General features: G+C 40.0%; 3 protein-coding genes across 3 annotated transcripts; 2 read left to right on the top strand and 1 right to left on the bottom strand.

The window, feature by feature from the left end:
• The first annotated feature begins 26,362 nt into the window (after positions 1–26,362).
• Positions 26,363–27,304, top strand: LOC148113958 (vomeronasal type-2 receptor 26-like). Its single transcript, XM_087893554.1, has one exon. The coding sequence runs from the start codon at positions 26,363–26,365 to the stop codon at positions 27,302–27,304; it is 942 nt and encodes a 313-aa protein (XP_087749680.1).
• Positions 27,305–27,306: 2 nt separating this feature from the next.
• Positions 27,307–31,000, top strand: LOC117669061 (vomeronasal type-2 receptor 26-like). Its single transcript, XM_087893555.1, has 4 exons — positions 27,307–27,327; positions 27,416–27,643; positions 28,567–28,693; positions 30,096–31,000. Exons 1-4 carry the CDS (start codon positions 27,307–27,309, stop codon positions 30,998–31,000), a joined length of 1,281 nt encoding a protein of 426 aa, XP_087749681.1.
• A 19,256-nt stretch (positions 31,001–50,256) lies between these two features.
• On the bottom strand, positions 50,257–68,806 carry LOC148113959 (mast cell tryptase-like). Its single transcript, XM_087891919.1, has 6 exons — positions 68,653–68,806; positions 65,986–66,006; positions 56,969–57,131; positions 55,160–55,434; positions 54,671–54,822; positions 50,257–51,937 (listed from the first exon to the last, which is right to left on the bottom strand). The coding sequence occupies exons 1-6, from the start codon at positions 68,708–68,710 to the stop codon at positions 51,659–51,661; spliced, it is 948 nt and encodes a 315-aa protein (XP_087748045.1). The 5' UTR covers positions 68,711–68,806; the 3' UTR covers positions 50,257–51,658.
• Between the last annotated feature and the right edge of the window lie 3,283 nt (positions 68,807–72,089).

The raw sequence follows: 72,089 nt of genomic DNA on the forward strand, positions 1-72,089 counted from the left end.
AAATCTGCTCGTCTCTTTGCAGCTAGCAACACAGCCCTGCGCAAAACAGCTGAGAGCAAATCAGCTGAGAGTCCGGAGGCTGATCAGATCAACTTATGGTAATTAACCTATGCTGAAGCTGAAAGGGGCTGTTTTTTTCTATTTTTGCAGGCACCAGTCTTCTCATTTGTTTTCTTTTAACACTGATCAGCTGTAGGGCGGCCCTTTGAAGCCCCACGGCAAGAATTTAAACGGTTTGTTTCCCTCTACCCATCAGCTGGGACTCAGGAGGCAGCAATAGATTGGGAGTGGGCGGGGTAAGCGACCGGTGACTGGCGATCAAATAGAGGCAGAGGGTGAGGGTGAGTGAAGGCGTGGGGGGGGCGGCGAGAGAGGGCTTTGGCGACCCCTGTGAAATGGCCATTCCACCTCCAAAGGGGTTGCGACTCCCAGGTTGAGAACCGCTGATTTAGCAGAAGACACACAGCTCGCTACAATTGCTCAATTTCCTAAGGGCATTTCAGACCTTGCAGCCCCCCTCCCTCCCCAGCTCTTCAGAATCTGTATAAAAATCCTGGCACTCATCTATCTAATTGGTCAGCTGCCCCAGAACCACAAACCCTGCTGGTTCTGTTCAATAAACAATCTTTCTTTTCAACCAGTCTCCATATTATTTCCAGCGTCTTTCTTCCAGCTTGGAACTGAATCTGATGGATTTTCCTTCCAACAATTTGGCACCCCAAGTTAGGACTCCAAGCTAATCTGACCAATGGATCTGGCCCGGGTAAGCCTCCACCTTGCCGGCAGCAAACCCATTGAGTCTGTGGGTGGGATCCCCTGGACATTGGCCGTTTGGAGCAAGCATAGGAATTTTGAGTTTTGAGCTCGAAGGCTGCTTGGAGCCTCTACATTTTAACTTTAAAAGCCCAGGAGGCGAAAGAGGCTGTATGTGTGTGTTTGTAGGAAACCTCCCTCTGCCACAGTGGATCCTACTGCCTCTGTGCCTTTCCTAGTGTGAGATATAAGACCCAAATATTTTAATCTTCACAATTCATAAACAAGTCTGGTTCACAAATTCAAAGGTTTATTGGAGATAAAATGAAGAAAAATAAAAAGCGGTTGCAAGCGCGGCCTCTTAGACCCTTCCCAAATGGATTGAGTTCAAAGAGCGCAAAAAACAGTTTTCAAGCTGCTTTATATTCCTACACAATGCACACCTCGCCTAAGAATCCCTCTTTATTCTCCTAAGTTATTCTTCAAGTTGTTTTACACTTTAAAGGGTTATCTTGACATCTCCTGCCTAACAACAACTATCTTACCGTGTTTACTTTTAACTTTACCTTGGGTGGATGCTCCTTTTTACTGATAATGGTTTTGCCCAAAGCGTAGGTTCCTGTCTCCAAGGGAGCTTTTAGCAAGTCATAACACATTGTCTCTACTAATTACAATTTGTGGTCAGTTTCCAACAGTAAGAACATCATAGCTTTTTAATACATTAAACACTTTCATAAAAGAGTAACTTATTATTCATTTCCTTCACTAGCCACAAAAAAATCTGTTCAACTGACAGAAACGGAAAAGTGTGGGGGTTAGGCCAGAACGTAGGACCTTCTGTTAAGAGAAGAGAGAGAGAGAGAGAGAGTAAGTGGGAAGTGATTGAAGAAAAGGAAAGTGAAAGGTTCACTCCTGGGCAACTAGCTAAGCATCGCTGAGCAGATCTCTATTTTGGAGAGGAGGTACCCATATTCTGATTAATTTCGGCAGACTGTTCTGTTCACCAATAAACAGAATCTTTCTTTTCAATCAGCTTTTATGTTATTTCCAGCGTCTTTCTCCCAGCTTGGAACCGAATCAGATGGATTTGTCAGACTTCGATGCTATCTCAAAATAAATGAATTTCCAAACTGACAATTTTTAAGGAAATCTTCTCTTTATTCGAGCACAGCAACCGGATCATGACTCGATGCGGACAAGACTGACCTTTTGCCCCACAATCCCTCCCTTTCTGATCCCCAATTATCTGCTTCTCATTGGCTATCTTCCAAGTCACTCTCCTGACTTCTTGTCTCGTCATTTCACAGGAATGTTCCCCCCCTCTTCATTTCCACGGAGACCGGGCTTCAAAGGGATTTAGTAGGCAAAAGTTCAGGGCTTATCTCCCTTCCTATGTCAGCGCTGAGGTGCTGACATGATTTTCCTTCCAACAAACCCAAAAGAACAATAAAGACACTATAATTAAACTTTTAAAAAGCTGGATATATTGCAAATATGTAGCCAAAAGATACTTCACACCTCCCTTGGATTCTATCTATACCTTCCAAGGTAGGTATGTTTCACAGTTTGAAAGTCCCTGACATAAAGCCATCTTAGGGTAGACTACCACATTTTTTTTTGCTTTTAATTTATATGCCGCCCTTTTTCGGAGGCTCAGGGCGGCTTACAATGCATTAAGCAATCACATCTGAGTTATCCTAACATTTTTTTTGCCAAAGAAAGAGCTGCATTTCCATGTGTATCTAGTACATTTCCAGTAATTATAATCCACTAATTTTTTTTTGACTACCAGGCCATAATTTAAATTGGACCTTGTTATTTAAGGCTGTAGAGATTCAAAGCTTTTGTTTCCTCATTTTCTGATTTGCTCAGCATCATGCTGATTTGCTCAGCATGAAGAAAGGACTTGAAAGTTTATTTTTTCCTAATAGGTAAGTTTTCCAACATAAAAATACTGTCATCTTCCCATAGTCAAATGTGATATAGTCCATGCTATCCAATAGTTCTTGATGAACTTCACTGAAATAGAATATCAATAGAGATACTTGGATATTTGTCATCATCTTCAACTCTGTAGACAGTGGTCAGTTTAGTAGTTTGTGCTAAATCATAAACATTGTGTACAAAACACAATTGTTTGAATTTACAACATGTGCTAAGCAAAGTCCAACTACACTATGCACCAATAGATTCTATGGCCCCAATTGATATTGATAATGAAAAGTACCATAAACCAGTGGTGAAATATAAAATTTGTTACTACCGGTTCTGTGGGCGTGGCTTGGTGGTGGTGGGGTAATGTGACTGGGTGGGTGTGGCCAACTTTTTTAACTTTTAAAAGCATTTTTTCTACAACCTCTTCGGCCGAAGAGGTTGTTAAAAAAAAAAAAGCTTTTAAAAGGCTCTGATGATCCCAGCTGAGTTGCCTGATTATCAGAGGCTTTTTTTTTCTTTTAAAAGCATTTTTTTTTGCTTTTAAAAGGAAAAAAAAGCCTCTGACGATCAGGCAACTTAGCAGGGATCATCAGAGCCTTTTAAAAGTATTTTTTTCTACATTTTTTCTACCATAAACCATTGGTGAAATGTAAAATTTGTTACTACCAGTTCTGTGGGCGTGGCTTGGTGGGGGGGTAATGTGACTGGGTGGGCATGGACAACTCTTTTTATTTTTATTTTTAAAAGGATCGAAGAGGTTATAGAAAAAAATGCTTTTAAAAGGCTCTGACGATCTCAGCTGAGCCATGTGATCATCAGAGGCTTTTTTAAAAACTTTTTTTGTAGAAAAAATGCTTTTAAAAGTAAAAAAAAAAAGCCTCTGATGATCGCGTGGCTCAGCTGTGCATGGGGGTGGCGCAGGGATTTTTGCTACTGGTTCTCCGAACCACCTACCACCATCGCTACCAGATTGGGCGATCCGGTCTGAACCGGGAGCATTTCACCCCTGCCATAAATGTGTACAAAATACAATTGTTTACATTCATAGTATGTGGTAAGTAAAACTCAAGCTACCAATAGGTTGTATGGGCCTATTGGAAAAGTACATTGGACTGCCTAGAATTTCATGGAAGCTAGGTAAGGTGTAAATATTTTAAACAATTTTAAAACCCAGACTTAGCAATGCTACAATGGAACAAAAACACATAGTAACAAGTGCTTACATTTATATATTTCACCACCAGATGGCAGAATATACCTTAGTGTCTTAGATCTTATTTGATAAGTGAGATTTTCACCACCCTCTCTTCCCTACAAATTGGTCAGTATTTCTTAGTACTTGACTCCCACTGGCACAGATAAAACACTGCTTTTCTACAGTGTGTAGTGAACTTAAACAACTACTTTGTGATATATAAATCTTATTTCCCCCAAAGAATCTGACGTGATCAATCCCTTGGTCAACAGCTTGCTGAAAAGGAAAGTAGATTCATAGTGTTGCTGGTACACATTCCATGTCTGGAGTGATTGAGGGTGTGTATTTCATAGGAAGAGTGGTGCAAAAATCAGAAAAGAAGAGTCACCCTTGTGAAGTTTGAAAGTCCGCCACTATTTACATTTATATTGCTTTGGATCCAATCTAGGTAGAAAGGCACTGATGTATAGACGCCAATTTGGTTGGGTTGAGCACAGCCTTCCCTCCAACTCACCACCCCAGCTAGTGTCCAGGCTCCATTGGATTTGCAAGCTAAGGGTCCTCCAGAATTGCCCTGTGGAGAAAAAAGAGAACAAAGGGGATAATCTCCTGATATTCAGTGGAATAGGAATGAGGTTTTCAGGACATCTATTTCTTGTAGTCCCTACTGCTTTAACCCATGACTTTTACCCCTTGATTCCCTCTAGACTGTGCAACAATGCAATAAAGTTGAGACAGAGAATAGAGATTCACCTATTTTTCGATTTTTTTTCTCGACGTAAAAGGACAACGTTTTGGATTATAAATGTATATATCATTGAAAGAGAACTTCAGCTTCCTTAAAACTAGCAAGTTTTCTTCATTTGAAAAAAATATATGGAAAGAATTAGAGCAAAATTTTATATTCTACTGAAAAGGAAGCCCCAATGGATTTATTGACATTTACTATTTTGGAAGGTTGCAATTTATTGGCATTTTTTTTTTAAAAAAAAATTTGATTTATATGCCGCCCTTCTCCGGAGACCCAGGGCGGCTTACAATGTGCTCAGCAATAGCCTTCATCCTTTTGTATATTTTATACAAAGTCAGCTTTTTGCCCCCACAACTGGGTCCTCAATTTACCTACCTTAGAAAGGATGGAAGGCTGAGTCAACCTTGAGCCTTGGCGAGATTCAAACCTGCAGTAATTGCAGGCAGCTGGTCTTAATAACCAGCTTAATAACAGGGTGCCTTAGACCACTGTACTACCAAGGCTCTTGTTTATTATATCTGGTAGATTTGTTTTTGTTCTCAGTAAAATTCAGTGAAATTCCTGAGAACAGATTAGTTAACTATTTCTGAGTAGATTAGTAAACCCCATTGAACCTGGAGAGCATGAGTAAGTACATATCAAATCTTGAGGTCAATAAATAAATATGTGCAAACATCTGGGAGAGTTAAAGGAAAGAAGACCTGCCCACATAGGAGGTTGGGAAAGATGAGAAGCAGGGGAAATGTGCATTCAGCACCTGAAGTTATTTGATAAACAGCTCTGGTTTCTATCCTATAGGTCAATCAGCAATTGTTCTCCATTGTACAGGAAGTGACCACATTTTGGTGCATATGCACCAAAGACAAATTCCTTGTGTGTTCAATCACACTTGGCCAATAAAGAATTCTATTCTATTCTATTCTATTCTATTCTATTCTATTCTATTCTATTCTATTCTATTCTATTCTATTCTATTCACAGTGTGATCCAAATTCAGCCCACTTTTTATGTACTTCCTGTATATGGTACATATAAAAAAATGACAAGAGTTTTGCCCTCAGAATTGCTGTCTTGATTTTTTTAAACCATATTTGTGAATAGTAATAGCAGACTTAAATACTGGTTTACAGTGCTTTACAGCCCTCTCTAAGTGGTTTACAGAGTTAGCATATTGCCCCTAACAATCTGGGTCCTCATTTTACCGACCTCAGAAGAATGAAAGGCTGAGTCAACCTTGAGCCTGGTGAAATTTGAACTGCCAAATTGCAGGCAGCCAGCAAGCAGGAGAAGTAGCCTACAGTACTGCACTCTTAACCATTGCGCCACCACAGCTCATATCCTTGGAGCTGAAAACTCATCAACTCTTTAGTTAAAATTACTATTGTACACAACTGAGTAAGATAGTGGATTAAGTTTCCTGGATCCAATTGTGCCCAGGGAATCTGTTTTTCCCCCACTGCAAAGCCATGAATAGGTTATTGCTACTCAGGAAATAACTTTTCTTGTTTATCAATTGGACCTCATTAGTGTCCATCATCAATGTTCTTGACATTCCATTATTTCTTGCAAAGAGTAAATAAGGTCCTTCCCTCCCTGGATTCAAGCTATGATGCCGAATCCTTGTACATGAGAAATTATTGAGGGCCAACGTATTATTCTTTTCTCTTCAATGCAACCAAAGGAAAAGAGCTTTTCTGCTGAAAGAAGTAGTGTTACATTTGTTAATATGTTTTATTTTTTTAAAGCAATAATATAAATGTCTGAATCTGCTTTTCTCTGGAATGTTTTCACTTTATTTATTTATTTATTTATCAAATTTATTGGCTACCTATCTTACCAAAAAGTAACTCTGGGAGGTTTATAATATTAAAAGTTAAAACTGTATGAATAAAATTCTACAAACATTTACAAAATACTCTTTAAGACTCCTTTAGTTTAAACCAGTGTTTCTCAACTTTGACAACTTTAAGATGTGTGAACTTTAATTCCCAGATTTCCCCAGCTAGCATCAAGTTGATACCATGAAGCACTGATTTAAACAGAAAACATTGCATTTGGCTGGACTTCGCAAAACTTGATATTTTCTTAGGTTTAAAAATGAAGAGAGGTTATTTTCTTCTACAGGTAGTCCTCGACTCACAACAGTTCACTTAGTGACCGATCAAAGTTACAACATCACTAAAAAGCGAGTTATGACTATTTATCACACTTTTGACCGTTGTAACATCCCCATGGTCATGTGATTTACATTCAGATGCTTGATAACTGACTCACATTTATGACGGTTGCAGTGTCCTGGGGTTCTACGATCACTTTTTGCAACTTTCTGACAAGCAAAGTCAGTGGGGAAACCAGATTCACTTAATAACTATGTTACTAATTTAACAACTGTATTGATTCACTTAACTAATGTGGCAAGAAAAGTCATAAAACGGGACAAAACTCACTTAACAAATTTCTCACTGAACAGTTTGTGTTCAATAGTGGCCGTAAGGTGAGGAACTACCTTTATTCCTTTTTTTTAATACTCTGCCAGTTTGCTTCCACATCAGTGTTTGAGGCTGTGCCGTCCACTTTCATTTAGAACATGGGTATATAGAACATGGGTGTCAAACTCGATCGTGTCACGTGACGTATCACAACATAGCATGATGATTTTTGCCTTTGCAGAGCCAGGGTGGGTGTGGCCTGCATATGACGCATCTTGCCTGTCACCCCTGGTATAGAAGATGAATGGACTGGAAGATCTGTCTCACCTCAGTCTAGTTGGCTAATTTAGGGGAATTTTAGAGAGGCTGTGTGACTGGCTTAGTTTATGTTTCTGGCATTATACAGGAGCTTTAGTATCTTTTGAGCAACTGCTGCCTGAAGCAATCTTGTTACTCTGCCTGATGGGAAGACCATCCAGCCACCACACCAACATTCTGCTTCTTCTGCCTTTCCTTGATTGCCTGACTGCACTTCTTGAGACCCACAACACTGATGACAGAATCAGTCAACCTAATTTCCAGCTGCCTCTGGAGCGAAACTCGACACTGCCTGTGTCGTAGTGTTTTAATGTTCTAACATCTACTCACAAATTGAAGCAGTGAGCTGCAGATACTACCCAGTTGGAGCTGATGAGGGAACCTCCGCAAATCAGTTTGCTAGCTTGAAAAATGCTGATTTGCCAGGGCCATGCCCCTTCAAGAGCTGCTTGCCCTCCAACAATCCATGATGTCACAGGCTGCCCGTAAACTGAGAGGAAAGAAGATTTACAGCAAGAAGAATACCATGATCATCCAACAACATTTCTACTAGCAAAAATATTTTCCCTTTTAATGTTAATTTGCTTTAAAATATTTCTATTAACATTCCGCATTATACGTGAAAATGTTGCCTGAATGCTATTAGAATCCAATGCCTATGCTACAGAACAGTGCTGGAAAACTTTGGAAAATGAAGGTAGTGCACACACAGCCACAAAAATGGGCATTGGTGCAAAGTAGCCAAAACCACATCAGGCATGGAGGCATGTTCTTCCAGTTTTATCATTTGTTTATTAAAACAATCTTGAATCTATTTTAGGGTGTCCAGTAGTTTTGTTTCAAAATAACAAAAGTGTTAATTTTCAGTATTCATCCCAAAGAAATTCTGAAGGCTGGAAAAATGGATTTGGGCTGGATGTAGCCTTGGAGCTATTGGTTGTCCACATATAGATTTGATAAATAGTCACCTAGTGTGTTACTAACTTAAGGCCCTTTTTCTGTGTTTGACAGTGAGTACCTTCAGGCACAGCTGGGGGTGATGAAGCTGTAGTCCAATGCTTCTAGTGGCTATCAGATTGGAGAAAGTGGTTTCTATTTTCTATAATCAGTTTTCTATTGATTAATCGGGCTCATCAGTAGCCAAAGTTATGTTTTTAAATTATATACTTTGGGATTCATCTAGTCCACACTCAGAAATTTTGCTTGTTTCTGATTAATAATGTGTTATAGTGTCAATGTGATGTGTTGGCCCTGGTTAAGATTTAGATAAGAAACCACTAGGACATCCAATATTGTGAACTAGATTGGGAGGTTGAGAAAATGTCATGGAAGAAGTCAAAGACAAATCCCTTCCATGTTTCCATAAGAAAACCACATGGATGTATCTGTGTAGTCATCAACAGTCAACCATGGGTCATGAGAGTCTTTATATTGTATGTCAGCAGAATATCTGAGAAGAATAATTAGGGTCATTAACAATGTCTGTCACTGAAGAAGAATTGTATAGAAGAATGGTTGGATTTTTTAAGTCTGTACAATCCCTGATGTCTTATGCAATTTAATATCCATTTCTTCCTTTGCAGAAAGGTTTTCTATTGAAGCATAATACTTACCTGCTTCTACCTTAGCAGCACCTGAAGAAACAAAAACAAAATAAAATTATTTAAAAGATAGAAGAAAAACCACTACCCGTATATACCAGTGGTGGGTTCCTCTCGGTTCTGCTGGTTCCACCAAGCCGGTAGCGGTGATGATATGATATCACCGAACCGGTTCTTCCCCCCTGCCCCCGCCCCCTGCATTATTCTTACCTTTTATTTGGCCCCACCCCCAATCTATTGCTGCTTTTTGAGTCCCGGCTGATTGGCTAGAGAGAAAAAACTTGTTTAAACTCTTGCCCTGGGACTTCAAAGGGCCACCCCACAGCTGAGCAGTGTTAAAAGAAAACAAATGAGTAGACTGGTGCCTGCAAAAATAGATCATTTTTGCCTGAAAAAATAAATGAGTAGACTGGTGGCTACAAAAATAAATGGGTAGACCAGTGCCTGCAAAAATAAATGAGTAGACCAGTGCCTGCAAAAATAAAAGGGAAGACCAGTGCCTCCAAAAACAAATGAGTAGACCAGTACAGCTCTGCAAGCAGTTAAAAGCCTGGTAGACTAGTACCTCTGCTAAATCCTAAAGAATTATCACATGACCATTAAGCCATGCCCACAAAATAAGCCACGCCCACAGAACTGTTAGTAAAAAATTTTAGAACCCACCCCTGGTATATACTCGAGTATAAGCCGACCTGAATATAAGCCGAGGCACCTAATTTTACCACAAAAAACTGGGAAAACTTATTGACTTGAGCATAAGCCTAGGATGGGAAATGCAGTAACACAGTGCGTACACAATGCAGCATGTATATTATGAGCCCTAACACAGGCTGCTCTATGCAAGCATAGTCAACACTGAGTCCAGATACGGGTTAATAAGAAAATAAAAAATAAAATATAGCAGACTAAGTACTGTAAATAAACGTACTGTATATCCAAGACCAGAGATATACCGGTACTTGTATTCAGCAATGCTTGGGCGGAGCAAGGGGGCGTGACCAAGCACGGGTAAGATGGTAAAGGCTATGTCATTGGTCACAGCCCTGGAGAAAGGCGGGAGAAGAAGAGGCTGCCGGCGTGCAGGAGAAAAGAAGAGCGGTGATATTAGCAGTTATCGGACCATCGACAGAGGCTGCAGGCACCCGTAGATGAGCGGGAGAGACCGGAGAACACCCGCACTGCACCGGAGAACAGGTAAGTGGGACCCTCACTCGAGTATAAGCCGAGGGGGGATTTTTCAGCATAAAAAATGTGCTGAAAAACTCGGTTTATACTTGAGTATATACGGTATACATTTGGCCTAATCCTTTCCAAACACTAAAAAAAATCAACCATCAATGGACAGGGGGTCCTTTTGTATACTGTACATTCTGTACACCTTTTTTGCTAACTACTATGTGAGGTCCTTGGTGCTCTCTGAGCTTGACTGGTTTTTTTGCAGACATTTAATTACTCAGCACAGATGATGTTACCTAGTTTTGAGAATGAAACATCTGCAAGTCATTTTATTTGCAGTCAAGCTCAGAGAACAACAAGGGCCCCTCATTTCAACTCTGAGCTACAAATATTCTCCTTTATTGGCTAACTATGGTGCAGCACAAGCATTTTTTCCCTAATGCATCCTAATGACATTGCTTTCCTTTTATCCACATAAATGAGGTGGGCTTAAATAGTCAGTACCTGTTTAAGTGTTAAAATAGGATCTCTCTCTCCCCCACTCCCCCTCTTTCTCCCTTCCCCTCCCCTCCCCTCCCCTCCTTGGACTGTGTCATCCTTATCTTAGAGGAAAACCAGGGGATCAGGAAGAAGCATAGAAGCAGCATACATCAGAGATTTTAGGATTACCAATTTTATAGAATTTTGTTGACTTTAGCATGGGTAGAGAGCACTTCATCTAAGCAATGGAAAAATATTATTATATTATTAATGTTATTATATTATTAATATGATGGTGATGAATATCACAACAACGATGTGTAATATGATTATTTAAATATAACTGTACCCAGAACACACACTGTTCGATGAAAATTGAATGTTATATAAATAAAACATGAAAAAAAAATTCCTAAAATATATTTCCTGACTGCTAAAAGATTTCTCCCTTCTCAGTGATTCTCCTGGTCTGAAGATGTTCAATATTGTGTATGAGAATACCATATTAAACAGGTCTTCAGGTCATGATTTCAAACTCATAGGAAAAAGACAGGATATGAACACCGTAAAAGCAAATCTTCGGAATTGATGTTTCTCCTTTTCTGTTCTCTAATCTACCACAGACATGATTCACCCCTGAATATCACTGAGGTTGGGGTTTCAATACAAAACTTCTGCTTTTTATTTCCCATGTCAATGAACTAAGAGATCTAAACCAGGAACTAAGCTCAATCTACACAGTTCTCAGCCACCATTTCTAAGCACCCAGATGGGATTTCAGTGAATAATATCTTTTTGAAAAACAAATGTTTTACGTTACCACAAATATGCAAGATAACTTTTCCTGCCACTCTCTAGATAACTTTTGCTAGCCTCATAGTGGTTTGAGGCTTAGTTGGATTTTAATTCCCAAATCATCCCAATCCTCATGGCCATCTTGGGTAAGGAATAATGGGAGTTATAAACCAAATCATCAAGATTCCAATTTGGGTTAGACGGCTGTGCGTAGCCCATCTTTTTACCCCCTTGTTTCCAGAACATCTCTGAGATTGTAGAACACCTACATTCCTACTGTGGTAACATTACATTGAATCAGTTCTCAAGGAATTTAGAATTAGGGAAATTATTATTTTTTCTTTGAAATATTAATAATCCCTGCTCTCTAGCACGGAAGAAAGTGGCCTCAGCTTTACACTAACTAGACATTACAGATCTGTTTTTCTTCTTGGAGTCAAGACTGAAGACCCCTATTTTCCCTTCTCACACCTCACCCACTATGACCCCACCCAGCACCAACATTAGCTGCAGCCAAACCACCAGTGAAGGGGGAATGTGTGCCATGGTCCTTTCCCCGCTCACGTATTTCCCTCCTGAAATAACCTATTGGTCTCCTTCAGTGAAAACGGTTTTGTTTCAGTTTCTGCTATCTGGATCATAAAGTTGAAATGACCATAAAATCAGAAGCATTTCCTTCTCCTCTTATCTTTGACCTTTGTTCCTACACATTTTTAGTAAAGAGGAGAGAAAAGAAAAAAGAAGAAAAATGCTCATAGATATGTAATTACCTGATGTAAATATATATTTAATATAAAAAATAAATGTACTAGAAGGAGCTGCACACCTAATGTTTGTACACACAGAAAGACAAATTTTATTTATTTAAAAAAATTCACATCTGAATTGATTTATTTAACATAGAATGTAGAATATCAAAGTTGGAAGGGACTTTGGAGGTCTTTTAGTCCAATCCCCTGCTCAAGCAGCAGACCTTATACAATTTCAAACAAATGGCTCTAATCTCTTCTTAAAAGCCTTCAATGATGGACCACCTGCATCTTTTGAAGACAAACTGTTCCACTGGTTGATTGGACCACATTGATTCTCACTGTCAAGAAATGTCTCCTTAGTTCTAGTTTGCTTCTCTCCTTGGTTTCTATCCATTGCTTCTTGTCTTGCCTTCTGCTGCAAGACAATTGTTAGATCGTGGGAGGCAATAAAGAGGCAGGATGACAGACAGTAACTTCAGCTCTTTATTTAAGTAAGTGACTTCTACGAAGGCTTAGCCGGCAGCACTCCCTTTTAAAGGGAGCTGTCCCACCGATTCAGTCACTGACAACACTTTACTTTTCCCTCCATTTGAATCCACCAATCGGTGGCGGGCCCCATTTGAATCCACCAACCAGCAGTGGGCATGCAAATGTCCAGCTAAACCTGGACCTGAATGAAACCTACATCCCTGGCTTCACTTGCTATTTACATATGTAACAACAATGCACAGCTCATGAGGTAGCTTGGTTGATCTTTGAAAAGCTAAGCCAGGTCAAACCTGGGGAGTATGTCTATGGGAGACTACTTAGAAATCCCAGGACTATAGTCATGGACATACACAAAGACAAAAAAATAAATAAAACAACATTTCACAATAAGGCAAAAGCAAGCTGTGCCTTTATCCCTGCCAGGGAAACAATATGGAATTAGCAATATTATATTAGCAATATGGAATTTTGTCTATGGAATTAGCAGCAATAAAACTCTACTCAGGACAAGTTTTTGTTTATCTTAGTTCACAATAGAATAAAATGAACTTAAATATATGACTACATCAAGGCCATATTTCTACCAGTTCTGAAAATGGGGCTCCGAATGGAGAAATTATTCAAGTATAGAATGAAGGATGATGGACATTGCATAATTGATGCAGAATTTGTGTCTTGTCAGCCTCACACTATCATTTTAAAAGAATAGTGAAATGTGATGTATAGATGTCCAAATAGTGTTTCATTGATACCCATATATAATTCTTTATCTCTTGCCCCCCATAATTCTTGAACATTTAATTATTCTAATTGATGAGTATAGATGGATACTGGAATTATTAGCTTACTGATTTGTACAGAACATGCCAAATTCTATATATTCCTCCACTCTTGAGTTGAAAATGAAACCAAGAAATTCTTGTTCTTTGAATTCTTGAGTTCCGATGTTCCCACTGGAAATCTTTTGAGTCTCTTCTTCCCTGATTCATTTCTAATTTCATTCTTAGATCACTAAAGCAGCTGTAAAAAGGCAAAAAAGCATTAACTTTTTCACACCCAGTAATGAAAAGCATAGAAACCAGAGCTGTTTATCAAATAACTTTAGGTGCTGGATGCACATTTCCCCTGCTTCTCATCTTTCCATCCTCCTATGTGGGCAGGTCTTCTTTCCTTTATCTCTCCCAGATGTTTGCACATATAGATATCTTGATCCCACCTCCTTTTCCATATATTTTTTTTTAACATGTATGTACATCCTTTTTTCTTATTTTTTCTGCCGTTATTGCCCTGGTGTTACAACAATCAACCCAAAGAAGAACAGTTTGTTTGTTCTTTATTTCTAGATTTCATTTTAGATCTGTAGAAACTTTGGGGGAAGGAAGAATGGATAGTTCCTTCATAAGAACAAACTAGCATTTTTTTTTTGCATCTTAAATATCATGTTGAGGGGATGGGAGGAAAGGGAAGAGACAGAAAACTTTTGCAATCCTGTGGGTATGTGATTGGGTGGGTAATCAAAGAGAGTATGCTTTACAAAGCCTGAACCAAAACCTCCTGGAGAGATAATGAGGGATGAATGAATTGATGAACTTCTAGTGGGATAAAAGGGATGAGGAATGTCCCACAACTTAATGGACCATAGTTGGATCAGTTGAAAATAGAGAAATAACAGCTGCTGACTATTGGAAAATATTGGAGGCTGGCACTCCAGGATAAAATGGACATAAAAGGCAGATAAGAGTTGCTGGAGGAGAGAAGTAATGTCAGGTGCTAAAGCCAATCAGTGATGGTCTGGAAGGCAGCCCTGCAGACCAACTACTCAGAAGGACTTAAAATAGGACTTAAGAAACACAAACTGTGGAGGGTGGGTATATGGTATATATGAATAGTAGGGAATGGATGGAGGATGATGCCATCATTCCTAAACTCCAGAAGTGTGTGTGTGTGTGTGTGTAAGCCCTATTATTGATAGGTGAGCAGAAAATGTGGATTTGCCTCATGTCTAATATTCCTAGCAAGGACAACACAAATACAACATTTGCATCTCCTTCCCCTGCTTAAAAATCAAAGTGACAACTCTTGAAAAAAAACCCAGGAAAATCTAAGCTATAATCTTATGTTGAGTAAAAATTTGGTCAATTCTAGTTTCCCTTTGACTTGGTCTGCCCATTTCTCAAATTCTTGCCTTTCTTTTGAAATGCTGAGTCTCATGCAAAAAAACAACAACCTGTAGTTAAAGGAAACAATCCTTGACTTACGCTGATGACAGATCATTACAATAACACATCAGGGTTAGGGTTCTGTTTCATGTGACATCACCATGAGAGAAGGATTTAAGTTTATGAGACTGTAGAGAACCATAGACTGATTATCTGGGATGGGGCAGAAAGTTCAAAAAAAATCAAGAGGGCAGCTACAAGTGTGTAATCAAAGCCTATCCCTCTTTTTAGAAGCTTGCATATATGAAAAAGGCAAAGGTTCAGATTTACATGGTCATAGCTGAAATCTCATTCTAGCAATATTGTGAAGTGGTGACAGCAAGACAAACAAGGATTGGATAATGGTTCAGCAAGGTATTTGAAAATGTTGGTCTTAGCAGTAATGGTGATGATCTACCCATTGTTCTCTTATCCTGCCAAGCACAATAACTTTAACCCCCATAACTTTAACCTTAGACTGTCTATTGTTGACAACACCCCATTCCTAAGAGGTCTGTAAGGGGCATGCATAAGCTCAACAACGTGCCTACCGTCCCTGTCCTAATGTCCCCATTTTTTCGTATCCACTTCCTGTATTCATAATCATGTCTATACTTATATCTGTTATCTTATACATGTTTGACAAATAAATAAAATAAAAAAATAAACAATATTTTGGATCAGTTGTGCATATTACAGATCAAACATGATCCCTCAATCTTAATGAATATTTCTGAAATTTTGAGAATGTGTTATGGGTAATTCATGAAATGGTTGCCATACAGAATATTTGGCCAAACATTTTATAAAAAAATCAATTTATCAGAAGGCAAAACAAACAAACAAAAACAAAAAACCCTGCAGCCCTCCAGAATATTTTCTAAGACTATTTCTGGGATCTGTGTGAGGTCCAGATCTCTGAAGGTTGCCATTCTCCTTTTAAAATCTAAAAAAAACCTAAAAAAACAACAATAACTATGGCAAAGGACAGGGAGCTTGTCAAACATGTGTCTTTCTGGGAATCACACCGATTAAAGACAGTCAACATATGTTACCAAAAATTATCTGGATATTTTGCGGTTGCTAATTACTGCCATTTGCAACATCTACTGATCGTTTATGTCAAAATCTGAAAAGGAAATAAACAGGCATAAAATAGAAATGCTTTCCCCTCCCAGAAAAGAGATAAGACAACATGAACTCTCCCTAGAGACAAAGTAAGTTAAAGGTTTCCTGAGTCAAGCTGATCTAACGGCTGTATATAACTTTCCTCTTACAGTTAAGAAGAGTCTGTATTTCAGGTTCTATTTACTTCATATCCCTATATTTCTGTGAAATTGCTTTTCAGTCTCAGCTTTGTACAAAAAAGTTGTTTTCTATTTAATGATAAAGGTCCTGTTTAATCTTTACAGTACGTTTATAACAGACTTAGTTAGCCTCATTGTTTATTCTTTCTCTTCATTAAATATTACTAATTTCTCTGCAACTTTGCCTGACTTTCATTGCTATTAGGCTTCTCATCTGCCTTTTTCTGGATGCACACAAAGTTTGACCATCATGAAGAGAAGTTGGTCCCGGAAAGAAATAAAAGATTAAAAAACCCCACTTTCTATTAAAAAAACCAAGCGAAGCGAGTGTGCACGTGCAGCCCTGTTGCGAACCGGTAGTAAAAGTAAGTAGAACCCACCCCTGAGCACAATGATTGATGAGTCTAACTCTCAGAAGAAGCTTGGAACTACATAGATTCATCTATGCATGTCTGATGATACTCAAACTGGTCATGTACTGCCTCCTTGTGGTCAATAGAACCTCATCGCCTATTGTTTCAAAGAGCCACCCCATTTTGTCCCAAAAGAGGGCAGTCTTCCCTGCCAACTTGCTTTCTCCCCATGCTTCTTACTTTTCCCTTCATAGTTCTATTTGATTTTATGTGTTTCACATAAAATCTCCACCAATATTTGCAGCTCTTTCGGTGAGGGAAAGATATATAATATAGATGATCTATAAGGTCCCTTCCACTTCTGTTAATCTGTTAAATTTACAGATTATCACTGAAACAGTGAGCAGCTGACATGATGCATGTTGAATTTATGAGAGAACCCCCACAATCATGGTCGCCATCTTTTGAAATATTTCAAAAAGTCTCCTTTGCTTCATGGACATTTTGCTTTCCAACAGTTATTGAAGATACTCTGTGTTTGCTACAGGCTGTGAAGAAAAAGAAGGAAATAAGAGGATTGTGTATGTTGAAGTCTACTGATAGAAGCTAAAAAAAGCCTCTGATCCCCCCTCCCCCTCTTTTAATAGCCTTCTGATCTGCAGTCAGAAAAATCCTGTCTCCATTCATAAAATACCATGTTTCCTTGAAGGCAATAGAACTCTGACAGGCAGCGCTGGAATCAATCAACATTTAAAAGGGGTGAAAATTTTAACACCTATGCCCATGTTCTTTACACCATGTGCCTGACCAGGATGATATTTTCTGATAAAGGAGATAACAAGCAAAATATGTCCTCTAACTATAAAAGCCATTTGTGTTTCACGCTCTGGTCATAAAACTACATACTCACTCTTATGTCTTTTACAAAAGTTTCAAAATGATATAAAAATCTTACTGATGGGTCAGTCTGCTGCCAATTTGCCCCCAAAGCAAACTTTGTATCATTTTTGGAACAATAAAAGACAGACCTTTTTTCAGCTGCTCGCCTCTGTGTCAGAGGTGAAATGCTACAAGTTCGGACCGGTTTGCCTGAACCGGTTGTAATAAAAGCTGCTGGTTCAGGTGAACCAGTCGTAAAAAAATGCTACTGGTTTGGACGAACTGGTATTCCCGATGATCAACTGTGCCACATGATTTATATTTGCTAGAAAGCAGGAAATCCTGTTTTCTAGCGAATCTAAATTGCATGGCACAGATGTTCCTCCCCTCACTGTTCTACTTACCTTAGAAAAGGCTTCTTAACCCTCCTTTTTCAGTGCTTCGCAATAGCACTTGCAGTGCGCATGCGTGTAAAGCATGTGTTTGGTGCGCACTCTGTATGTGCACATGCAGTGAATCATAGTGAAGCGAACCAGTAGCAGACTTTGGAACATTTCACCCCTGCTCTGCATCTTGATTGCTTGCCTCCCACTATCCCAGGGAGATTGTTAGCGCTCTCCTTTCCTGGCTCCGAACAAAGGACCCAGAGAAATTCTCCCGACAGTACTTTTATTAGAAAGCACATTTCAGATCCTGCAACAGATATTTAATTTCTCCAAGTCTTCCCAAGATGGTGTTCTGACTCAGCAGGATTCCCCCTCCCCTCTGCTGACAGGTAGCTGGTTTCACTGCCAAAACTGGCTGTTTGGCAGCATGCTTCCTGGATTTGAATGGGAGCTACTAGATGACTCTTGGATTATTGTGGACCTACCTGAGAAGAGGACCTTGAAGGTAGCAATACTCAGTGGGGAACAGTTGGAGAGTGAGTCTCCATCTTTCCTTCCAGCTGTCTGCTGTTTTAAGAATGCCTGGATATCAATGAAGCTATGAGCTATGCCATGCAGGGCCACCCAAGATGGACAGGTCATAGCAGAGAGCTCTGACAAAACGTGAGAAGGAAATGGCAACCAACTCCAGTATCTTTGCTATCAAAACCCTATGGACAGTACCAAAAAGAAAAAAGATATGATGCCAGAAGATGAGCTCCTAGATTGGAAGGTGTCCAATATGCTACTGGGGAAGAGCAGAGGGCTAGTACTAGTAGCGCCAGAAAGAGTGATGCGACTGGGCCAAAGCCGAAAAGACGCTCAGCTGTGGATGCATCTGGTGGTGAAAGGAAAGTCTGATGCTGTAAAGATCTATTCCCCATAGGAACCTGGAATGTAAGATCCAGGAATCAAGGCAAGCTGGACATGGTCAAACAAGAGATGAAAAGACTGAACATTGACATCTTAGGAATCAGCAAACTAAAATGGACAGGAATACTTCTGCGGGCAAGAATCCCTCAGAAGAAATGGAGTAGCTTTCATAATCAATAAAAGAGTAGGAAAAACAATACTGGGATATAATCCCCAAAATGACAGAATGATCTCAGTTCGAATCCAAGGCAAACTGTTCAATATCACAGTAGTCCAAGTCTATGCCCCACCCACTGGTGCTGAAGAGGATGAAATTGACCAGTTCTGTGAAGCCCTACAGCACCTTATATAATTAACACCAAAAAACGATGTTCTTATTATCATGGGGGTTTAGAATGCTAAAGTAGGAAGCCAAAAGATAACCAGAATAACAGGCAAGTTTGGCCTTGGAGTACAAAATGAATCAGGACACAGGCTAATAGAATTTTGTCAAGAGAATATGATGATCATAGCAAACACTCTTTTCCAGTGGTGAAATCCAAATTTTTTTACTACCAGTTCTGTGGACATGACTTGGTGGCCGAGGTGTGGCTTGGTGGGTGTGGCTTGGTGGGCATGGCAGGTGAAGGATACTGCAAAATCTCCATTCCCACCCCACTCCAGGGGAAGGATACTGCAAAATCCCCATTCCCTCCCCACTCCTGGGAGATGGATATTTCAAAATCTCCATTCCCACCCCACTCCTGGGTCACATAGAGGTGGCATTTGCCAGTTCTCCGAACTACTCAAAATTTCCACTACCAGTTCTCCAAACTGCTCAAAATTTCCACTACTGGTTCTCCAGAACCTGTCAGAACCTGCTGGATTTCACCCCTGCTCTTTTCCAACAACACAAGAGATGAGTCTACACATGGACATCACCAGACGGTCAACACAGAAATCAGATTGACTATGTGCTCTGCAGCCAAAGATAGAGAAGCTCTATACAGCCAGTAAAAACAAGACTAGGAGCTGATTGTGGCTCAGATCATGAGCAGGGCTTATATTAAATTAAGAGATCCCTCCACACCTTCTTCTTCTAACACAATAACACCTATCATTTGTCAGCAATGCTCCTCTGGATTCAACAAAGGACAAACAGGACAAACTTTATACAAAAGAATTAATAAATACAAGTTTGACATCTGGTCTCAAAACAAGGACAAAATAATGTGAGGGCATTTCAGTCTCCCAGGACATTCCATTACGTATCTTAAAGTGACCATTTTGGAAAAAATAAAACCTTAACAGCACTACTGAGTGTGAGATTGGGAAATTGTGTCTAATTGCCTCTCAATTATATCTACCTGTCCCATTAGGAGAAGCAGGTGCATGTTGCAGGACCTATCAGCTAAGAAGCTCCATCTGATGGGACCTTTGAGCCTGTGGCATCTACTTTCTAGAACACGGGTGTCAAATCTGTGGCATCACGTTGCCATCATGTGACGTTTTGTGACATTTTTTTCACTTCGCGGAGCTGGGGTGGGCATAGCCTATGCGTGACACATCTGGCCTGTGGACTGGCAGTTTGACACCCCTCCTCTAGAACATCATTCTCCTTCCTTTTGCTTCCATGCTCTGCAGTGACTGCTCCAGCTTTTAGCGAATCGCAATGGCCACCTTCCCAACCGTCCATTTAGGGAGCTTCTCCAGACCTATCAGTGAATTTGTGAGTTACCTGATAGATCTGATAGAAGTGTGCTCCCCTTGCTTGTCATCCCTAGGAGATGACTCAGGTCCAAAAGGACCACTTAACAGCTGGGATATTGACAGTCTTTCGGGAGCCCCAAAAAGACCCGTCATCTCACTGCGACGTTAACCATGCCCCTCCAGAGACTAAAGACTTCTTGTACTGCAGCCTTAAAGTGCTTGAATCCAGTATATAAGCCAACTACAAGTAGTTCATGACCTATGACCACAACGGAGCACCAAATTTTAGTTGGTAAGCAAAAGTTCAATGAATTTAGCCCCATTTTACAATCTTTCTTGCCACAGTTAACTGAACGACTGCAGTGGTTCATGGTTATTAAGTGAATCAGGCTTTCTCTTTGACTTTGCTTGTCAGAAGGTCGCGAAAGATGATCGCATGATTCTGGGATATTGTAACTGTCATTAATATGAGTGAGTTGTTAAGTGTCTGATTTTGATTTTGTGCACATGGGGATGCTGCAACAGTCATAAATGTGACAAATGATGATGTCACTTTCTTCAGTGCTACTGTAACTTTGAATGGTGATTAAATGAACTGTTATAAATTAAGGACTACCTGTACACAAATGATGGCTTAACACTTCCAGATTCTAATTTATTCCTTCACTTTGGAATAATAGTCTGATCTTTTGTATAGATGGCTTTCAGATTAGTGGAGTCCCCTATTTCTTTGCAGTATCCATTCATTATAGGAATTTGACACCAAACAGTCTTCATTCCATGGGCACAGGTTGTCCATTGATATATCTTCTGCATGACCCCCTTCTTTGATTCTTCCTTGTGCTTGACTTTTTTCCATCTGATTCTTTCTTCACAAGAAAGGAAATGCCAGCATTTAACAAATATTCCTATCACTTGGGCTAGAAAGGAAACCTGGTAGAACATTTGTCATTTTCCCATAGTTTAAAAAGAAAAGAATGTATATATCTTTTTAGTTCCATCAATGAACATGTAAAAACACACCTCAAACAAATTACTGTGTCACTGGGGTTACATACATAGGGATTCAGGTTCTGTTGGAGAATAAAACAATACAGTTTCTGTCCTTTGTTTGATTTTATTCATATAACAGGCAGAAAATTTTGTGTCCATTGAGTTGTTGTTCTACTGCATGATCCACTTTTTCTTGTGCTTCAGTTTATGGACAGATACTGTGATATTTTCCTGTAGAATTTGTTGGTAGAATTTGGATGTTCTAGTTCTATCAATAGGGGTAGGCTGTAGTGGTCTGGTCCAGCAAAACAGACTCAAACTAAAATACTTCCACATGATCTTTTACAGGTGAGATAAGGCTCTTATGCTGAAACACAGTACTCCCCTTTTACCAAACCAGCACTTCTAATTCAAGCCAAAAGTTCCATTTTGTTCTAATCCACCCACAAAATATTTTTCCAATAGCCTTTTACCAATAGCTTATATGTTTGGGATTTCACAAACTACACTATATACAGGTTGCAACATTCATTTTGGACACTTATCCATCCATCCATCCATCCATCCATCCATCCATCCATCCATCCATCCATCACCTCTCTCATCTCTCATCTCTCTCTCATCTCTCTCCCCCTCTCCCCCTCTCCTATCTATCTATCTATCTATCTATCTATCTATCTATCTATCTATCTATCTATCTATCTATCTATCATTTATCCACCCACCCACCCATCCCCATCTCTCTCCCCCCCTCTCTCCTATCTATCTATCTATCTATCTATCTATCTATCTATCTATCTATCTAACTTTCAGACATATCTTAAGAAAACTGAAGATAGGTTAGATTTGATCATCTTCTATCTGGTGAGTCAATGCAGATGTTTGGGAGGTATTAATATGGGATTAGGCTGTTTGCTACTGTGCAAATAGGAGAATTGCATAATGTACAACAAACCAAAATTGTATTTTTGTAATGGACCTGGGAGAGAAATGAGACATTCTCATATATACAATATGAAGATAAGTAAAGTAGAATCATTTCTTTATTCTGGTAAAATATGTTGAGCTGTATATTTTAGTTGTCTTTCATCTTCAGGTCAGAAGGTTGGGGAAAGATGATGTTAAAGCATAACTTTTTGTTACTGTTATTATTTTTCAATAATAAATGTTCTTTCTAAATGATAAATGCTCTGTGTGAGCATATGTTTTTCTTCATTTCTCTGGGATTTATACTGGTAATTACTTAGTTCCTTAATTATAATAATACTAGTACTTTTCTTTTTGTTTACTTCATGCTGAACTTCAATGCCGAAGGACACGATCAACAGCAAAAAGTATGAAGGATATTATTATCACACCAGTTTACAGTATATTTCAAGCTGGAAGAAAGAGTGAAAGCAGACACGAGTCCTCCACAGTTATATTTGATAGATACTTCTCTAAAGGATTGGTTGTCAGGAGTTTTTATTACTAGACATTTAATTTTTACTGTCACAAAAAATAAAATAAATTAGGAAAAGTACAATATTTATGTAAAGCAAAATTTGGATTTGCTTTGAGAATGGTGGCTTTAACAATCTTGCTTCTAACACTATTTTCTCCCCAAATATATAAGACTCATCAAATGAAATGTAAATTTCAAAGTCTTTTTGTGCCATATCATAGATACCATCAATCAGGAGATCTCACAGTAGGTGGAATAGGAACCTTAGCTAGTTTTTTGCATGGTGCTCTAAGTTTTGATGAAGTTCCACCCCCACCATTACGTGAAGATCTCATGTAAGGATTTTGCTTCAATTTTGTTGTGGGAATAATTGTTCATAGAGCTGAATTCAATTACTCAGTTTTGAATTGTTGTAGGATATGCATAATTTCCTTTCTTAATTTCCTTGCCAACCATCATTTCTTTTTAAAATCTTCTCAAAGAAATATTGCCTTTTTATTGATCTGATCTCTCTTCCTTCTATCCATAACTTAACATGTTGGGTAGAATATTTAGTGAAAATGCTACATTAAAATTCTTCACTTAACTATTTATTGAGAGTTCTGATTAGCTTAATAAATAGTCTAAAACCTTCCCTTTTTAAATTGCAGAGATTGTATCTTCCAATTTTCCCACTCTTTTGGCTAACATGGTAAAGAGATATTTTGAGACGCTATTCTCCAATGATGAGTGGCATTTGTTTATACTTACTTAATGAACCAAATTCACTTTTTATTGACATATTTTGTATAACTACTCATCATCGTAATTACTCGTCATCACAAAATTGTTTACGGAAATAAAGGAATTCAAATGAACAAAACACCATTTTGTAAGTTTATAAATTTGATAGAGTCCTACAACTGTCCTTAATCAATTAAAAATGACCCACATATCTATAATAATAATAAAAAAATGATTTGAAGTTTTTTTAGATTTACATTTCAATATAATAAAAAAATTGATTCTGTTCCAGTTTATTGCCTAAAAATTACCAACATATCCTGGCCCTGGTATTTTCAGTAAAGGAGATCAATGAAAATCCTCATATCTTACCCAATGTCACCCTGGGTTTCCAAATTTATGACAGTCACTTCAGTGGACAGAGGACCTATCATGCCACAATGTTACTGCTTTACAACTTGAAGAGTATTTTTCCTAACTACATTTGTGGCATTCAGAACCATCTGAAAGCAGTGATTGGGGGATTAGACTCCAAAACCTCCATTGACATTGCAAATGTCTTGGATATCTACAAAGTTCCACAGGTAGATTACATCAGCTTGAAATAATATTGATCTCTAGAAGCAATTTTTGTTTTGTTTATATAAGGATTATTCTGTGAATCAAATATTGGGAATTTTGCAAATAGTGTGTGTGTTTGTATTCTTTTTTATTTTTTTATAAAAAGTTGAACATCATTTTATAAGGACACCAATTTTTTTTTTAAATCCAATGAAAATGTATGTGGGCAAGTGTGTGTATAAATAGATAGAGAAAGAAAAACCTATGAATTCTATTTATTGAAATGTAAATGTTGCTAGATGGACATCACGATCAGTAAAAAGTTAGGTAGCACCATAAATGTAATCAATACATCATCATATATATCTCATAGGCTGTTGTTATATATGTGATGTATGATATATAGAGAAAGGGACAACTATAAAAATGCAGAAAATATGTGTATAGAATGAATGGAAGGAAGAAAGGAATAGAGTAATAGAGTAATACAGAAAAGAGTCTGAGCAAAGAAACTAAATGCCCAGAGTGACATAATTTTGTTTTATTAGAATTATGATGTTGGACATCTTGAGCCCTCTAGTTTAAGATATTTGACCCCACAGGGCAAACACAACTGTATCCTGAATCAGGACGGTATCATTTTCATCCATTTAAGAAATTGAATTTTAGGATCTGAAACTTCATGGAAATGTGTACAAATAACTCCAGAACATCCCAGTTCCATTATCTTCTGGAGGTACTTTTGCTTTTCAGAAAGCTGACTTGAGAGAATGCCTATGTTATCTTTTAGGCTGTGAGGCCTCATGTTCAAATCACAAAAGAAACCCACCATGTTTTGAGTAGATTTGAAAGGACCCAGATACTTTCACATATTTAGTAGCACGAGCAGAATAGTTGAATTTAATTAAAGTTCTGCAGTTAATAGGCTAGGAAGCCATCCTGTTGTTTCTGAATCTATTGTATATCAGAAACTGGAACTTCTAGCAGCTAAAATAAAGAAAGAAAACTTGAGAACATGAGTTTGAAAGAAGATAGAGATTTGGGGGTTCTGCTGCTGTCTGGACTCACTTTACTTTCTCTGGCATATCATAGAGTAATTTCCCCTCATTTGTATTGTATAGATTTTCAGCTGCTCAACAGTCAGAGGAGTGATTTGCAAAATTGTAAGAGTGTCAAGTTTTGGTAATGGCTGAATATACATATATTGAATATAGATAAAAAACCTAATGCCAATCATAAGAAAATGTTCATAAGAAGTTCAGGTTGAGATACAATGATTGAATATCCTTCCGTATCAGCTTGAATGAGGATCTGTGACCAGAATTACAGGCTAAGGAAGAGCCCCTTGGAAGAATTACTGACCCATTTTACTTTGGGAGATAAATGTACAATTTCTATTGGGAAGAATACCATTGCCTATTATCTGTGCCCCATGGCTTTCCTTTGTTCATAATATTCACTTGGAATAGATAGTCACACAGATCAATAAATAGGCCTTGAGCTGAACAAATTGAAGACAGATCTAAAATTTCAATTTATTTTCTCAAGGATCAGTTTCACAGTCATTTCATAACCCCCACTTTTATCTCTGCTGAGATTATTTCTGCTACAAATAAGAGTATCCACGTTAGGAAGTGTTACCCACAATGTTGCCAAAGGGAAGATATTCCCTTATACAGATTTCTGCTTCATATTATTATTATTATGGTTTCTTGCATAGTCAGCCACATGGTCAGACTGGATTGTTGTTATTTGTTAAATTAATTTTCCACCTATCTTGCCATGGGACTATTCCAGGTGAACAACAATAATAAAAAGGAACAAAATGAAAGTGTGAACAGAAGAGATATAAAATAATAGAACAATAAAATGAACAACGAAAAAGAACACAAGGTGAATATATCAATATGATAGCCAAAAAGATGACAGGTGGAAAGCAGGAATTTTCTCCACAAGCAAATCATTGGCCATATTTGACTTCATTATCCCTCCCTCTATCATGGTTAGTGTAAAGAATTGATAACCTACCATAATTCCTTGTTTACTGTGCAAGCTGATCATAAATATAACATTGCTTGTTTCTGACTTTCTGATATATACACTGAAATTTCCAGCACATTAGTGAAGTTGTGTATTGTGTCTTCTGTTTATTGCCTGTTGCACATTATGGTTAATGTGACTGTTACTATCTCTTTCCTTTGCTGTTAATTTTCCTTCAGCTGGTCTATGGCTCTGCTCCAATCATGAATTATAAAACCCCACGCCTCTCCTTCTTCCAAATGAGCCCCATGGAAAGACTTCAGTATGAAGGGATTCTATCTTTGCTTCACTACTTCAGGTGGACATGGGTTGGACTTGGTGTGATGGAAAATGAAAATGGAGAAAGATTTTTAGATGCAATTATACCATTATTTTTCAAGCATGGTATCTGCTTTGAAGCCATAGAGAAAATTGCCATAATAACATCTTTTAATGAAATTGGCAGCTTGTTCAACCAAGGTGCAGAAATCCATGATAAAATCATGGATATAAGGACAAATATAATGATATTTTATGGTGAATCATATTCCATGATGCTACTGAGATGGTTACCATATCTATCAAAAAAAGAAAAGATGGACAATATCAACAAAGGCAAAGTCTGGATATTGACAGCTCAGGTTGAACTCACTTCACATGTTTATCAACGTGACTGGGATGCCCAAATGATCCATGGTGCTTTGTCCTTCACAATTCATGCTAATAACCCACCAGGATTCAGTCCTTTTGTTTTAAATAGAAATCCATCCAGCACAAAAGATGGATTTATCAAAGACTTCTGGCAGCAAGCCTTCAACTGTGTATTTAAAGCTTCAGATATGGATGAGGTGAATGGAGATATCTGCAGTGGGAAAGAAAAACTAGAAGATCTTCCTGGAACATTTTTTGAAATGAACATGATTGGTCACAGCTATAGCATCTATAATTCTGTTTATGCCATAGCCCATGCGTTACAGTCTTTATCCAGATTTAGGCAGAGATCAACAGCAGAGGCAGGAAGACTGAACCTTAAGAATCTAAATTCATGGCAGGTAATTGACTCAACATCTTTTGGAAGATCATTATTTTTGAGAATAAAAGATTCATCCCATATCTCCATAATTAACTCTCTTTACATTTCCTTCCCAGGCTTCCATTTCTTTTGACTATGTATTTATCAGCCCGTGATGTCCATTGAGCCTAGTCTTATGCTTTTCCTAAAAATGCATAATTCCTCTTTTTCTAATCGGTCTCTCTGTCTCTCCCCACCCACATAGCTACATCATTATTTAAAAGGTGTTTCATTTAACAACAGTGCGGGGGACAAAGTGTCACTTGACCAAAATGGAGAATTACTAGTGGGATATGATATATTGAACTGGATTGTTTCTTCCAACCAATCCTTCATTAGGAAAAGAGTTGGCAGGTTAGACCCTGAAGCTCCACCGGACCAAATATTCACTATTAGTGAAGATGCCATTACCTGGCACAGCTGGTTTAACCAGGTAAGGTCTGATTTCTAGGAATCTATGAAAAATCTAGTTTCCAGATCATCATGCTTTGGCTAGGTGTGTGACATAAATTTCACTGACTAGTAATAAACAGGAGTAAACCAGTTTTGAGAGATGATTTGTAAAAAAAACCATATTAATTCAGAAAATGGAACTAAGAGGGTTTTGCTTCAATTCTACTTATGAATTCATTATGTGTAACGTAAGGTTGATCTGAAGTTCTTGTATAAAACATTATACCTTACTTTTCATGAATATCAAATGCGTTGCTTATGGTAACTTAAACAATTTGTAATGAAAAAAATATAACTCCTGGAAGAAAAACAAATCTCCATTTTTTTATTGTTTATATAATTGTGGATTTCTTTTATCAAGATTTTCTTGAACCCTAATAGATGACATAATTCCTGGAACACTGGTAAATATGTCCCTTTGTTAACAATATACATTGTTTGGAAAAAATGGGTTCTTTCATTAAGAGTTACCTGAAAGAACTGGGAAATGGGTAAATCAAAGCATTAATCATGCCATTAATTATGTCCATTTATAACCCAGAGTTTAGCATTATTTATGAAGGAATGGCCATTTGTCATTAATTCATTATTCACTGAGATGACTTCCTGGTTTTATTGGAAATAGTTTCAGTTGAATAACTGTAGCTTAAGTGAGAGTTGTGATACTGATGTCTATTGGCATGATGTCATAAGACGATAGTGGACCAATATTCTTAATAAAGAGATGACAACCTTTTTAATTCCAATGTACCATGTTCATTATGAAGAAAGATCTCACTATTGTACAGTTAATGAGATGTTTTCTATGAATCTCATTCATATTAAAATATTTTGTTAGCATCTCCAAGGTCATTACATCAATACTGGCATTCTTCTTATGTTTGTTTCTTATTGATACTTCAGTCCCACCCTCTTTCAGCATGTTCTGAAAGTTGCCACCCTGGTTCAAACAAGAAAGTGAAGGAGGGGGAATCCTTTTGCTGCTATGACTGCATCTTTTGTCCAGATGGGAAGATTTCTGAGAAGGAAGGTAAGAAACAAATTGTTTGGATTATCAATCAAACTCAAGGTAATCTGGAAAAACAATGAAATACAAATTTGTTCACATCAATGGTTCCTTATCCCCAATGGTTCCTTATTTTTAATAAGACTGAAAGTATGTATAGATAAAATCTAAGACTTCTGAAGAGTAAAAAAATCTGGTATAAATGGATATTTTGACACTACACATATTTATGGGGACTGCATGAACTTTTCTGGTTCACCATTAAGAATCTGAAAACTGCACTTTGCCAGATCTCACAATGCAATATGAAAGCTTAGTGTATTAGATTTTAGATTGCATGGAAAAAATAATTATAGGATATTGTTTAAATTTATTTATTTTAGATATTTATATAGCCCCCACCTTCATGAAATATGGGGTGGTCCCAATCAACCACTAAACAACACCAATAATATTAAATATAAATGATATTAAAACCCTAAGCCTTAAAAAGTCTGATATCAATGTTAAGCTTTCACATACAGACCCTCATCAAACCTTCTTGTCAATCTCACCCTATCCTAGCACATGGGGGAAAGCCCAGGTTTTAACATGATTTTTGGAAGGCTAGATGGATAGAGGCTTGTTAATTTTTAAGGAGAAGGATGTTCCATAGGGCGAGAGCTCCCACAGAAAAGACATATTTTCTAGATCCCACTAGAGGTGGTAGTCAGCAGGTTCTGACCAGTCCTGGAGAACCGGTAGTGGAAATTTTGAGTAGTTTGGAGAACCGGTAAATACCATCTCTGACTGGCCCTGCCCCCACCTATTCTCTGCCTCTCGAGTCCCAGCTGCCCGGGAGGAAATGGGGATTTTGCAGTAAACTTCCCCTGGAGTGGGGTGGGAATGGAGATTTTACAGTATCCTTCTCAGGTGATGCCCACCAAGCCATGCCCACCAAGCCATGCCATGCCCACCAAGCCATGCCCAGGTAGTAAAAATTTTTGAATCCCACCACTGCATAAGGCAATGTTTAAAAAAGGAAACTAGGAATGTGCTCACCCCACCTGTTAGGGAAAGGTGGCTCTGTAGATAATGTGACTTGAACTATATAGGGATTTAAAGGTAATAACCAGAATTTTGAATTGAACCTGGAAGGAAACTTGAATAGAAATATTCAATAGTAACAGAATATTGTTGAAATGTGCATTCTATTTTTGAATTCTATTCCTCCTCCTCCTCCTCTTTTATCACTTTGGGGGTCAAGGAAGATACAAAATTCTGGCTCTTGCTCTTTTGGCAGTCTCAACCATTGTTAACCGATGTTGCTCTAGTCTTTGATGTCTCTCCATTTTCTGGGTCTGTCTTGTGTTCTTTGACCTTTTCTTTTTTTATATGTCTTGTACTTGAGATACTTCTAAAAACATTAATCCATTTGATTTTTCAGATAGTAATGAATGTTATGCATGTACAGAAGGAAGCTATCCAAACATGGACCGCAATTTCTGTATACCTAAAACAGTGACATTTTTATCTTATGAAGAACCTTTGGGGATCACTTTAGTTTTGTTTGCCCTTTGCTTTTCTTTGTTCTCCGTGATGGTGCTTGGAATATTTTTGAAGAACCACAATACTCCCATTGTCATAGCCAATAGCCGAAATCTCACCTACATTCTCCTCATCTCCCTCCTGCTCTGCTTCCTTTCTTCATTCCTATTTATTGGTCATCCTGAGAAGATGGTATGTCTCCTGCAACAAACGACTTTTGGGGTTGTCTTTGCAGTGGCTGTTTCTTCTGTATTGACAAAAACCGTCACAGTGGTTCTGGCTTTCCTGGCCACTAAGCCAGGATCCAAGATGAGAATGTTTGTGGGAAAGAGACTGTCCAACTCCATTGTCATTTCCTGTTCTCTTATCCAAATAAGTATTTGCATGACATGGCTAACAACTTCTCCCCCCTTCCCAGACACAGATATGGATTCAGTAATTGAAGAAATTATTCTTCAGTGCAATCAAGGCTCTGTGACTATGTTCTACAGTGTCCTAAGCTATTTGGGCTTCTTGGCTGTTATTAGTTTCATAGTTGCCTTCATGGCCAGGAAATTACCTGATACTTTCAATGAAGCCAAGTTCATCACTTTCAGCATGTTGGTCTTCTGCAGTGTTTGGATATCCTTTGTTCCAACCTATTTGAGCACCAAGGGGAAGTACATGGTGGCAGTGGAGATATTTTCCATCTTGGCCTCTAGTGCTGGTTTGCTGGGCTGCATCTTTTTTCCCAAATGTTATATAATTGCTTTAAGGCCTGACTTGAACAACAGGGAAAATTTAATGAAGAGAAAACAATTCTGATTTTGATTCATAATGTCCTTTGCTGTAGTTTATAATTATGAAAATAATATCATCTTTCTCCAGGATCATACGGCTGCTTTATCAACAGCTGCACTCCTGCTTTCCATGGGCAGGTATTGCTGCTTCAGTTCACTATGAGAAATCAGAGCAAAATGGCTGTGCACATGCATAAGGGAAGAGCAGAGGCAGCCCTCACAGAGACATGCAAGGCTAAAGATAAACTTAATATCAATAGCCATAGCACTTAAACTTATATACCATTTCACAGTATTTACAGCCTCTCTAAGTGGTTTACAGAGTCAGCATATTGCCCCCAACAATCTGGGCCCTCATTTTACTGACCTCAGAAGGATGGAAGACTAAGTCAACCTTGAACTGGTGAGAATCGAACTGCTGGACTGCTGGCAATCGGCAGGCAGCAGAATTAGCCTGCAATGCTGCATTCTAACCACTGTGCCACCATGGCTCTTAATAATTGGAATAACTGGAAAAAGAAGTTTGTCCATTGTTCAAAACATGTCACCCAAAATATTTGCATAGACATATTGTAGCTATTTGCATGCAGTGGAATATAAATTTTAAAATATTTCTTTGTTAAATTAAAGAGACAGGAATTTTTGTATTCGTACTATACTATTAAGAATGTGGTGTAACCTAAAATTTGATTTGAACTGAATATTTTATTTGGACAAATGTGATTAGACACACAAGGAATTTGTATAGAGAAAAACAGAGAAAAATAAAACATATAGAGAAATGTAGGTATGAAAATTCTCAAGAATATACATTATAAAACAAAGAATTTTGAAAAAAATAGTGTATAAAGCAACTTTATTAGAGCAGAAAAGGATTTTCACTTTTTAGTGATTTCACACTCAGTAATTAGTTTTTCTTTTATGAGTCGATCTTGCTTTTCACTAGCAAGGATAGTCTAGAGAAGGTTTTGCATGTTTGTTTCTCTAGATTTGTGATTTTCTTCTTCTTTTTATATATACATATACATAAATGTCTAAGGTTGGGAAATTCTATTAACTGATAAGCTAAATGCAAAGCGATATCAAAGAACAGCCAGTCCAATGGACAATAAAGAGACTACTTTATAGTACTACTCGTGGATACTACTAAGTTGGACACATTTTGAATGGGTACATTTTGAGAGGGTGCAACTGGATTAAATACAGTTTGAGTGGTTGAGCTGAAACGGGGACCAAGTTCATTCACATTCTCATCCACTTATCACTCAGGCCAGTCACATTTTCACTCATTTTAGCTGCTACAATTAGTCCTCATTTAGTAATTGCCTCATTTAGCAACTATTTGCAGTTACATGGGTGAGGAAAAAGTAACTTTGGGACTAATGTCTACCTAATGCATTTCTCTTTCAGTTGCATGTTTGCCTTTACAATTAGTTAGATTGCTTTTGTCCTGTGGAAAATTGAAAGGACAACCGAGATCACATGATTTTCATTTAGTGACTGCTTCGCTTAACAATTGAATTGTTGGTTCCAATTGCAATTGCTAAGCAAGGACTTCCTGTATCTTCAATATTGGAGAAAACCCTTTATGTTTATTATAATTTTGAGTGCTGAGGGCTCTTGTCAATTTCTAGTAACAGTACATGGGCATAGACAGCCAATTTTGTCTAGCTCAGGGTGTGACAAACTGGATTTTTTTTGAGGGCTGGGTCAGCATTGTAGTTCTCTTCCATGGGCTGGTGAGTGGGTGGGGGGAGAAACAGGACAGATGACCCTGCCAGCCAAAACAGGGCATGGGAGGCTGCACACAGCCTCCTCTGCCCCGTTTTCAGCCTGAACGGCCTCCTGCAGCACTTTACTGACCAAAATGGGGCACAGGGGCTCTGCCCCTGCACCTAATTTTCACCCTCCATGGCCTCCAGCAACACTCTGCCGGCCAAAAACAGGCCACGTGGAGATCTCCCGAGGCCCATTTTTGGCCGGCAGAGTGCTGCAGGAGGCTGTGGAGGCTGAAAATGGGTCATGGGGGGTGTGTACATGTGGCCTGTTTTGGCTGGCAGAGGCACTGCGGACTGGTCCTTTGATATTTCAGGCCAGCCCCATGGGCTGGATTTAAGGATCGAATCTGACCCAAGGGCCTTGAGTTTGACACCCCTGGTCTAGTGGGTTAAAGAACCAGGCCAGAAACCAGGAATCTGTGAGTTCTAGTTTCACCTTAGCCATGAAAAACAGACTGGGTGACCCCAGGCCAATCACTGTCTCTCAGCCCAACCCATCTCATATAGTTGTTATTGTGGGGAAAATAGGAGGAAGAAGGAGGATCCATTTGTTTTGAGTTGGGCATTCCTATAAATCGATGGCAGAAAATACTCCCAAAATGGCTGCCACAAAAGAGCTTGTTAACAGAATAACAGAGTTGGAAGGGAACTTGGAGGTCTTCTAGTCCAAGCCCCTGCTCAAGCAGGAGATCCTATGCTATTTCAGATAAATGGTTGCTCAATTTCTTCTTAAAAACATCCAATGTTGGAGCACCCACAACTTCTGGAGGCAAGTTATTCCACTGGTTAATTGTTCTCATTGTCAGGAAATTTATTCTTCGTTCTAGGTTGGTTCTCTCCTTAACTAGTTTCCATATATTGCTTCTTATCCTGCCCTCAGATGCTTTGGAGGTTGACCTCCTCTTCTTTGTGGCAGCCCCACAAATATTGGAACATTGCTAGCATACCACTCCTGGTCCTTCTTTTCATTAAACTAGACTTATCCAATTGCTGCAAACACTCCTCACATGTTTTAGCCTTCAGTCTCCTAAATTACTTTGATGCTGAGAGAGAACAGTTACAAAACATACAAGCTGGAAAGGACATTCCTTCTTGCTCCACTAATTAATACCCCTGCTGCAATTTTTTCAACAATATCCCAAATGACATTTTTGGAAACAGTGCTTTTTGTTCAAGATCTTGGCTTATCAAGCTGGCAGTACCTACATGGCTTTCCTCCTTTATTTTAGGCTCTGAGTTCACCAGAGCCTGCAGAGCAACTCTTCTTTAATTTGACAGTTTTTGTATTAATCCCCACTGGATCAGTGATTTTTATCCTGCAATGCATATAACAATTATCCAAAATGTCATATAAGGCATCAGAGGCCAATCACAAGCAAGAAGAAAATGAAGGGCACAAAATCCCCATTTCCTCCCAATCAGCTGGAACTCGGGAGGCAGAGAATAGATGGGGGCGGGATCAGTCAGAGATAATATTTACCAGTTCTCTGAACTACTCAAAATTTCCACTACCAGTTTTCCAGAACTGGTCAGAACCTGCTGAATACCACCTCTGTTTTTCATCCAAGAAGCTTCTGAAGAAAGAAACATCTTCACGCAAAAACAAATTCCAATTGCCTTTTGAAAAAGCACCTCTGAGTTAGTCTTTGATTTGCAAGCATTCCTTTCAAGCACTATAAAAATAACTAATGGGTGGTTTTCACACAACCTTTGAGCCTCCAACCACAATTACCTGTTCGCAATTTGGGTGCTTGGCAACCAGCAAATATTTCTGACAGTTGCAACATTCTGAGTCATCTGATCACCATTTGTGACTTTCCTAGCTGGCTTCTGATAAAGTGAACGAGGGAAGCCAAATTCACTTAACAATCATGTGATTTTCTTAACTGCAGACCTTACTGTAAGATTTCTTACCAAACATCAAAAATAATTACCTTCTTTCTGAATTCGGGAAGTTCTGTATCCCTGAATCCTATTACTGAATCCTCAAAAGCATCACAAATCCAGATTTTCTTCCTTGTCTAATTACAAAGTCAAACTTCAAGAAATGCTTGTGTGACTTTAATACAAGTTAAAGAAATATGAAAGGATGTCAAGGTGAAGAACCATCAATATTAATGAATGATTTATAAAGAACAAAAAGAAAATAAACCAAGCACTTCTGCTTAGAGGAATGCACTACCTAAAAATCAGCACAGTTAGGATCAGAAAGTGGGCTGGGAACAGAAATGGAAATAACTTTGAAAGAGGTCATTATGTGTTTCTTAGTTCCTGAAGAAGTAGGAGCTTCTAAGGCAGCACTGTTAGGGTTTTTATTTCCTTTAGAAGAAACTGGGAACTTCTATATAATTTATTAGCTGGATGCCCATGCTTCGCTATGAAACTATGTGCTTGGGCTTGATAAATTGACACTTATAGCCTGAAACTTAATGTAGAATGTGTAACTCCATAGCATCAGACTGTGTTAATATAATGCAACTGGCAGTTGGAACAGTGGGGGAGTGGGAGCAGAATGTCTCAGCCCACAGCATTCATCGGTATTCATCTGGCTAGCACCTGTCAGTGTGTGAGAGAATTGAGGGGTGTTTGGAAACTTAAACAGTATTTGCTATGTGAGTAAGAAGGAGACAGAAAGGAGGCTGGGCATGGTTTAAAGCTCAACTGTCTGTAGTAAAGCTGTTTGCTGCTGTGAAAGTAAAACTGAAAGTGAAACTCCTCTGCTTGTGTTTTGCATTTGGAACAGATTTCTTTTGAAGTGGGGAGGGGGAGTAGAACTCTTTAGCATCAGAGGGCTATTTGGAAAGTGAAACAGTATTTGATGTGCGCGCAAGGAGACAGGAAGGAGCCGGCCGTGGCTTATCTTAAATGTTCTGTATTAAAGCTGCTTTAATATTGTATTGTTAGTTCCTTCTGCTTTTTCAGATTTTCGTATCTTGATAATTTCCTGCTAGAGTTTTTGAAGCTGCTAAATGAGAACCCCATGATTTAAGATTAATTCAGTATTGCTTCTTTAGAAGCTGGCCAGCTGCCGGTAAAATATCCCACCTGAATAAAAATGTAAAAAGTTTATTTTGCTGGGGAAAATCCATTTGATGACTCTGCTCAGATGTTTTACCATGTAAAAATAGCACTTCTATAAAAAATGGGTAAACATCACTCACAGCCAATATTTTATTGTGAGCAACCAACAGTTTATGTGACATGTTAGTCTACATTTCCTCCTTTTTCATTATGTGACGTGTTAGTCTATATTTCCTCCTTTTGTGTGACTGAAAACTTCGGTGGTCGTGGTGGAGTGTGTACTTCACTGGAAACTAATGCATCTCTTTACTCACCAGGTTCAGTGAATGACAGTGGTGGTAACTCAAGGGTTTAGTTGTCAGATCATTTGTCTCTACTCTATGGTGGGTTTCACTTACCTTTGCTACCTGTTCACTCATGTGCGCTTGCTCAATTGTCCAGCTGGCTATACTTCAATGTCTTCTGGCCAATGGCAAAGTGAAAAGAGACACTGGCCAGGATGTGAATCATTCCTAAGTATTGTAAGGTCCGGCTATACGCTCTCAGTGAACCAAAAAGAAAGACTTAAACGGAGGCTTGAATAAGAATCAACATTTAATCTTTGATCAAAGACAAAAGGCTCGGTAAAACCATTCCAAACACATACAAAGAGATATGTATATGGGAGGGTTCACATCTTCAGAGAAGATGTAACCACTTTTATACCTTTAAAGCAACAGTTAGATCCCTAATTCTGGCCCCTTAATTTATGTTTGTGTATTCTTTGTTGCCCTGCAAAGGAATCTAAATTTCCAATTAGTCTTATCTTTGTTTACTTAATTGGCCACTTAGCGTCTGGCTCCTGAAGACCAGATCTTATCCAGATCAGACATAAATTAGGATTGAGATGTAAATTACCCCTTTGTTGATGGCTGGAGTTCCAACAGATACGTACCATGTTTTTAGGTGGCACAGAAACAGATTGATATGAGTTCAGGTCAAATGGCAGGGACATACGTTTGACAAATACCAGATACATTTCAGAGGCCTAATGACAATATGTTTGTAACAGGAGATACAAATAGAAAGGAATAATATATGTGATACAAAAGCACAATATATATGTTACAGGAACCTAATGATTACAGAATAACAAGCTTTTACTAAATCTAGTATATCAGTATTTTATATTCTATATTATTGTTTCCCTACAGTATCTTCCTTACTCTGCTGAAACAGCGAGATCTGGTGATGTCATCCAATGGTGCTAGAGGGCAACCAATGGTTTGTTGTGCTGAATTGATCACTCTCTGTAGTGCCTTCCTGTCCGTAGGTGTTAAACCAGCATACCATACTGTTATACAGTATGTGAGGACACTTTCTATCGTGGACTGATAGAAAGAAGTCATCAGCCGTTGTTCCATCTGATTTTTCTGCAAGACTCTAAGGAAATGAAGTCTCTGTTGAATCTTACTAACCACCAGGGACATATTGTTTTTCCAGGTGAGATCTTGACTAATGAGAATTCCCAAGAATTTAAAAGAGGAAACCCTCTCCACACAGCCCCGTTTGATATACAGTGGGGCAGGTTCCTCTCTATGCTTCCGGAAATCCAGCACCATCTCCTTTGTCTGGCTAGTATTTAGGTGTAGGTTGTTTTTTGAACACCATGTGGATACCTTCTGGATTTGTCCACTCCAGTTATTAGCCCCCAGCAGTGAAAGATTAAAGATGAAGTCAAAATAAATTCAAATATCCAAGTGACAATAATGAGAGCCTGCGTGAACAATGAACCCTGCTCTGCTTAAAGGAGAAATATTCCATGGATCAGTGAGTTAAAAGGTGAACTTTTGGGACCAGGTGGATATAATTATTTCTGATGAAAACTGCATTGCATTGTGCTGTATTCTAAGGACTTACAAGAGAAAGGATAACGAGGAACAAATCCAAGGTTTGGAATGACCAGTTCAAGTCCTGAGCTCAATGCCAAAGAATTGAGACAGGACTTGAATCAACTGGTTCATGGTAGAAAATCCTTGAATGTTTGTGAGTTGAAACAGTTTGTTATGAAGGAATGGCCAAAGTTACTCAAGGGATGAGAGAGACTGGTCACCAGTGTCACAGAGTGTTCAACTGCGGATAATTTGGAAGTAATTTTTTTTTTCATATGGGTATATTTATTTATTTATTTATTTATTAGATTTTTATACCGCCCCCTCTCCCGAAGGACTCGGGGCGGTGAACAGCCAAAGTTAAAAACATACAATATAAACAATTAAAAATACGTTTAAAACAGAATTAAATCTAAAATGGCTCCCCAATTTAAAATGCCTTACCCATACCCCTATAAAAAGACGAATTTAAATTTTAAAAATTTAAAATTTCCACATTTAAAAAGGGGGAAGATTTAGGCCAGGCCAGCTTGATAAAATAGAAAGGTCTTAAGCGCGCGGCGGAAGGTGCGCAGATCCGGGATCCTACGTATCTCCGGGGGGAGCTCGTTCCAAATCGTAGGTGCCCCCACAGAGAAGGCTCTCCCCCTAGGGGCCGACAGCCGTCATTGTTTGGCCGACGGCACCCGGAGGAGCCCCTCTCTATGGGAGCGTACTGGCCGGTGGGAGGCTATTGGTGGTAGCAGGCGGTCCCGTAAATAACCAGGTCCTAAGCCATGGAGCGCTTTGAAGGTGATAACCAGAACCTTGAAGCGCACTCAGAAGACCACCGGGAGCCAGTGCAGCTCGCGCAGGAGAGGTGTCACATGGGAACTCCATGTCGCTCCCATCACTACCCGCGCGGCCGCACTCTGCGCCAGTTGGAGCCTCCGAGTGCACCTCAAGGGGAGCCCCATGTAGAGAGCGTTGCAGTAATCCAGACGAGAAGTAACGAGGGCATGAGTGACTGTGTGTAGGGAGTCCCGATCTAGATAGGGACGCAACTGGCGAATCAGGCGAACCTGATGAAAAATCCTCCCGGACATGGCCGTCACATGCTCTTCTAACGACAGCCATGAATCCAGGAGGACACCCAAGTTGCGAGCCCTATCCGTGGGGGCCAATGATTCGCCCCCAATAGTCAGCGATGGCATTAGCTGACTATATCGGGACGTCGGAAACCACAGCCACTCGGTCTTGGATGGGTTGAGCCTGAGCCTGTTCCTCCCCATCCAGATCCGTACGGCCTCCAGGCACTGGGACATCACTTCAAGGGCATCGTTGGGGTGGTCCAGGGTGGAGATGTACAGCTGGGTGTCATCCGCGTACTGATGGTGCTTCACCCCAAAACCACGGATGATCTCGCCCAGCGGCTTTACATAAATGTTGAACAAAAGGGGCGAGAGGATCGATCCCTGCGGCACCCCACATATGAGGGGCCTCGGGGTCGACCTCTGCCCCCCTGTCAACACAGACTGCGACCGGTCGGAGAGAAAGGAGGAGAACCACCTTAGTACAGTGCCTCCCAGCCCCAACTCTTCCAACCGGTGCAGCATGATACCATGGTCGATGGTATCAAAAGCCGCTGAGAGATCTAACAGGACCAGGACAGAGGAGCAGCCCCTGTCCCTAGCCCTCCAGAGATCATCAACCAACACGACCAATGCCGTTTCCGTGCTGTATCCAGGCCTGAAACCCGACTGGAACGGATCCAGATACGACGCTTCATCCAGGTACTGGGGAAGCTGTCCCGCAACCACACTCTCAACAACCTTCGCCACAAAACGAAGGTTGGAGACTGGACGATAATTAGCCAATATTGCCGGGTCCAGGGAAGGCTTCTTGAGGAGGGGCCTCACCACCGCCTCCTTAAGGGCAGCGGGGAAGACACCCTCACCCAATGAAGCATTTATAATCTCCTGGAGCCAGCCTCGCGTCACCTCCCGGGAAGCCAGCACTAACCAGGAGGGACACGGGTCCAACAAACATGTGGTCGCGTTCAATCTACCCAGAATCCTGTCCACGTCATCTGGGGTCACAGGATCAAACTCATCCCAGATAACAGTCTCAAGACCTGCCTCCGTCACTCTCGCTGGATCTACCCAGTCAGAGTCCAGACCTTCCCGAATCTGAGTGATTTTGTCATACAGATACTGAACAAAGTCCTCGGCTCTTCCCTCCAAGGGGTCCTCCCGCGCTTCCTGGTGGAGCAGGGAGCGGGTCACCCTAAACAGGGCGGCCGGGCGATTATCTGATGACACAATAAGAGCAGCAAAATGCATACATTTTGCTGCTTTTATCGCCACTAGGTAAGTCCTAATATGGGATCTAACCAGTGTCCGGTCCGATTCAGAAAGACTAGCTCTCCAACTACTCTCTAGGCGTCTTTTCCGGCGCTTCATCTCCCTCAGCTCCTCGGTAAACCAAGGAGCCAGGAGAGATCCGCGCCGGGTCAGAGGCCGCAAAGGCACGACTCGATCCAGGGCCCCAGCGGCCGCCCTATCCCAGGCGGCCACTAGGTCTCCAGTTGAGGCGTGAGCCAGAACCTCAGGAATTGGCCCAAGCTCCGTCTGGAACCTATCGGGTTCCATCAGGCGCCTGGGGTGGTACCATCTTATCGGTTCCGCCTCCCTGCAGCGGGGTGTCGCGGTACGAAGGTCAAGGCGAAGGAGAGAGTGATCCGACCATGACAAGGGCTCGATGACTACATCCCCTATCTCAAGATCACTCAACCACTGTCCAGAGACAAAAAGCAAGTCCAGTGTGTTTCCCCCAGTGTGCGTAGGGCCATGAATTAGTTGGGTCAGATCCATGGCCGTCATGGAAGCCATGAACTCCCGAGCCACCTCAGACGTCTCACCCACGGACGGCAGGTTGAAATCCCCCATGACCATAAGTCTGGGGGTATCAACCGCCACCGCAGCAATAACGTTGAGTAGCTCAGGCAGGGTTGCTGCCACGCGGCAGGGAGCCAGGTACGTGATCAGCAAACCCATCTGAACCCCATGGCCCCATTTCACAAGGAGGGACTCACAACCAGCTGTCTGAGGTACAGTGGTCTCCCTGGGCCTAAGGCCTTCTCTAATAATAACCGCTACTCCCCCGCCCCTCCCTTGTGACCTCGGCTGATGGAATGCGCGGAAGCCTGGTGGGCACATTTCTACCAGAGGGACCCCTCCCTCCGGGCCCAACCAGGTCTCCGTAATACCCGCCAGGTCCGCTCCCCCTTCCTGAACAAGATCACAGATGAGGGGGGCTTTATTTACTACGGACCTGGCGTTGCACAACATCAGACGAAGGCCCGGGCCGTGAGGATCTGTGCAACCTGGCAAACGGGTAGAGCCTTGGGGGCCGGAGCACCCTACCGCTTGGAGACAGCGGGTGCGTGCTCCCTTAACATGATATGGCCCCCTGCTCCCGCCATATCTATATGAAAAAAGTTTGGGGGAGATTCTTATTGGAAGTGTTGATTAAATTAAATTTTAATCCCATTTCTCCCTGCTCCCTCATTTCCTATCTGGTGTTAATGATTTTATTTTTAATGATGTTATGCGTTGTGTATCTATGATTTCTGATTTTAATGTTTTTTTAATGCTTTAATGTTTTTATGTTGTAAGCCGGGGGTGTCAAACTTACACCCCACGACCCAGATGTGTCACGTGCTGGCACTTTTGACCAGTCCTCGAACTTACGACTGTTCTCACATTTTACGTTTTGCGCCCTATCTTGTCACCGTGGTGAAGACAAGTAGTGGTGAAATGACTGACACAGTTGTTAAGAATGCCGCAACGGGCATAAATGTGAGAAAGGTCATAAGTGCGAGGACCGGTCAAAAATGTGAGGACCAGTCAGAAATGACTTTTTTTCAGCCCTCTGAATAGTCCCTATGTGCATATGGACTAGTCAGAAGGCTGAAAAAGATATTTTTGACCGGTCCTCGCACTTTTGACCAGTCCTTGAACTTACGACTGTCCTTACATTTTACATTTTGCACCCTATCTTGTCACCGTGGTGAAGAGAAGTAGTGGTGAAATGACTGACACGGTTGTTAAGAATGCTGCAACGGGCATAAATGTGAGGATGGTCATAAGTGCGAGGATCAGTCAGAAATGACTTTTTTCAGCCCTCTGAGTAGTCCCTATGCACATAGCCACGCCCACCCGGTCACATGACCAGCTAGCCATGCCCACCTGGTCACATGACCAGCGAGCCACGCCCACCCGGTTACATGACCTCCAAGCAACACCCCCAACTAAGCCATGCCCACAGAACCGGTTGTTAAAAAAATTGAATCCCACCATTGGAGATGACCAAATCAAACCACAGTGGAGCAACCAAGGCTTCATTGCTCTCTTGATTGGTTTAGCTTCAGCTTTTGGCAGTTTTTGCCAAGCAGGAACGCATTATATCAACCTCCATCAGCAGGTTACTTGCTCATATTAAACTAGGTTTCTTAGAAATGCCTGCTACTTCATTATATAACCTGCCACATTTATGCATTCAATAGGAAATATAAACAATGTATACGCTGATGAACATTAACTTTCATTTCCTAATAATTGACTGGAACAAAGACTTAGAATCATAGGGCTTGAAGGGGGCCTTGGAAGTCTTCTGGTCCAACTCCTACCATGTCTGAGGCAGGAGACCTTATGTGAGATGGTATAAGACCTCCTGCCTTGGGGAGGAGGTTGGATTAGAAGACCTCCAAGTTCCCTTTCAGCCTTATGATTTGATTTTTATGTTTATAATAAAAGCTTTTAAAACTTTTATTAAAAAATGTTGAAAAAAAATTGCCAACATTTTTTTTTAAAAAACAAAGAAATTGAACTTTCTTGGTTTTTCTTTGATGATGTTTCGCTTCTCATCCAAAAAAGCTTTTTCAGCTCTGACAGGATAGTGGGGAATGGAAGAATGTATACTCCTTGCAGACACTTGGTCATTTGCATCCTTTCAGAGGGAAGCTGAAGCACTTAGAGGTTTATCAGTGTTCTCAATGTCACCTGAGTAGTGTTCCTGGTTCCTGTAGTCTACAATTTTTCATCTAGAAATCCATCCCTACTCCCCCAACATTCAAAGCGTGTTCATCCCAAATTGTATAGCTATAGACTTTTAGTCTGTATTCCAAGGGCAGTACAAAGTGTAGAGGAATTTAAATATTATTTGCTTCAACAAATACTGATTTATATCTTAAATATATACCTAAAACCTAAAGTTTTAGGTATATATTTAAGATATAAATCAATAAATCTTAATTACTTAAGATATAAGTAAGTGAAGCAATAATGTAATGAAATATGACATAGAAATTTACTCTTCATTAACTGTCTGTATTACTCTGCAGGTAGCTTCAAATAATTTGGAGTTATTTTAGTCTCTTGGGTGAGAATTTTAAAGACTTGCTTATTGGTATGATGATTATTTCATTAATTTCATTAAGGAAAGAGAGAAAGTTTTATGAGCCGTGGTGGTACAGTGGTTAGAATGCAGTACTGCAGGCTACTTCTGCTGACTGCTGGCTGCCTGCAGTTTGGCAGTGCGATTCTCACTTGCTCAAGGTTGACTAAGCCTTCCATTCTTCTGAGGCTGGAATAATGAAGACCCAGATTTGGGGGGGGGGGGGAGAAATATGCTGACTCTGTAAATCGCTTAGAGAGGGCTTGAAAGCACTGTGAAGTGGTGTATAAGTCTAAGTGCTATTGCTATTGCTAAGTCTTTCTGACTGCTAACCAAAAACAACCTAAATACTTCAGGTCACTTGCCTGAAACATTGTCAACTGATGGGACCCACAAGGTATGGCTTTCTATTATGGTCTCTGTCTCTGTAACCATGCCACACAACCACTCTACAAAAACTGTTCTCAGTCTGATTGGCTTCAATTTAAGGAAACAAATAAGATAAAAATAATCCTTGGGAAATAGTTTCCTTCATTTGAAAGAATATCTTTTTATTCTGGAATGTTGCCAACCCAATATGAAAAGGTACTCATTTTTGTACATTTTCTATCTCCTACTTACCCTAGTAATATCTAGTTGAAACCACAATATAAAAAAGATGTTGAGACTCTGGAAATAGTGCAGAGAAGAGCAACAAAGACGATTAGGGGGCTGGAGACTAAATATATGAAGAATGGTTGTAGGAATTGGTTATTCTAGTTTAGAGAAAAGAAGGACTAGGAATGAGATGATAGCAGTGTTTCAAGATTTGAGGGGCTGCCACAAAGAGCACCAGAAGGCAAGAGAAGAAACAAGGGATGGAAACTAATCAAGGAGAAAAGGAACCTAGAACAAAGGAGAAACTTCACAACAGTGAGAATAACTGAATACTGGAATGGCTTACTTTCAGGAGTTGTGAGGGCTCCATCACTGCAGGCTTTTAAGAAGATACTGGAGAACTATTTATCTGAAATGGTACAGGGTCTCCTGCTGAAGGAGGAGTTGGACTAGAAGACCTCCAAGGTCCTTCCAACTCAGTTATTCTATGTTATTATACTAAATACCTGATCTAGGAGGGGCTTTTGCTTAATCCAGCAACCATTCTAATAAAATAAATTGACAGAGGACTGCAGCCTAAAACAATAATCTAGCTTCTACAAAACTATTTGGAAAATAAGAATTGTTTTAATTGCTTTCCTTTCCTGGCTGATCTGCTTTTTTATAACTCACCAGCGAATAAGAAAAGCAAGAATTTACATTCTGCTTCTAAATATCAAGGCCACAGATCTTTTAATCATTTGAATTAAATGTCTCAAGGTGTTTACAAATAGTAAACATTGCTTTTATTGTTATGATACACCACCAGGGGTGAAATGCTCCTGGTTTGGACCGGCTTGGGCGAGTAGATAGCAATGGTGGCGGGCAGTTCGGAGAACCAGTAGGAAAAATCCCTGCCCCCGCCCCCCCATGCCCAGCTGAGCCGTGCGATCATCAGAGCCTTTTTTTTCCTTTTACATGGCTTTGACGAGCCAAGCTCTGACGACCCCAGCTGAATTGCCTGCTAATCAGTAGCAAAAATCCCTCCCCCTCCCCCCTCAGCTTGCTTACCTTAGCTGCTGGTCGCAACACCTTGCTGTAATCCCTGCAATCCATTGCATCAGCAAGCAACTGAATCTCCCTGCCTGAAATCAATCAGGCAGGGAGTTGTGGACTTCAACTCCCAGAATTCCTCAGCCGGCAAAGCAAAGCTGGCTGAGGAATTCTGGGAGTTGAAGTCAACAAGTCTTAAAGTTGCCAAGGTTGGAGACCCCTGTTCTATTGGGTAAGATTTTTCCCCCTTTGGGAGCTTTAAAAAAAATAGGGGTTTTTTTAATTGGGGTTTTTTTTTAGTTGTTCTTTTTTTAGACCTAGCCATTTAAAGTTTAGGAAGTTTTAAATTTAGCTGCTTTTATATAAAAATAAAATAAAATAAAATAATATTTGTGCAGCTTCCTGAGATTTAGTGTGTTTCTGTAGTGTTTCACTCTAACTACACAAACACACAAAATCTCACAAAGCTGTATGTGGAATTTTGTGTGTGTAAAGTGTGAGAGTTGGTTTTTTGCACTTTTTGTGGCTGTGTGAGGTTCCTGCTTGTTGCAAGGGCCATTTTTGCTTGTGCATGTCCAAGATGGCGGCGCCCGCTGGGATTGCGATCTGAGGTCGGGGTGCTGACCTACCTTTTGGGTCCTTTGAGGGTCGTTTCGAAGACCCCAAACCCCAGGACCGGTTAGGGGAGCTCCCTGCCAGTATGGAGAGGGAGGAAGAGCGATGTCAGGAGCGGCGGGGTGCTCAGCTGGGCGGTGGCAGCGTTTTCTACAGCCGGAGGCCACCTGAGTGTTGGAGCGGCATTGCGCCGGGGGCAACCCACCACGCGGTGAGATTCCAAGCCAGGGGGGTTGCCCGAAGAATTGCAAGACATGTTGGGCACCCCCGAAGATCTCTGGGACACCGCCAGGCTTTCTCAAGGTGCTGGCGACGATGGCACGGTGGCTGCGGCGATGGCGATGGCTGTGGTCTGTCTGGCGGTCAGAGGGCGCTGGCGCCCCCCCTTGGAGTTGGAGCTGGGGGGGGGCAATGCAACGAAACAACAAGAGGGTGCTGGTGCTGGTGACCCCCCCTTGGAGTTGGAGCTGGGGGGACCAACAAAACAACAAGAATGGGGGACCTGCAACCACGGTTGGGGCTAGGACCTGGTGTGATATCTTTTCCCAGGCCTTGGGAGGCCTCAAATTGTGATTGTGCGGGGGCTGGGGGTTTGAGACAACTGCCCTATTTTTGCCCCATCTCTCTCTCCTCCAGTGTTTCCCTTTAAGACCGGGCCCATTTGTACCAGCTGTTAGCCTGTGGGACTCTGTCGCTATGCTTATTGCCATCTGAACCGCCCTGACTGTGGAGAGGGCTATTTCCACCTGAATTGGAGGTTGGTACATTGCTGCATCCCATCGGCTGAGGGGGCTGGACATTAGTTGACCACCGTGAGAGGGTGGCCTGGGGGCTGAACCGGGATGATTTTACATATATGCACTTTGTCAGCGGAGGAGATTTGACCATCAGACTAACTGCCATGAGAGGGCGGTTTTTGGACTTGACCCTGGACGCTGTCTGTTTGCATCGGTTCATTGCTGCCATCTAACCACAAGAGGGGGCTGACCAGCTGACCTAACCACCATGAGAGGGTGGTGGGATCTATTGCCCCCCTTGGATTGTGGTCGTCTTGGATCTGGACCTTGTCCCCTGTTGTGAGGGGACAGTGGACTTGGTCCTGTGAACATGTCTTTGAGACCCACCATTTCTTTGTCTTCTCCCCTGGTCCCTTTTCTATGGACCCTTAGGATATGGTCGTGTTTACCCGTTATGGTCAAGAAGTACTCAGCAGCGGAGCTTCTTGGTCTGCGAGACTCCCCCCTCTCGCAGGCTTGGCCCTCCACTCTATCGAGGGCCTACATCGATGACGGGCTTTGGAACCCCGAGAGATGGCATGCCGCAAAGAGGGGGCTGCGGGTTTTTTAAAAATTGTCTTTGTTTAATCTTTTAAGGGGTCTGGGGAGGGGGGAGGGGGGTTGGATGGGAACTAGGGTTGTGGGTTTGGGGGATAACCCACCAAGGGGAGGGTCGGGCCTGGCCATGACGTGTGGCAGGGGTGGGGGGGATCCAGGGGCAATGGGGGGGTTGAGCTTATCCAGACTGTGTTTTCACCATCGGTACTGTGAGTGGGAGGGGTAGATATGGCGGGAGCAGGGGGCCATATCATGTTAAGGGAGCACGTACCCGCTGTCTTTGAGCGGTAGGGCACTCCGGCCCCCAAAGCTCCACTTGTTTTCCAGGTTGCACAGACCCTCAGGGCCTGGGCCTTCGACTGATGTTGTGCAACGCCAGGTCTGTAGTAAATAAAGCCCCCCTCATTTGTGATCTTGTTCAGGAGGGGGGAGCAGATCTGGCGGGTATTACGGAGACCTGGTTGGGCCCGGAGGGAGGGGTCCCTCTGGTAGAAATGTGCCAACCAGGCTTCCACGCATTCCATCAGCCGAGGCCACAGGGGAGGGGTGGGGGAGTAGCGGTTATTATTAGAGAAGGCCTTAGGCCGAGGGAGACCACTGTTCCTCAGACGGCCGGCTGTGAGTCCGTCCTTGTGAAGTGGGGCCATGGGGTTCAGATGGGTTTGCTGATCACATACCTGGCTCCCGGCCACCTGGCAGCAGCCCTGCCTGAGCTACTCAATGTTATCGCCGCGGTGGCGGTTGATACCCCCAGACTTATGGTCATGGGGGACTTTAACCTGCCGTCCATGGGTGAGGCTTCTGAGGTGGCTCAGGAGTTCATGGCTTCCATGACAGCCATGGACCTGACCCAGCTAATTCAGGGGGGGGGGAAACACACTGGACTTGGTTTTTGTCTCTGGACAGTGGTTGAGTGATCTCGAGATAGGGGACATAGTCATCAAGCCCTTGTCATGGTCGGATCACTCTCTCCTTCGCCTTGACCTTCAAACCGCAGTACCCCACCACAGGGAGGCAGAACCGATAAGATGGTACCGCCCCAGGTACCTGATGGACCCTGATAGGTTCCAGATGGAGCTTGGGCCAATCCCCGAGGATCTGGCTCATGCCTTGACTGGAGACCTAGTGGCCGCCTGGGACAGGGCGGCCGCTGGAGCTCTGGATCGAGTCATGCCTTTGCGGCCTCTGACCCGGCGCCGATCTCACCTGGCTCCTTGGTTCAGCGTGGAGCTGAGGGAGATGAAGCATCGGAAAAGATGCCTAGAGAGAAGTTGGAGGGCTAGTCTTTCTGAATCGGACCGGACACTGGTAAGATCTCATATTAAGAATTACCTAGTGGCGATAAAAGCAGCAAAATTTACTCATTTTGCTGCTCTTATTGCATCATCAGATAATCGCCCGGCCGCCCTGTTTAGGGTGACCCACTCCCTGCTCCACCAGGAAGCGCGGGAGAACCCCTTGGAGGGAAGAGCTGAGGATTTTGTTCAGTATCTGCATGACAAAATCACTCAGATTCGGGAAGGTCTGGACTCCGACTGGGTAGGTCCAGTGAGGGTGACGGAGGCAGGTCTTGAGAACGTTATCTGGGATGGGTTTGATCCTGTGACCCAAGATGATGTGGACAGGATTCTGGGTAGATTGAACGTGACCACACGTTTGTTGGACCCGTATCTCTCCTGGTTAGTGCTGGCTTCCCGGGAGGTGACGCAAGGCTGGCTCCAGGGGATTATAAATGCTTCATTGGGTGAGGGTGCCTTCCCCGCCGCCTTGAAGGAGGCGGTGGTGAGGCCTCTCCTCAAGAAGCCCTCCCTGGACCTCGCAGTATTGGCTAATTATCATCCAGTCTCCAACCTTTGCTTTGTGGCAAAGGTTGTTGAGAGTGTGGTTACGTGACAGCTTCCCCAGTACCTGGATGAAACGTTGTATCTGGATCCATTCCAGTCAGGTTTCAGGCCTGGGTACAGCACGGAAATGGCATTGGTCGCATTGGTTGATGATCTCTGGAGGGCTCAGGACAGGGGTTGCTCCTCTGTTCTGGTCCTGTTAGATCTCTCAGCGGCTTTTGATACCATCGACCATGGTATCATGCTGCACCGGTTGGAAGAGTTGGGGGTGGGAGGCACCATACTACAGTGGTTCTCTTCCTTTCTCTCTGACCAGTTGCAGTCTGTGTTGACAGGGGGTCAGAGGTCGACCCCGAGGCACCCCGACCACCCCATATGTGGGGTGCTGCAGGGATTGGTCCTCTCGCTCCTTTTGTTCAACATTTATATAAAGCCGCTGGGCGAGATCATCCATGGTTTCGGGATGAAGTACCATCAGTACACTGACGACACCCAGCTGTACATCTCCACCCCGGACTACCCCAACAATGCCCTTGAAGTGATGTCCCAATGCCTGGAGGCCATATGGATCTTGATGGGGAGAAACAGACTCAGGCTCAACCCATCCAAGACCGAGTGGCTGTGGTTTCCGACGTCCCGATATAGTCAGCTGGTGCCATCGCTGACTATTGGGGGCGAATCATTGGCCCCCACGGAAGGGGCTAGCAACTTGGGCATCCTCTTGGATTCACGGCTGTCTTTAGAAGAGCACTTGACGGCCATGACCGGGAGGATTTTTCATCAGGTTTGCCTGATCTGCCAGTTGCGTCCATTTCTAGATCGGGACTCTCTACACACAGTCATTCATGCCCTCGTCACCTCTCGTCTGGACTATTGTAATGCTCTCTACATGGGGCTCCCCTTGAGGAGCACCCGGAGGCTCCAACTGGCGCAGAGTGCGGCTGCGCGGGTGGTTATGGGAGCGACGTGGAGTTCCCATGTAACACCTCTCCTGCGCGAGCTGCACTGGCTCCCGGTGGTCTTCCGAGTGCGCTTCAAGGTTCTGGTTATCACCTTTAAAGCGCTCCATGGCTTAGGACCTGGTTATCTACGGGACCGCCTGATACCACCAATAGCCTCCCACCGGCCAGTACGCTCCCATAGAGAGAGGCTCCTCCAGGTGCCGTCGCCAGACAATGTTGACTGGTGACCCCTAGGGGGAGAGCCTTCTATGTGGGGGCACCTATGATCTGGAACGAGCTCCCCCCAGAGATACGGAGGATCCTGGATCTCTGCACCTTCTGTCACGCGCTTAAGACTTTTTTATTTCATCAAGATGGCCTGGCCTAAATCTTTTCCCCTTTTTAAATGTAAATTTTAATTGGTTTTTAAATTATGGGGTATTTTAAATTTCAGTCAAATTATTTAATTCGTTTTATTCTATTTTAAATTTTTGTATTTATGTGTTTTATCCTGTGGCTGTTCACTGCCCTGAGTCCTTCGGGAGTAGGGCGGTATAGAAATTTAAATAAATAAAATAAAATAAATAAAATTTTGGGTCTAGCACAGTTGCTTTTACATTGTGGGTGAGCCAGTTGTGTTGTGTTGTGTTTTGTAGGTTTAAAAAAGGCAAAGAAGTGACATTGACTTGGCCACACCCACCTGACCAACAAGCCACACCCTCCCAGTCACCTTACCACCAAGCCCCACCCACTAATTAAGCCACACCCACAGAACTGGTAGCAAAAATTTTTAGATTTCACCCCTGCACCAGAGTAAAATTTTACAATGATAGACATACTTTGTTCCAGGAGCAGCATAAACTAATATATAAAGAAAATTATCCAGTAGTAGTAACAAACAAAATCACCTATTAAAATAAGTTAAAGGAGAGAAAGAAAGGGATGGGAATTAAGTACAATAATTAAAGAAAATTATAGATTACAAATTTTACAGTAAACTGATTCCAGTTAAATCCAGTGGTTTCTGACAGCAGTAGCTATAGCAAAGTCATTCCTTTCCTGAAAAAATCACTTAATAAAAGAAGACTTGGAGATTTTCATTTTAGTTCAGGGGTAGAACAATTCTGCACTTTGGTCTCTTCAAGGCAAGGAAGCACCCTTTTGGAGACTTCAAAAATCTTCTTCCAATGAGTGCCAGGTTGGTGTCCCAGTTCCTCAAAGGTTCTCACTTTTGCAGCCAATCAGATGTTGAGATTATGTCCAAAATCAGGACATGAGACTCAGGGCATCTTACAATGCGTTAAGCAATAGCCTTCATACTTTTGTATATTTATACAAAGTCAGCTTATTGCCCCCACAATCTGGGTCCTCATTTCACCTACCTTTGAAAGGATGGAAGGCTGAGTCAACCTTGAGCCTGGTGAGATTTGAACTTGCAGTAATTGCAAGCAGCAGATGTTAATAACAGTGCTTTAGTCCACTGTACTACAGGGTCTTTAATATTGATAGGAATGTTAGCTGTAGGTCAGTGTTGCCAAACAAGGTTCAAATCAGAACGGAGTGCATAGCTGAGCGCCAAAGAAAAGAAAGCATGGAGAAAAAATTCCACCCTTGAGGTGGACATTGCAGCATCTTCACTGTTTTAAAGATACATGTCTTTTCATAGTGATCTCAGAGATTATTTGAAAACAGAGTATGTTCCTTGAACCAAGTCTGTCTGGCAGCCCAATATTGTTGTTGTCTTTGTTGTCAGGTTAAGTGATGCTGGAAATACATTTTGGTGGGGAAGAGTGGAAACTCTTTTGTGGGGAAGGAAGAGCAACAACATGCCATATGATATTAGGAGGAGGAAGAGTAGTACCATTGTCAGTAATCCCAGGAGGAAAGGGAAAAGACAGTTTATCACTGGCAGGAGGCCTTTGAAGATTTTGGAAAGCTCCTCTCAAGCTACCTCTGGATTTGGTAGTACGCAATTCTTATCATGATTCCCAGCCAAAGCCTGAAGAATGGTCAGCCTTATCTTCATTCTTGTGGTAAGCCACATGACTTAAATCATATTTTTATTGATTTAACACTAATTAGAACTTTAATGCTGATTTGCCTCCAGTTTGGAGAATGTATAGATTTCTATGGAGAGCTGCACCAGCAGCATTTTGTGTAAAAAAGATTTTACCTGGGGACATAGGTAAACTGAAGGAGGAACGTCTAAGTATCTCAGAAGAAGATCAATTTGACAGATATCAGAAAAAGCATGGTGTTGTGCCCTACACTAAAAGCAGGGATATTTTGTCCTACACTATTACTTTCATGTGTGCAGTCTGAAAATTTTATGTGGGGTATGTGCAGCTGGATCCAATCAGCATAGTGTGCTACTGAAGTGTAGACACCAGGCACACCGGCTATGCCGCAGCTTGCCCCAAAGCTCACAATCCCAGCCAAGAGCCAATTTTCATTTCCATCACATTTGCAAACCATAGGTCCTCCAGAATCACCCTGGAAAGAAAAAGATGTATGTTATCATATGTTTATAGTAAGGCTGCTTCATTCCAATATTGAGAAATTGAAATGCAAATTTCCTTGCAGTAAAGTATTTATTCCTTTAACTAAACGCCTCAACTTTAGCCTGGGAATCTTCAGTAATTGCCTGTTCACCAAACATATTTATCACAGTTTTGGGGTTAATGCAATATATTGATTGATAATTCAGTAAAATGGGTCTGGATTAGCACAGTACACTAAGTCCCACAACCTTCCTGCCCTCAAAAGCTAACCATATTTAACACTGTTAATAAATAGCACAATAAAAATATGAGTGCTCTAAATTCCATGTTTACTTTTGTCTTCTAAATCAACATACATACACTATCCTTTCCTTAGGTGGATGACAGCTAGGGTTGTGCAGCAGTTTGAATTCCCAACTTTGGGGCATTCAGGAGTATAAATTTAACCCATCTTAAAGCAGTCACATCTTTTCCCAGAATCACCTGGCTGTCCTAGGTCCTCTGAAAATCATATCCAAAATGAAATCCAAAGTGCTACACATCATATTGAAAGCTGTATGAATTTATTACTATTCCTTAAATCCTCTTCAGAACTTGTCAAAAGAAGCAGATATGGGACATCCCTCCAACAGTTTTGGACTTTTAAATCTTGTTAGGGATTTATATTCATTGGAATAGGAATTCATGTCCAAAATGTTTGGACAACAACAAGTTGAGTCAGTAATGCATTTTAAAGGTTTGATCTCTTAGCACATGGCTGAGCAATTTTGATCTTATGCAGGGCAGTTGGATATGTTATTTTACCCCATGTTCTTGATAATTACTGGAGATGGTAAATCAGAAAATGTTTGGCCTAATTTTTAAATACTTTTTCAAGTTTTGTGTAGCAGTTTCATTAAATTTCTGAGAGGCTTAGTTCCTCTGTCTTTTGTCTTAGTCAGCAAAATTCAGCAGCAATCACCTTACTGATTGAAAATCCCCATGAAGCTTTCCATCCAATTTCAGGAATTGTATCTTGAGGAGCTATTCTGGACACTATGTAAGGCCTCTTGCTGATGATTGGATGATTGTCCAGACCTATCTTGGGAGTTTGAAGAGCACTGAACGCATACTTCCCCAAGTGAAGGAAGTGTTCTGATCTAGGCTCCCTGAGAAAGCTTAAATAACACACTTAGTCCCAAAAAACTCTCTTTTATTTAAACAGCTGTGAATTACAGTCATTCACAGCCCGTAATAATTCACAAACATTCTGTGAAGAGTCCGACTGATGTCTGCCACAGTCTTTCAAGGTAATGTCAATAAGCACGCACCTTTAACTTCCTTGAAATGCTGCAGAGACTTAATTGCCAATTAGTTTTGCAAGGCCAAATGGAGCACAGAGTCAAACAGAGCTTCTCAATGTTTGAACCAACCAGAATGAACAAATTGCTTCCTGCAAAGGCTCACGTCTGTTTGCTCCTCTATTATGTCTTATGGGAGGGGCCAATCATCTCCAAGCCTTACTCCCGAGTTGCCCCTTTTGTCTTAACCGTTCTTGTCTCCTGGCAGCACTGGAAACATGTTCCTCCTGATCTTCTGCCTCACTGATGTCAGATTCTGGAGGCTCTGGAGGCAGCACATGTCTACCAGATGGCCCTGGCCCCCACTCTGTCTCTGACACAGAGCCCTTGTCTGAGCCTTCCCCAGATTCCAGGACTGGTCCATGTTCCTCCCCAACCTCCTCACTGTCCAAACCTGCTGTCTGCTGGCGAACCACAACAGGAAGCTCTGGGAGAACTCTGCTTCCTTTATGAGCAAGTTCATAAATTTTCCATGTCAACATTGACAGGTACAGCAAACTTAAATTGATTGATTAATGAATGAATGAATTAATTAATACTCATTGTTCAACACATGGAACAATAAACTAAAATTAAGAGTTAATAACCTATACCTCATCAGGTTCTTAGCTTAATAATTTAGTACTATTTAGGTCCAGTTTACTATATGACACAAATTCAATCCCTACAATTTAACTGTCTTCTATCATAGAAACTTAGCTAAGTTTCCTGGACTTAGCATATTGTTTTAATTAATTAATTAAGATGTCTTAATTAACTTAAGTTAATTAAGTTACTTAATTAACTTAGCATAAGTCATGGACTTAGCATCTCGGACATTAATACAATTGAACATGTCCAGAATTATTTCATAAGAAGAGTCCTTTATTCCTCTGCTCGCATCAAAATACCTTATGCCACCAGACTTGAAATTCTGGGCTTAGAAAACTTAGAACTACGCCACCTTTGGTATGACCTAAGAATAGCTCATAAAATTATCTGCTACAATGTCCTACTTGTCTATGACTACTTCAGCTTCAACCACAATACACGAGTACACAATAGATACAAATTTAAGGTAAACCACACCAAACTCGATTGCAGAAAATATGACTTCAGCAGCAGAGTGGTCAATGCCTGGAATGCACTACCTGACTCTGTGGTTTCATCCCAAAACCCCCAAAATTTTAACCTAAGACTGTCTACTGTTGACCTCACCACATTCCTAAGAGGTCTGTAAGGGGCATGCATAAGAGCACCAGGGTGCCTACTGCCCTTTCCTAATGTTTTTTCTATTTGTATTTATTTTATGTATCCAATCTATGCTTATATCTATTAGCTAATACGTCCTTGACAAATAAATTAATAAATAAAATAAATAAATAAAAAGTTTTTGAGCACCATACCTGACAGGAATCTTTGCCCCCATTTAAGTTGCCTGCACAGATCATACTGGGAAATATTTCAGTATTGATCAAGTTGTAGACAAGTTTGCATAGATATTTATTGATGATAGACACTTCCACTTCTTGAAGGGTTTGGGGGGGCTTCAGCTCCTCTGCAAAGAAAGGAAAGGGTTGCATTATAAAATGTAGAGAACAAGTAACTGAGTTTATGTTGACTGTAATTTTTGTGCCAAATCATCAATATTCCTCAACTTCATTTTAAAGAACAAATTTAATTTCTCTTGTGATTTGCCAGAAGACAGACTCGCTAACCAGATTGATGATTTTAGGGAAGTAAACTGTCTCTCATTTGTCCTTAAAGAAACTTCAAGTTACTTTGGTGTAATAAGCAAATAAACAAATTTTTAAACATACCAAATTTCATACCTTAAAGATGTGAAAGGATGAAAAAGTGTCAGATCAAACATACATCCCATTTTCCTCACTCACCCTTAGGTTGTGTTGTTCCCCATCCAGTGACCCAGCAGCTGGTATTGTCAGGGAACTTCACAGAAGACTCTGGGAGACACATAGGCATGATGTATTTGGTGAACTCCACGGTGTCGTTTAGCTCCAACAAAGCGATGTCATATATATTGTCAGAAATTGTATATCGAGGATGAGGAATAATCTGTCGGATGGCAAATTTCTTTGAGTTATTTGAAGGGTTCATGAGTTGGTGGTCACCTAACCCCACAAGAATTTTGTCATAGCCTTTAGAGAGCCTGTAAGGGACAATTAAAAAAATGTCAACAGCAATTTATGGATGCGGACCTATTGAGAGTACTGCAGGATTTAAACATTTGCTGAACATTTGCTGAAAAAAATCCTGAAACTTGTTGCCTGAGGCACCGGATTTTGTCTGCATTTAATTTCAGCATGCTTCCTCATGTCCAGCTCTGCCACATTTAAAGATGCCAACAGCCTTGTTGGAGTTTGGCAGAAATATTTATTCATTTGTATACTATTTTCATCAGTGCTGGTTCAGGAGTACATGATGTCCCTAGGCCACATTGACTGATGGCCTCACTTCTTCCCAATGTGGAGATTTGCATTTTTAAAATGATTTGGAACTATTGCCATTGGCACCCACAAGACAGTGCCTATTTGGCTTTAATCTAAACCCAGCTTTGATTTCCACATACAGTATCCATAGTGTACATTGAGTGATATGCAAATGGGAAAGTACCTTCCATTGAAACTCTGCAGAGTAATGCAATCTTTTATTAATATTTAACTAAAGTAGGATCTGAAGTTTTGGTCAAAAAGAAAAATCATAGTTGTGTCCTTTTTGTACATAGGTAGTTCTTGACTTATAAACAGTTTCTTTACTGACCATTCGAAGTTACAATGGTACAGAAAAAAATGACTTAGGACCATTTTTCACATTTATGACCGTTGCAGTATCCCTATGGTCATGTGATTTACATTTGGATGCTTGACAATTGACTCACATTTATGACAGTTGCAGTGTCCTGGGATCATGTGATCCCTTTTCAACTTTCTGACAAGCAAAGTCAATGGGGAAGCCAGATTCATTTTACTAACTTAACAAATGTGGCAAGAAAACTCCTAAAATGGGGGAAATTCATTTAATAAATTTCTCACTTAGCAACATAAATTTTGGGGTCAATTGTGGTCCTAAGTCAAGGACTACTTATATGTATCCTTATTTGTGATGTGAGCACAAAAGAATTGGCAGTAGAATGACCCTGATGCAATGCCATTTTCTTCATTTGACTCCTCTGTGACTATTTCTGAAAGACAAAAAAGACTGTATAGTGGATGTGGTAGTTTCTGGAGGCAGCAGAATAGAAGAGAAAGAACTGGAAATCCCTAAATCCCTAAACCAAAGACTTGTGAATAGAAACAGAACGACTGGCAAAAGAAAGCAAAGGTAGTATCAATACTAACAGCCACCTTGTGTGTAATTTCAAAGCATCTGGAGGGTTAATTGAATACCACTGGCATTGACAAAATCACCATTAGTCAATTGCAAAAAGGCAGCTTTACTTCTTCTACATCTTGCAACAATACCTTTAACACCATCAAACAACATCTGCCTATTCCAGATGTTCCCTAGTCCTTGGGAAAGACTTGATAGGTGGATAAAATGCCAAATCAAGTCTAAATATCTGGCTATGTAACAAGCCATAATAATGCTGTTTCCTGGAAACTCTAGTTTATTAAAAAGAACAGCATCATAATAATAGTCAGCTATCTATTTTTGTCACTTAATTTTACAGTCCAGGAACTTACTCGATGACACAGTGAGCGGCCGTCAGCACCCACTTCTTGTCTATGAGAGTGCCACCACAAAAAGTTATGTTGAATACCGAAAGGCCCGCTTGCCAGGGCCATGACCCCTCAGAAGCTGGTTGGCCTCCAACAATTCTTGTAGAGATTAGTGACTTCTTACAACCTGCCAAGAAAGAGCAGAATAGAAGAGATGAGGGAGAAAAAGAATGAGAGGGAGGAGGAGTTTGGTGTAATGGTTAAGGCACCAGGCTAGAAACTGGGAGACTATGAGTTCTAGTTGTATTTTAGACATGAAGCTACTGGATCACCTTGGCCAGTCATTGTCTCTCAACCATTTTCAAAATATTGCCTGAACATTACAGGGACTAATCCAGGCAGTCATCTGGAGTCAACTCTGATTTGAAATGGAACAACAACAAAAATTCTATGCTCTCTCCACTTCTCTTCTCTCTATATACCAATAACTGCATCTCAAACAATCAGTCTATTAAACTACTGAATTTCGCAGATGACACAACAGTGATCAGTCTCATTTGAGACAATTTTTTTAAAATTTGATTTATATGCCGTCCTTCTCCAGAGACTCAGGGCGGCTTACAATGTGTTAAGCAATAGCCTTCATTCTTTTGTATATTTTATACAAAGTCAGCTTATTGCCCCCACAAACTGGGTCCTCATTTCACCTACCTTAGAAAGGATGGAAGGCTGAGTCAACCTTGAGCCTTGGAGAGATTCGAACCAGCAGAAATTGCAGGCAGCTGTGTTAATAACAGGGTGCACTAAATTCAATGATGAATCCACATACAGACAAGAGGTTGAACAACTAGCTTCGTGGTACGACCAGAACAATCTGGAACTGAACACACTCAAAACCATAGAAATGGTGGTAGAGTTTAGGAGAAACCCTTCCAAACTTCCACCTCTTACAATAGTAGACAACACAGTATCAACAGTAGAAACCTTCACGTTTCTAGGGTCTATCATATCTCAAAATCTAAAATGGACACCTAATATCAAAATGTCATCAAAAAAGCATAACAAAGGGGGCTTCCGGTGGCACCGCAGGCGATGGAAGATGTTCCTTTGGGGGCGCCAGCCCTGGATCGCATTAAAACCGCTAGGACAGCGCAAATCATCTGTCTAGTGGTTTGGATACTTTCCCCTTGGGAAAAGAGGAGGAAGGTGAGCAGCCGGGGAAAGGTAGAGCTCCCCAAGACCCCCAGGAACAATTCTGGGGCTCGAAGGGTGAGAGCTCCCTAGAAGCCTGACAGAGCTCCGGATCTGGGACGCTTCTGCTTTAAGCAGAACAAGACACCACGACCACCCCTGCAAAAATTTCTTAAAAACATTGATTCAAAAGTAGGCAGAGCAAAGGCAGGAGTGATTATAACTGCAAGTACTAAACTTTAACTCTGATTGAGCATTACTTCCTTCTGAGATCATTAAGAGGGAGAAAAGAAAAAGGGAAAGGGGTGTGAAAGTGAAAGTTAAGAGGAAAGTGTTTGTTAGCGCTGGCAGCCCTGTTCAAAATTAATGGACTTTACTTCAGAAGAATTAAGACTTAAAGACTAAAGAATATAGTACTGATTCTTTACAAAGTATAATATTTACAACTAATTGGACTTATTGACTTTTTGATTTGGCTGTGGAAAAAGTGCAATTTGAAATTTAGAAAATGGCTTCAAAGCAAATAAAAACTGGTGTGCCTAAAAGTGCTGGGGGATCACCAGCTTTACCATCTAAAATGCATTCTTTGCCAGCCCCAGCAGATTCACAAACATTGACACTTGAAGCCCTTCAGAAGACTTTAAAGGCGCAAGCCTCTGTTTTAGAAGGAAAAATCACATCTGTTCTCAATGAGAAAATTAAAAATGTCTCTGAGGAGATGGCTGAAATTAAGGAGGTAATTCAAATTCTAAATAAAGAAATAAGAGAAGACATTGTTTTGGCGCTTAAGGGTCTGGCAGGCCATATCGAATCGCTGGAGGAAATGGTGGAAGAAATCAATCAGTCCAATGTGAGTTTGGAGAATAAAATGGGTGAGGCTCAAGCCAAGATGGAAAAGGCAGATGCAGAAATTACAATGATACAATACAGAGAGATGGAGTTTGCCCTGAGGGTAAGAGGTCTGAGAGAAAACAATCAAGAGAACTTGAAAGAGATTTTTGCAGAAGTCTTCGCACCGCTAATTGGAGATTCAAAGGTAGAGATAGGATGGCAAACAGAAAAAATTTACCGTGTCAATTCATGGCTTGCCAGAGACAATTACCAAGAGATATTGTAATCTACTTTACCACCCGGAGGACACGAAATGAAATTTTACAGGCTTCTTATAAAAACAAACTTCAGGTGGTGGGACAGGAGAAATCCCCCCCAAAATGTTGAGAACTAGAAAGGATTATGCCTTCTTGGTCGAAGAACTCAGAAATCGCCAGATAAAGAACAGATGGGAGGCTCCAGCTGGATTAGTGGTGAACTACTCAGGAGAAAGATATCGTCTCAATACAGTTTGGAAGGCAAGAGATTTCTATATCAATGTGCTAAAGGCTGGGTGCCCAACATCTCCAGAAATTAGAAAAAGAAAAGAAGCAGAGGTGGCAAGAAAGGGGGAGAAAGAAGGGCTTCAGGCACAAGCTCAAGGAGGGGCCTCGATTATTCAAGAAGATTTATTGCAACTTTTGGGTACCGTTCAAGCTCTGGAATTATTTGAAAAAGTAGAAGAACCAAAGGATCAAAGACAGACTCGAATGGCAACCAAACGTAAAGAAGAGGAATTTAAGATACAGCAAACTCAGTGGAATGTTAATGGCCTAAATTAACCACAAAAGAGGAGAAAAATATTTCATTTTTCATTTTTCATTTCATTCAGTTTAAAAATGATGTAATCTGTTTACAAGAGACTCATATTAGAAGCAAAGATCAAAAATATTTAATAAATGCAAGATTGGGAACACATTTTGTTGCATCCGCTCCAGACAAGAAAAATGGTATAGTTATATACTTAAAGAAAGACTTAATGGCTAAATTAATTGAAGCAGATGTTCAAGGAAGATATATAGCAATTGAATTGTTAATAGAAGGGAAGAAAATACTTTTAATTGGAGTATATGCACCTAACCAACAACAAGAAAAATTTTATAAGCTTTTGCATACTAAATTAATACAATGGGATTACAAATCATGTATATTATTGGGTGATTGGAATGGAATATTGGATACCCAGAAAGACAAAAAAGGACTCTTGAAAAATATCCAAACGCGTGCTAAATTGCCCAAATTTTTTTTGATATGATGGATGATATGGAACTGAGATATATTTGGCGAGAATGGAATGTTGGAGAACAAGATTTTACGTTTTTCTCTGACAGGCACCAATCTTTTTCTAGAATTGACTTTATATTAATTACTAATGATTTTTTTTCTAGGGTGAAGAAGATGAAGATATGTTCAAGAACTTTAACTGACCATAATCCAGTCTGGATGGAATTAGAACATTAGATTTATAGGTTCATCCCAAGGGCTCAGCTCAGCATTTCACCCGAGCACCAATGGGGGGGCAGAAAGACTGAACGCTATGATAGAACAGTATTTAAGATGCTACGTCGACTACCAGCAGTCCAATTGGGTCTTAGGAGGTCTTGGAGGTTAAATGAAAATTTATTCAGATATGAGGAAAATGTGAAAGAATGTAAAAAATTAATGAAATTTTCTTTTGTTATGTATATATATATAAGGGTACACCCATGAAAATGGTTTGGGATGCAAGCAAAGCATATATGACAGGTATTTTAATACATTTGAACAATACACACAGACGTAGACAGGGATTAAAATGGACAGAGTTATAAGAGGAAATAAAAAAGAAAGAGCAGATGCTAATATTGAATCTAGCGGATAAGAAAACAAAAGAAGCAATTACACTATTGCGAGGGCAGTTTAATATGTTGATGGCAGATCAGGTTGCAACTAATTTGCAATATGCTAAACATAATACCTTTTGTAATGCGAACAAACCAGGTAGGTGGTTGGCATATTTGTTAAGGAAAAAACAAAAGTTACGCACTATAGAGAAAATAGAATACAAAGGTTAAGAGGTATATCAACATAATATGATTAAAAAAGCATTTTTAGAATTTTATACGAGGTTGTATGCTAGCGATAAAATCCAAGATATAGACATAGATAGATATTTACAGAGGGAGAATATTCCTGCAATTACAGATGAACAAAGTGAAAGATTGAATCAACTGATAACCTCTGAGGAAATTCTCTTGGTAATCAAACAGTTAAAAGTTGGTAAGGCTCCTGGAACAGATGGTTTGACAGCTGTTTATTACAAAAATTTGCAGTTAGAAATGGTGGAACCACTTAGGGAACTATTTAGTAAAATACAATCCGGAGGAGAAGTGCCCCCATCTTGGAGAACAGCCTTTATTTCTTTGATCCCGAAAGAGGATCAAGATCATAGTCAGCCAAAAAATTATACGCCTATATCGTTACTTAACACAGACTACAAGATTTTTGCTAAAATATTAGCAAATAGGTTAATGTCAGTCATGCAACAAATGATTCACAACGATCAATCAAGTTTTATAAATGGGAGACAAATGAAAAGCAATGTAAGGCAAATTGTTAATATATTAGAGTATTTGGGGAAGAATAACCAAGTCCCTGCAGTGCTTATATTTTTGGATGCGGAGAAAGCATTTGATCAATTGAATTGGCATTTTTTACTGAAAATAGTACAAAAGATGCAGTTTGGAGAGTATTTTACACAATCCATTAAGGCAATATACCAGAAAAAAACAGCACAAATAATAATTAATGGTAGCCTAACAGAAACCTTTAATATTGAAAAGGGAAAAAGACAAGGGTGTCCCCTGTCTCCATTATTGTTTATTTTGACTTTGGAACTTTTATTGAACAAAATACGAGTCAGACAAAATAAAGGGAATTAAAATTAGGCATTATGATTATAGACTAAGAGCATTTGCAGATGACTTGGTTGTTACTTTAACCCAACCAGTGCAATCAACTATAGGCTTAATGGATATAATTAATCAATATGGACAAGTATCTGGATTTAAAATAAATACGGGGAAAACAAAGATAATAACTAAAAATATGACTATAAATCAAAAAGATGAATTAGAAAGAGTAACAGGATTTGAAATAATAAAAAAGGTCAAATATCTAGGGATTTATATTACAATTTCAAATGTAAAATTATATAAGTATAATTATGAACTGTTATGACAAAAATTCAGAAAGAGATGGACAATTGGAAAAAAACTACAATTGTCTTGGTTGGGAAGAATAGCAGCAGTAAAAATGAATGTTTTGCCTAAATTTTTATTTCTTTTTCAAATGATACCTATACTTAAAAAAGATGCAAATTTGAGGGAATGGCAAAAGGGTATTAATAACTTTGTTTGGGCACGGAAAAGACCGAGAATAAAATTAAAAATAATGCAAGATATACGTGAAAGAGGAGGTCTTAAAATGTCCAATTTAAGACTATATTATGAAGCAGCAGCCTTATCAGCAATCAGTGACTGGATTAACTTAACAGAAAGAAGAATATTGAATATTGAGGGATATGATTTGATATATTGATGGCATGCCTACTTATTATATGATAAGAAGGTGGATAAGATTTTTAAAAGCCATATATTAAGGAATGCTTTATTGCGTATCTGGAAAAAATGTCAATACAAATTAAATGATAAGATACCTATATGGGCAGTACCCAGACACGCCATAGAGAACCTAAGTGCAGAACAAAAACAAGATGTGATTACATATAAAGAGCTTCTTAATATGGAAAGAGGTACATTACAGTTAAAGTCTTTGAATGTATTAAAAGAAGAAAGGATAATTCAAACTTGGTTTCAGTATGGACAGCTACAAGCTAGATGGAAAGAGGATCAGAAAATTGGCATCATGCAAAATGAGGAAAACTTGGTAAAACAAATTCGAGATCAGAGCCAAATGCATATAAAAAGGTTGTATAACACATTGATAGAAATAGATTCAGAAACGGAGTTAATTAAAGATTGTATGATAAAATGGGCACAAAATATTGAGGAGCCAATAATAATGGAAACATGGGAGAAAATATGGGTTAGAAATGTAAAATTTACACAAGCCCAAAACTTGAGAGAAAATTTTTACAAAATGTTTTATAGATGGCATCTAGATCCTAAAAAGTTAGGTTGTATGTATCCAAGCTTGCAATCCAAGTGTTGGAGATGTGAGGGTGATGATGCCAGGTATTATCATATATGGTGGACATGTAAAAAAATCAAAGCATTTTGGATAAAAATATGGTGGATTACGCAAAATATTCTTAAAAAGAAGATAAAGTTTACTCCACAGCTGTTTTTTGCTGGGTATAATTACAGATTGTACAGTTATAGAGACTAATTTGATTTAAATTTAATAACCGCAGCAAGACTTTTGGTGGCGCAGTATTGGAAGAAGGAAGATTTGCCTACTATTGAAGAATGTACAGTAAAAGTAATGAATTTAGCAGAGATGGCCAAAGTTTCAGCGTATTTGAAGGACCATTCAAATGAAAGATATATTTTGGAATGGAGAAGATGAATTGACTATATTCAAAACAAATATGGGATTAAAAAGTTTCAAATATTTTATGAATGAATAAAGAGACTTTAGAAAATATTTAAATTTAGTCATGTAAAAGGGGAGTTAAAAGTACAAGAGGGAGATAGGAGTCTATAGATAGTTAGCATATGTTAGTATATGATTGTTAAATGCTATAGCCTATATTTTGCTCTGGGAAGTCGGGGGGGGGAGGGTTGGGGAGGGAGGGGGGAGGTGGGATGGGAAAACATTTGTAAAATTCTTTAAAACTTTTTAATAATAAAAAAGCATACCAAAGAATGTTGTTTCTGTGCCAACTCAGAAAGCACAAACTGCCCAAGGAGCTGCTGATACAATTCTAGAGAGGAATTATTGAGTCTGTCATCTGCACCTCTGTAACTGTCTGGTTCGGTTCTGCAACCCAACAAGACAGACACAGACTTCAGAGGATAATTAGAACTGCAGAAAAAACAATTACTACACAAGTCAAAAAGACTAAAAGACTATGAAAATATTTACAGACCTGTCACATCCTGAACATAAACTGTTTCAACTGCTACCCTCAAAACGACACTATAGAGCACTGCACATCAGAACAACTAGACACAAGAACATTTTTTCCTCAAACACCATCACTTTGCTAAACAAATAATTCCCTCAACGCTATCAAACTATTCACTAAGGTTGCATTACTATTAATCTTCTCATTGTTCCTATCACCCATCTCCTCCCACTTATGACTCTATGACTGTAAACTTGTTGCTGGTATCCTTACGATTTATATTGACTGTTTCCTAATATGATTCGATTACTTATTTGTACCCTATGACTATCATTAAATGTTGTACCTTATGATTCTTGACAAATGTATATTTTCTTTTATGTACACTGAGAGCATATGGACCAAGAAAAAAACTTTGTGTGTCCAATAAAGAATTCTATTCTGTTCTGTTCTGTTCTGTTCTGTTCTGTTCTGTTCTGTTCTGTTCTGTTCTGTTGTTTTAGATTTTGGATTATAATAAGAACAAAAGGGGACTTTCCCCCATACCTTTGAAGCTCAACAATGGAAACCCTGCAAGAAACAAACTCTCCCTTTTGGAATGAATTTGTATATGATTTTCAGAAGAAAGTTTCCAATGATTTTGTGTCTCTTGAGAAACAAGTTAATATTTAACATGCATATCTATATAACTTGTCAACTCAGTATGTGATCCACTCCTGTATTTAGTTCAGCAATAGGCTTCATTCATAGGTCGATTTATTATTATTATTATTATTTTGAATTTGTATACCGCCCTTCTCCCTGAGGACTCAGGGCAGTGAACAGCCAAGTAAAAACATCAAGTACAAATATTAAAATACAATTAAATATATATATATATATATATATATATATATATATATATATATATATATATATATATAAAAATTTGGCCCCATTAATTAAAAACGATAAACACAACACTTAAAAACACTTAAAAAATTAGGCCAGCCCGGCTTGCTGGAAAAGGAAGGTTTTAAGGGCACGGCGGAAGGCACTGAGGTCTTGGATTCTCCTTATCTCTGGGGGCAATTGATTCCAGAGGGTAGGTGCCCCCACAGAGAAGGCCTTCCCCCTGGGGGTCACCAGCCTGCACTGTTTGGCTGATGGCACCCCGAGGAGGCCCTCTCTGTGGGAGCGCACGGTTTTGATCCTGTTCCAAGGAAAAGCCTGGTTTCTTTTTTAACATGGAAGAGCATAACTCAACCATGGTCAAATAATGAATTACTTGTCAAGGAACAAAGCATTATAAGACATTATACGATAACCTTTGTTGCCATTTTTTCTATGTACATATTAAAAATGAAATTCTGATGCCCACTCTCAAAAGGACACACACACACACACACACACACACACTCTGTCCTGGATAGCGCTTATATGCCATGGCCTGGATAGAAGGTATGGAACTTCCAATAATCTTTTCTGCTGTCCTTACCACTCTCTGCATCACCTTCCTGTCCAAAACAGTAATATTTCCAAATCAAATACTAATACAATATGAGAGGATGCTTTCAAGAGTCCCTCTGTAGAAAGTGATAAGGACAGGGGAAGGAAGATGTGCTCTTCTCATATGATGTAGAAAATGCAGATGTTACCACACCCGCTTCACAGTATCTTGTTGAGCCACCAAATTAGCCTACTCGTTATTTCATATTGTATGTTATTTATAACATTTCTTTGTCTAACTCTTTAACAATAAGAAAGTGACAAAATGCAACTGGAGTTGCAGAAATGGTTCTGAAGATTATATTGTGCTGGAAGCAACATAACAACATATTTAAGATTTTGGAAAAGGCAAGTGGGTTTCCTTTTCACCATTCAGTGCCAATTTGTGCAGAAAGTTTCTAGGGAACATAGAAATTCCTACCTACTTCCAGGTCAGCAGCACCTGTTGGAAAAAGAAAAGACAAGTAACTTTAATTTTCCAAATAAGATTTAAAAAACCCCCAGGGATTTAAAAAAAGGATGAAATATCATAAGAGATTCTGGTTACAGTCAGTTCTGGGGTATTGTAAAACTGATACACTGACAAGTTATTGCAGATCGCCAATAGGTCAGACCTGGAGACTCTGGATGATTTGCCTTTATAGCATTTCACATTTTGTTAGATGGCAAAATATGGACTTCCACATGTTGGAAAATTACTGTGAATAATTTCCAGTTCAGTTTGCACCCAGCATTGTCTCACTTGCTCCCTGCCTCTTTATACTAGGAAGCACACCTGCCATTCAGATCGACCAGCAAAAATATAGCTTAATGTTTATTGAAACATCAGCAAAAGTAAAATAAAATAGTTAACTAGGGAAATGGGACAGAGGGCAGGCTAAAGCACACAGAGAAACAAACTATATATTTATATAAACGGCACAGAACTTTCTCAAAGTCACCCAGACCAATGCTGTGGATAATTAACATAAACAGTCCCGTAAGGAATGGCCTTGATTATTCTAGATTTAACTCTTTTACTGCAATAGATGTAGGACTGTGAGGGAAAGAGGACTCCAAGTGACCCTTTTTCCATTTTGCACCATGAAAGAAACAATGTGGTAGATGGAGAGAATGCCTCCAATAAATTATTCCTTCTCAGAGACTAGACAAGGCCTGTGTTCAGTGACAAGAGGAGGGCCCTGTAGGGGAGGGGAGGGCAGAATGATCAAAGCAGCACTGTGGTCTTGTAACACAAGCCCTTCCCCTTTTGTATATGCATTGCGATATCACACAAATGTACCAAAGGGCGCAGCAGTATGAAACTGCTTCCGAAAGAATGATAAAACTGTGAGTTTCTGAGACACTCATCCCTCAACTCGTAGCTTGGGAGGCTCCTAGCCAAAAATTATTAAACATAACAATATCCTTTAGTTGAAGAAGAATGAGATATAGTTTGATTTTTAAATTTTTTTTAGTTTATTGTTAATTGTTCAGACACACTCATCCCTCAGATACTTATTTATTAAATTCTATTTTGAAATTAATAAATCAATAAATTTATATATATATATATATATATATATATGTACACACACACACACACACATGTTTTTTACATACACACACAAATATTAATTTATAAAAATTACACACACACACACACTCATACATACATCCACACACACGTTTCCCTGAAAATAAGACCTGGCCTTATTTTCCTTTGGGCCTCAAAATAAGCACTAGGGCTTATTTTTTGGGGGTGTCTTATTTTTTTTCCATGTATGGGAGGCTCACTTCTTCTACTTGCTCGTGGCGGGGCAGGAAGCCATGTGGTGCACCAGTGCTGCTGCCACAAGGCAGGGGATGGAGCTGCCCCACGTGCCCCGTACTGGCTTACCTCAGAGCCCCCTAACCCTAACCCTTGTTCTCTAGGAGTTCTAAAAAACAATACAGAAAGTAATCTTCTTTAATACCTATTTATAATACTTTGCAGTTATGTGTCCTGAGCGGTTTTAAAGACAGTCAAACTGAAGATATAGGAGTTGACCTATTCTCTAAAGCACCTGAAGGCAGGAGAAATTTCCTGAAAGTTAGAACAATTAATCAGCGGAATGACTTGCCTCCAGAAGTTGAGGTTTTTTTTTAAAAAAAATATTTTTATTATAACACAATATGACAAACATCAAACATACACACACACACACACACACACACACACTCTTTTTACAGCTATTTTGTGATGGTCATCTTCTAATATTTACATTCTCCCCGATTCCCTTTTTACTATTTCATTTTCTTCTTGTCCCTTTCTCTTTTAATTACATTATAGTTTTTAACAATTATATTGATTTTGAAAAAAAAATCATTGAAAAAAAAAATCCTAAAATGTGCTGAGATGGACAAATTAACAAAAGAGCTCAAAGAAAAGGAAGATACAGAATATTATATAATCTGGAATAAATGGTATAAGTGGCTAGAGACTAGAAATAATGGATAATAAAAATAGGGGTGAATTTGAAAATGGAAAGAATGATTATGATAATGTATAGAATGTATAAAATCAATATGATTGTTAAGAAGTTGAGGTTTTTAAGAAGAGATTGGACAACCATTTGTCTGAAATGATATAAGTTTTCCTGCCTGAGCAGGATATTGGATTAGAAAACTTCCAAGCTCCCTTCAAACTCTCTTATTCTGTTATAGATTGCTTGCCCATGTTTCTATGCATTTCAATCTCACGTCTTCATGTTATTGACCTGATGGAAAGTACATTTTCTTTTCAGAGAATGCAGAAGGAAGCAGTGGAGAACATGCAATCCAAAAAGATGAGAGCCCTTCCCAAGAACCTAAACACTTGCAAGATGAAGAGAATATATATTTAACAATCTTGAAAGCTGCAGACAAAGAGTGGTCCTAAAGTTAAGATTAAAATAATAAGATATTTCTTTGGTCATCAAAGTTTATAACACCATTTGTAAAGATCTCAAAGACATCCAGCTTGCAGAATTGATTTCCAACTATCATGGGAGCTATGAAGAAGACATACCAGAAGAATTTGGAAGAAGAGAGATTAAACATTGAACAACCAACTCTTCCCCTCATTCACCTTGTGCTGAAGACAGATACAGTAGACCGAGTCCCAGCAAGATCGATGGAAAGCCCATGGCTGCCACTTCTTTGCCTCTTTTCTTCTAATGTGTTGCCTGAGTAGTTGTGCTCCAGGCAGTTTCAAATAAAACAGCTTGACTCCAATCTTGGCATCTGTGTCATAAACTTTAATACCAACGGCAAAAGGGTGGAGCATAGGGCATTTTCTCCTTCCTGAATTGGAGAATGCAACCAAGAAGTTATCATTCCCAGAAGTCTCTCGGCTTTAGAAATCCCTAAATCAATATCCTTGCCCACCCTCTTTTGTGATCTTCCTTATCTCCTCCCAACTGCCCCAATCTTTGTACTACCATCAGCCATTCAGGCAGAGCTCCCTATTTTCACAATAGCAGAAAATATTTCACAGATCTAACACGAAGAATAGAGAAAGTTCTTCAATTGGGATAGCTCTGTTTTGTTATGCAGCACAAGGCACACAAAGGGAGGCTTCAGTTAAAAAGATTTTGCCAGCAGATCACCTCAGTTGAATCATTAAACCTGAATGTTTTTGGAACGGATGAAAAAGAAGAGTTTCAAAAGTCACAGTCACTTGATGCTAATTGAAAATGCTTTTCTAGTGTGGACCTTGGCAACCTGGTGACTCTCTAATACTTAAGGATACTCTCCCTCTACTCTTGCCATTAGCTATGTCGTGTCTAAATGACATTTTAGCAGATCCTATTTTCAAACCAGAGCTGAAATCATATACAGCAGATGATGGAACAGTTCCACTGTCTTCTGTTGCCCTTACTGCAAAATTGCTTACCAAAAATCAAAAATAATTACCTTCTTCCTGAATTTGGGGATACATCCCAAATGTTCTGTATCCCTGAATCCTATTACTGAATCCTCAGAAGCATCCCAAATCCAGATTTTCTCCCTTGTCTAATTACAAAGTCAAACTTCAAGTAATGCTTGTGTGATTTTAATTTGTTTAATTTGTAAATTTAATTTGTTTAAGTTAAACAAATTTGAAAGGATGTCAAGGTAAAGAACCATCAATATTCATGAATGATTTATAAAGAACAAAAAGAAAATAAACCAAACACTTCTGCTTAGAGGAACACACTACCTAAAAATCAGCACAGGTAGGATCAGAAAGTGGGCTGGGAACAGAAATGGAAATAACTTTGAAAGAGGTCATTACATGTTTCTTAGTTCCTGAAGAAGTAGGAGCTTCTAAGGCAGCACTGTTAGGGTTTTTATTTTCTTTAGAAGAAACTAGGAACTTCTATATAATTTATTTTTATATACGTGTCCCATAGGATCTTGTCAAAAATCTTAACTTGACCAATATATTCTTCATAGGAAACTGTCTGGAACTTAACAATAACAAAATGACCACTGTAACAACCTCTTTTTTTTCTTTTTCTTTTAAAAATGGTATTGCTACTTTCTTCTGCTTTTTCAGATTTTTGTATTTTGGTAATTTCGTGCTAGAGTTTTTGAAGCTACTAAATGAAAACCCCATCATTTAAGATTAATTCAGTATTGCTTCTTTAGAAGCTGGCCAGCTACCAGTAAAATATCACACCTGAATAAAAGTGTAAAAAGCTTATTTTGTTGGGGAAAATCCATTTGATGACTCTGCTCAGATGTTTTACCATATAAAAATAGCACTTCTATAAAAGATGGGTAAACATCACTCACAGCCACTATTAATATTTTATTGTGAGCAACCAACAGTTTATGTGACATGTTAGTCTATATTTCCTCCTTTTTCATTATGTGACATGTTAGTCTATATTTCCTCCTTTTGAGTAACTGAAAACTTTGGTGGTGGTGGTGGAATGTTTACTTCACTTGAAACTAATACATCTCTTTGCTCACCAGGTTCAGTGAATGATGGTGGTGGTAAGTCAAGGGTTTAGTTCTCAGATCATTTGTCTCTACTCTGTTGTCTTTTCCTTTCTATTTGGTGCCACTGATGGGGATGTTGTTGTTGTTGTTAATTGCGAAGTCATGTCCGACCCATCATGACCCCATGGACAATATTCCTCCAGGCCTTCCTGTCCTCTACCATCTTCTGGAGTCCATTTAAGCTCATACCTACTGCTTCAGTGACTCCATACAGCCACCTCATTCTTTCTTGTCCCCTTTTTCTTTTGCCCTCAATCTTTCCCATCATTAGGTTCTTCTTCACTGAGTCCTTCCTTCTCATTAGGTGGCCAAAGTATTCGAGTTTCATTTTCAGTATCGGGCTTTTTAAAGAGCAGTCAGGGTTGATCTCCTCTAGGATTGACCAGTTTGATTACCTTGCAGTCCAAGGGAATTGCAGGAGTCTTCTCTAGCACCATAGTTCAAAGGCCTCAATTCTTTGGTGCCCAGCCTTTCTTATGGTCCAACATTTCACAGCCATACATTGCAACTGGGAAAACTATAGCCTTGACTATAGGCACTTTTGTTGGCAGGGTGATGTCTCTGCTTTTTAGTAAGCTATCTAGATTTGCCATATCTTTCCTCCCCAGGAGCAAATGTCTTTTAATTTCTTGGCTGCAGTCCCCATCTGCGGTGATTTTGGAGCCCAGGAAAATAAAATTTGTCACTAGCTCCATTTCTTCCCCATCTATTTGCCAGGAATTGAGAGGACCGGATGAGGATGAGGATGTGCCATTAAGTCAGTGACCATAAAGACAGATTGTCTTTATTAGTTGGAGAGTCTCAAGAAAAAAGAGAGAGAAGACAAATAAAGATAAAAAGCAGAGCTAAGACTCCTCAAAAATTGTAATCATAAAACTGTCCAATAATTCCTTTTCTGTACCATATTTTTTCCTGCAGAGAATAATTCATATCATACAACAGCTTCATGTTCAGGATTTCCTAGCATTAAAGATACCTCACTGAAATCTGTACAGTTTTTGCTTCCCCAGTCTTGCCAAATACACAGGATTTGACACACACGGTATCCATTCTGTTGGCATTTCAGTTATTAAACTATCACAAACCTGTGAAAGCATATTGATCTGGCTAATCAATGGCCCAGGAAGAATTCATGACTCTGAGAACATGACTTTATGCAGATATTGATTTGTGACTTGAGACGTTTCCCAATCTTTATTTAGAAAAGTCACCCTTAGACTGAATCTATTATATTTAATTAAACCATAATTGATAAGAGATGGCATTAATAAACAAATGTTGATATTTTATCCAGAATGAATTATTTATAACTTTTGGGATGACTTTGGACAGATAAGGTGCTTTGGTAAACTTTCTATAAGTGAATTACAGTAACACTTAACAGAGAATTTTGAAATTTTAATTTTGTTTATTATTATTATTATTATTGCTTACTTTGTCATGAATACATAGAAGACAGGTTAATGATTTGCAAATAGATTTAGTAGTTTAAATTTTTTGGGAGGGCTTGTTTTGCATGGGATTAAGCAAAATGAT

Source organism: Pantherophis guttatus, chromosome 4 (assembly GCF_059756535.1).
Source record: "Pantherophis guttatus breed Tessera chromosome 4, ASM5975653v1, whole genome shotgun sequence".
NCBI classification, from domain to species: Eukaryota; Metazoa; Chordata; class Lepidosauria; order Squamata; family Colubridae; genus Pantherophis; species Pantherophis guttatus.

Coding starts and splice junctions, on each gene's coding strand:
- LOC117669061 (XM_087893555.1), top strand. CDS start 27,307: ATGTATTTATCAGCCCGTGAT. Junction 27,328..27,415: donor TGTATTTATCAGCCCGTGAT/GTCCATTGAGCC, acceptor CCACCCACATAG/CTACATCATTATTTAAAAGG. Junction 27,644..28,566: donor GGCACAGCTGGTTTAACCAG/GTAAGGTCTGAT, acceptor TTGATACTTCAG/TCCCACCCTCTTTCAGCATG.
- LOC148113959 (XM_087891919.1), bottom strand. CDS start 68,710: ATGGGCTTTCCATCGATCTTGCTGGGACTCGGTCTACTGTATCTGTCT. Junction 54,823..55,159: donor GGGAACAACACAACCTAAGG/GTGAGTGAGGAA, acceptor CTTTCTTTGCAG/AGGAGCTGAAGCCCCCCCAA. Junction 51,938..54,670: donor GGGGCAAAGATTCCTGTCAG/GTATGGTGCTCA, acceptor TTTTCTTTCCAG/GGTGATTCTGGAGGACCTAT.
- LOC148113958 (XM_087893554.1), top strand. CDS start 26,363: ATGAATTATAAAACCCCACGCCTCTCCTTCTTCCAAATGAGCCCCATG.